This window comes from Mesoplodon bidens, assembly GCF_964165515.1.
Source record: "Mesoplodon bidens genome assembly, contig: HAP1_SCAFFOLD_848, whole genome shotgun sequence".
NCBI classification, from domain to species: domain Eukaryota; kingdom Metazoa; phylum Chordata; class Mammalia; order Artiodactyla; family Ziphiidae; genus Mesoplodon; species Mesoplodon bidens.
Window position 1 is genome coordinate 1 of NW_027671247.1, and position 52,184 is coordinate 52,184.

General features: G+C 49.6%; 1 protein-coding gene and 1 long non-coding RNA gene across 2 annotated transcripts; one reads left to right on the forward strand and one right to left on the reverse strand.

Moving 5' to 3' along the window:
* Nucleotides 1–7,314: 7,314 nt before the first annotated feature.
* Nucleotides 7,315–26,493, forward strand: LOC308611672 (BCL-6 corepressor-like; the record flags this gene model as incomplete). The annotated part of the gene is given in 14 exon segments (XM_081260372.1): nt 7,315–7,797; nt 8,803–8,856; nt 9,327–9,513; nt 10,138–10,373; nt 14,871–15,120; nt 15,460–15,537; nt 15,540–15,803; nt 16,386–16,567; nt 16,786–17,049; nt 21,914–22,080; nt 23,233–23,378; nt 23,806–23,883; nt 24,062–24,218; nt 25,647–26,493. Coding segments are annotated over 14 exon segments (2,838 nt in total), but the record flags the coding sequence as incomplete, so codon positions are not given.
* Nucleotides 26,494–35,757: 9,264 nt separating this feature from the next.
* LOC308611671 lies at nt 35,758–40,446 on the reverse strand. The gene is made up of 3 exons (XR_014015000.1): nt 40,392–40,446; nt 36,470–36,552; nt 35,758–35,978 (listed from the first exon to the last, which is right to left on the reverse strand). It is a non-coding gene; the product is annotated as an uncharacterized lncRNA (long non-coding RNA).
* Nucleotides 40,447–52,184: the final 11,738 nt, after the last annotated feature.

Here is a 52,184-nt window from a genome sequence, read left to right on the forward strand (position 1 = left end):
GATAAATATAAAGTGTTAAAGAGATGCAAAGTGGTCACATGCTGCCAGGGTAAATGAGGGGAGGCTTCAGAGAAGAGCTGGGATTGAAAGCTTAAAGGAACTCTGTCTCACTCAGATATCTAGGTGACTTATTTTTTTTTCAATTATTATTAATTTATTTACTTTTGGCTGCATTGTGTCTTTGTTGCAGTGCGCCGGCTTCTCACTGTGGTGGCTTCTCTTGTTGTGGAGCATGGGCTCTAGGCACGTGGGCTTCAGTAGTTGTGGCACACGGGCTCAGTAGTTGTGGCTCACGGGCTCTAGAGCATAGGCTCTGTAGTTGTGGCGCACGGGCTTAGTTGCTCTGCGGCATGTGGGATCTTCCCAGACTAGGGCTTGAAACCAGGTCCCCTGCGTTAGCAGGCAAATTCTTAAGCACTGTGCCACCAGGGAAGTCCCCATAGGTGACTTTTTAATTTAACTTTAAAATCAACTTGATTGAAGTATGAATTACATTCAACAAGGTGTACCCATTTTAAGTATGTAATTTGATAAGTTTTGACAAATGTGTATATCTATATTGTCATCGCCAAAGTCAAGATACAGAACACTTCCAATACCTGCAACAAGTTCCTTCTTGTCCTTTTACAGTCAGTTTCCCAGGCCTGGCATCAGGCAACCACTGACATGCTTTCTTTCACTATGTATTAGTGTTTCCTATTCTAGAAATTCATATGAATGGAAGCATACAATAAGTATCCTTTTGCATGTGGCTTCTTTGGCTCCTCATGTTGTTGTGACTCATCCGTGTAGTTCATATTAGTAATTCATTTCTTTTTGTTACTGGAATAGTAGTCCATTGTCTGGATATATCTGGGTAACTTTTTATATTCTATTATCTTAATGCCTATTTGTCTTACTGTGTTTTTTTCTGTACTTTAGGTGTCACACACCATTCTTAGTATTTTCATTCGTCACTTGTACTCGGATAAAAAAATCGTTGCCTCAGACTTAGGGATTTTTAAAATTTTGTTGGTTTTCCAGTTTTCTTTCATGTTTTAGGTTTTTAAAAATGAAAAGTTTGGTTTTTTAAATTATAAAAGTAATATATATTTACTGTAAAAATTTAAGAGGGTAATATAGTGAACGTATATCTCCTCCACCCTGGGATGAACACCTTGAACATTTTATAGAACCTTCCAGACTACTTTTTTATGGATATATGAGTGAATATATATTTGTGTGTATGTGCATAATGGCCTCATACATTTCTGTAAGTTACTTTTTGCTTTAATAATATAACGTGTGTAACTGTGGGTTAACTGCAGCTAGAACCCTGGTGTCCAAACTCCCAGGCCAAATCTCCTTCTACTACATTACACTACCATGGGGAGGTTTAAAAAAGAAAGGGAAAGTATGAAGGGTGATTTTTCGATAAATTAAATCAACTTTAAAAGGTGCATTTGGAGAGTCAGAGAGTACTGATATTGTTAGAAAGAAGAAAGGTTTAAAAGCTGGTTAAATCTCATTAAAAAAAAATCCATATGTACCACATTGTAAAAAAGAGAAGGAAGACGGCATTCATGATTACTGGGCTGGCAGGGTAGGGGACAGTTGCATGCTGGGGGTGGCTCTCGTACTGGCTCTTCCACTCTTCACACTTCTGCTCGACCAGAGCCAGGGACCGCTGAGGGAGATCAGAGGAGAGGGTGGTGCCTTGGGGGTTCCAGGGAGTTGTGCAGCTGGCTCCCTTGCCACCCAGACTGCCCCAGGGTTCCCAGCCCCAAGGATTATGGAGCATCCCCACACCTGTTTGCTCTGCAGTTGCTGTTCTGCACGCATTTTCTCCTCGAGCACTTTCTGCAGTGTCTCCTTGGCCTTCTGCTCATAGCTGTTTTTCTGGTCTTGCATCTCTAATAGCAACTTATTCATTCCCCAAGAAGTGTATTTCTGTACATTTGAGGCAATTCAACAAGTACACATTGACCTACTGTGTGCTAAAGCCTGAGCAGGGATACAGAAATGAAAAGAAATTGGTCCTTGCCCACAGGGCAGAGATGTCAGTAATCTGGTGGACCTTCTTCCAGGCTGGAGGCAGGCAGGGAGAGTCCCTCAGGTGATGTGAGAGGTGAGTGGGGATAAAAAACTGCCCTGGGCATGCCGGGCATTCTCCCCTAGGCCTTCCACAGGCATTTGAAATCCGACATTTCCAAAGGGAAATCATCTTTCTAAACCTGCTCCTATCTCAGTGGCCAGCATCACCACCCACCCAGTCTCCCAAACCCTAAACCAGGGAATCATCCTTGATTTCTCTCTCACCTTCTTCAAGGAATCAGTTCATCATCAAGCTTTGTCAAGTCAACGTCTCTAACAGCTCATTACCTGTATCCTCTATCCCTACTGCCTCCTCCTTAGTTCAGACCCTAGTAACACTATTATATGGATTATATAGAGACTATATATTATCTTCATGCCTTGCCTCCCTTCAAACCCTTTTCAGGCCTGCAGCTAGAGGGTTCTTTCTAAAACTTAAATCTGATCCCATCACAACCTGCTTAAATCTCTCAGTGGTTCTCAGTGTTCTAAGAATCAGGTCCAAACTCCTTGGCATGGTTCCTACTTACAAGCCCAGACTTTCATCTCATGCTGCCTCCACACAAGCTGAACTGCTTGTAGGTCCCCTAAGCACTGTGCTTTTCAGCCTCTGCCTTTGCCCATAAAGCTTCTTCTGCTTAGAGTATCGTGACCCACGCTTCTCACCTGGTTAACTTCTACCCATGTTCAAGATTCAGCCCTAGAATCATAAATTCCGATAAACTTGGCCAACCATACCTACCCCCCGACTCTTTATGGATTAGGCAGTTTTACTGGTGTTCACATAGTATCTATATTTCTAATCTGTTGACTCATCTGGATCCTTTAAGGGATTGTAAACGCCTTGGAGGCAGGGAGCATTTTTTAAAAAATAAAATTATTTTTGTAGGCTTGGGGATCTGAACAATATTCAGTAAAGTCAAGTTTTAAAAATTAATACATTTGTATTTTTAGAATTTCTCCTGGCTTCAAGGTCCAAAAGAAAAAGACACAAGAGCAGCTTTGCAAATTCACTGGGGGTCTTGCCTTTCCAGTGCTTTTCATTTTTACGCCCTGTGATTTTGGGGAAAGCAGGAGCCTTTTACTGTCGATTCTGGGTTACCCAACTGGGTAAGAGATAGTCTAGATAATGCAAATTTAGAGTTCAATATCACATCTTTTCCATTTAGCTTTGGAGTCATCTGAAAATTTGGATTTGAATGTTGAGTGGGTCTTACGTTCTTGGAATTGTCATTAGAAACCAGATACAGGAGTTACTGGTTGAGATCATACATGGTTATGTCCAGGTTATTGGACTTAACCATGCTGGTCACTGACCAGCTTTATCCCCCATTGAAAACGAGTAGACTGGCATTCTGGATTATATGTCAGTCTCTTATGAGCTTGTGGCATCACTGAAAAAATAAAAGTTATGGATCCGCAAACCCATAGACTATATAGACTATGTTCCCCTGCAGAATTCTAACTACATGGCCACCTTATCTTCCTACCATCAAGTGGGAGCAGTCTGGCCGGTCCATCTCATTCTCTTGATCTTGAGTCCTCTGCAAAAGACATCCCCCTTTTCTGCACCAGCACATACGTCACAGCCCTGAAGAAAGTATAGACATCTGAGATACGTTAACAGTGGGGGAGGGCTGATATCCCGTGAACAGACACATAAATGCCTGTTAGACCTGAAAATTGAAAACCAGAGAGGCGGGGCCGCACTGGTTTTGGCCCAGGCCACCAGCCACTGGTGTTCCCAGCAAAATGTTCCCAATGTGGGAGTTTGAGGAAGCAGGGAAAGGCAGGTGGTGTGAGTTTATTAGGACTTGAGGCCCTCAGCCTCGCACTGAGGCCAGCTGAACCCCCAGAGCGTGCTTCCTGCCCTCCTATGGGCTGCTACTCCTAAAGGTACTTGGTTTCAACAGTTATTTGTGCATCAGATTAAAGACTGAAGGGAGAGGGAACAGCAAGCCTAAATTCTTCATATTATACGCCACCTCCCTTTCTCTTCTTATTATATAAGCAATTCATGTGAAAAACAAATAAGGCAAACAAAACAAAATAAAATTACCTGAAATCTTGCTATCCAAAAGTTACCATTAGTATTTTGGTGTACACTTGTTCCAGATTTTTCTTTATTTTCAACCCTTCATTAAGGCCATTGTAGTGTTGACAGATGATGCTGGCACAAGCACTTGAGATGAGGCTCCTCTTTTTAAAAGACTGTATTTGCATTTGGCTTAATTTCTCTCAGGCCCTGCCTTGCCTGGTCCCCAGCGTGGTGTTTTCTGCTGCACTCTCTGTCAGTTGGAGTTGGGGTGATGGGGCGGTCAGGCAGGGCTGTGTGTATCTGTGTCTGTATGAGGGAGGGCGGGCACACTTTCCAGTGTTTCTGGGCAACAAGCAGGCACTCACTGCAGTTTCCTATCCCTCAAGCCTGGGCTGTGGAGACAGGGGAAGTACCAGGAAGGGGTGGACGACCCCGACCCAGCTAAATGGAAGGCCCAGCTCCGCTGTGCGCTCAACGAGAGCAGGGAATTCAACCTGATGTACGACGGCACCAAGGAGGTGCCCATGAACCCAGTGAAGATATATCAAGTGTGTGACATCCCCCAGCCCCAGGGCTCTGTCATTAACCCAGGTGAGGCCCCAGCTGCTGGGGAGAAGGTGGACAGTGTGCCAGGTTCCGGGCTGGACCCTTAATGCGATAGTCGACTTGAAAGTCGCCTCGCTTACAAAGTTGAAGACTGGTAAATAAAGCAAGAAATCCTGTCCCTAGAAAGAACCCAGAGAACAAAAGATACAAACTCAGCACAGTCTTCCTGCCCACGCAGTGGAACAGTAAAGCATTAGAAAGAAGAGGGGGTATTGAGTTCTATAAACAATAACTTCTCTTGGGACTCAACACTGAGAAGAGAGGCCAGGTAGTTTAGAAGAAGGAGGGATTAAAACTTAGAAGGTCTGAGTTATAAACCTCGGTCTTTCCATCTCACTACTTGTGGGACATTGAATCAAGTCATTCAACCTTTTGAGCCTCAGCTTCTTCCACTATAAAATCTGGATTCTCATCTTCCATGCGTATTTCAAAGGCTGTTCTAAGAATCAATTGACATGACATTATGAAGGCTATTAAGTTCTCTTTATAAATGATGGGGAAGTGATCATTTAATTTGTATGGTATTTTTCCTAGGAGAATACCACCTGATCCCTATATTTACTCAATGTTTAGCAAGTTCCGACTAAGAGCCAGATAATTTAGACTTGACCTGCAGTGAATCTAGTGAGGCTCTGCCATGAGGGAAGGGTCTGTCTTCACAGTAAGCTTATAAAGGAGAGAAGCTGTGCTCCTTGGGTCCTTAGAAGGGATGCTAATGTGTAGAAAGGGGTTTAGAGTAGGAATTAAAAGGTTTCTAGGAGAAGGGAGTAGGGTCTGCAGCTCCTGCATAGGGGAGGGGATGAGAGCTTGCACTGGGGCTCCGTAGGAGGAGCTGGGAGTGGGGTGAACACCCTTGGTTCCCACTCTCTGGCATTGAGGGTGCACACTGAACCCAAGGAACCTCTGTGCTGGCAGTGCCTAGCTTGAACAGTGGGTCAGCTGCAGGGATGACAGTGCAACGTGAGCGCCTCACTTTTGACCTTTGTGTGTGTGTGTGTGTGTGTGTGTGTGTTTCTCGGGTAGGATCCAGTGGATCTGCTCCTTGGGATGAGAAAGATAATGATGTGGATGAAGAAGATGAGGAAGATGAGCTGGACCAGTCACAGCACCACGTTCCCATCCAGGACACCTTCCCCTTCCTGAACATCAATGGTGAGTGGGGTGGGGGGTGGGACAGAGGCATGGAGAGGATGTAAGGGGCTTTGATTTTGCAACCGTTGACACCATATCCACCATTGCACTGGGAGCAGCGACCAGGCCCTGGGGCCAGGCTGCCAGTCTGTTAGCAAGTAGGAGTCATAGGCAAAGGAACTCCGTAGGCATAGTTATCCCAGTGGGGTGGCTTCTAGGCAGAGAGAGCATCTTCTGAATCTTATGTGATAATTCAGAGAAATTAAAAAATTAAATTCCTTCTCAATCCCGCATACAAATACACAAGCTGTTCTAAATGTTGCTGATTTCCTTCAGGCCAAGTGCAGGGATCATTTTCGTGAATTGTAGGCAAACTCTTCTGCTATTTCCCTCGGTACAAATTTTCTGTCACTGCCTTAACAGCCTCTGCTAAGGCTGTATGATGGGAAACTTGTGGCTCTACAGCTCTTAATACTAGGCTCTGATAAAATTTCTCTACTAGAGACTTTTATCTTTTTTAAATTAATTAATTAATTAATTAATTTTTTGTGGTACGCGGGCCTCTCACTGTTGTGGCCTTTCCCATTGCGGAGCACAGGCTCCGGACACGCAGGCTCAGCAGCCATGGCTCACGGGCCCAGCCGCTCCGCGGCATGTGGGATCTTCCCGGACCGGGGCACGAACCCGTGTCCCCTGCATCGGCAGGCGGACTCTCAACCACTGCGCCACCAGGGAAGCCCTATCTTTTTTTAAAATTGACTTTTTGAATTCCTCTTCCCAGGAAAGATGAGTTTAGAGGTTGGAGGGTCACTGTGAGACAGAGCAGGCACTGCACCTCCCATTGCACATTCTGAGGACGCTCAGACACCAGGTGAATTGCTCTTCCACAGCATCTTCACTTGAACTTTCCACTGACATGCTCCTAGTCATATGACTTGCATTCAGTTGAGTAGCTTTTCACTACTTTTAGAAAAGTTCCATCTGGCTGCTAGGGTCAAATGAGATACTTTTGCCACCTAGAAAATTTAGTATATCAAGATGATTCCTGTAGGATTTTGGAGTCCCCTTCCCTAGGTGATGCCCCTTCTTTTGAGAATCAGGAAATGACTCTTATCTGTCTACTTGCCCTCCTTGACTTACCCTGTCATTTATAACCTTGCAACCAAGTGATGAGTAAAGACAACGATCATAGAGCTCTCTCAGGTTAATATTGCCACAGCTACATTCCCACTTGGTGCAATTTTAAGATTTGGACATTTGGAAATGTGAGATCCTTTCCCAAATCTTTGGCTCACTCATTCTGTCATTCTCACCCCTTAAAAGGGATGCAACCCATTTCCAGGATCATGATTTCCCTTTTTTTTTTTTCATGTTTTTTTAAAGCTAATATTGTGTGTCCTTACATTATGGGCCACCTTGGATCCTTTATGGAAACATGTGAACATATATTAAAAATAAAAAAGTAAAATGTGGCCCTACAGCCACTCCGGGAATTTATTGCCCTGAGAGAGGAGTTGGGGCGCATCAGTGACTTCCACGAAGCCTATACTTTCATACATGCTCCGGGCCAGCCAGTTTCCGGCTTAAGCAAGGAGAATGTTCCAGCGGTAAGCAACAAGGAGAACCTGGCGACGCCGGTCTCGACTCCATTCCTGGAGCCGACCCTGGGGAGCGACGGCTCTGCGGTCACTTTCGGGAAAAACCAAGAGGATCCCAAACCATTTTGCGTGGGCAGTGCCCCACCGAGTGTGGACGTCACCCCCACCTACACCAAAGACGGAGCTGACGAGGCAGGATCAACCGATGGCAAAGTTCTGAAACCGAAGCCATCTAAGCTGGCAAAGAGAATCGCAAACTCCGCTGGTTACGTGGGTGACCGGTTCAAGTGTGTCGCTACCGGACTGTACGCAGACTCCAGTCAGCTCAGCCGGGAGCAGTGGGCATTGCAGGTGAGCCCCCCCCCACCCGAATTTCAGGAGCCTGACCAGTTGTCAGGTTTTTTTAATGTGTGAAGAGGAGGGGGCCGGGGGTATGATAGGGCAGGACACCGGGCTGATTTGGTTAATGAAGCTTAGGATGATTTAAATGTTTGAAATGTGTCCAGTAAGGGGACGTAAGTGGATACTTTAAGTTATTCTGTAGATTTTAAGGGAACTCCACTCGAATGCTGATAACGGAAGTTTTAATTATTGCGAAGGATGTCTAAAAGGCTGCATGACATTTACCTATCAATCGCTTTGATTTCTCTGCCGTTACTGTACGTTAACAAATATACCTAAAAGCGCTGCTTAGAATGCCTTACGTGATACTTGGTGGAGGTGTGTAGCGGCCGCATGTCTGTGAGATACGTGCAATTTTTTTTTTCCACCCAAAAAACAAACACACAAAAAAACCCAAAAAAACAAACCTTGCTTAAAGGGATAGAGTATGTATTTAACTTGCTAGTGAAGGATACATGTTGTATAGGAATTTCCTTAAGATATTTTACTTTTTTTTTTTTTTAGAGAGAAGAAGCTGGGTTTTTTTTAACCCCACATTTGTTTATTTATTTATTTTTGGCTGTGGTGGGTCTTTGTTTCTGTGCGAGGGCTTTCTCTAGTTGTGGCAAGCGGGGGCCACTCTTCATCGCGGTGCGCGGGCCTCTCACTGTCGCGGGCTGTCTTGTTGCGGAGCACAGGCTCCAGACGCACAGGCTCAGTAGTTGTGGCTCACGGGCCTAGTTGCTCCGCAGCATGTGGGATCTTCCCAGACCAGGGCTCGAACCCGTGTCCCCTGCATTAGCAGGCAGATTCTCAACCACTGCGCCACCAGGGAAGCCCAAGATATTTTACTTTTAATTAAAAGACAAATAAAGGCAAATTGTTTTGCAGTGTTAAGAAAAAAATTGGTTTATGCTTATAAAAATGGATGAAGTTATCTAAATGATCCATTGAGTGCCCATTTTAATTACATAGATGGAAAGATTACAAGAGGACAGTATTTTATGTCTACCCGCTGCTTACTGTGAGGTCAGTTCTTCAAATTTTTATTACTAGAATCTTACATAAACCTTTTGAGTTAAATTTCATTTCCAAATATACAAAGGGAAGTTTGTGGGCCATGGTCGTCTTTATTCATTGTGCATTTGTTTTCTTTTCTGTTGTGTTTTTGTTTTGCTTTCTTTGCGTTGTGTTTTTGTTTTGTTTTATTTACCTTCGAAAGAGAATGTCTGTCTCTATGCCACAGTGTATGTATGGCTATACATACACACCACATATATCTCTACATACATATGGCTTTACGAATAAAGAGTGTGTGACTAGTTACACTTAGACACTCTTACATTTTTATTGTTCAATTTAAAAATATCTCAGTTGTATCATAAATTGTGGTTGGTTTTGGGCAAAGTTTTCTTTGAAGATACTTTCTTTAAGGTAAGGGCAGTGAAATAGCTTTGGTGGTAAGGTGTGTCTTTTTTCCATCTCCGTTCTCTTTGTAGCGTGCAGTGATGTGCTTCTCAGAGTTGGAGATGAAAGAGCGAGAAGGTGGCCACCCCACGACCAAAGACTCCGAGGTGCGCAAATTCAGCCCCGCTGACTGGGAAAGGCTGAAAGGAAGTCAGGACAAAAAGCCAAAGTCGGTCGCCCCGGAGGAGGCCATTGCCGACCAGAACGACAGTGAGAGATGTAAGTGAACCCAGGCGGCTCGCGTGTGGTACCACGTCGGTGGGAACGGGGCGGTTCCGCTCCCAGTGCCGAGGGAGGTGAGAGGAAACAATACGCTTCCGACGGCCCAGCGTCTGGGTGCTGGCTGTTCGGAGAACGGGCTGCTCTGGCCACCCTTCCCAGCTGTGGATTGCAAGGCTGGCTGTCCTTTTGAGCGTTGCGGCATCCAGGAGTGAAGCACCTATGAAATGTTTCCTGGCACGCGTCTCCTTTTTCCGGAGCAATGCTAGTCCTGCAGTCAGTGATAGTCTGATACGGTGAGCAGAGGAATGGCAGTGCAGGACCTCCGGCGTAGCAGGTATGTGTTCTGTTGTGTAGCAGGTACGGACACGGGTTTTTGGTAGCAGTGGAATGACACTTGCAGCCAGAGCCAGACCCTCCAGAGTGACAGTCTCCTGTGGGAGGGGGTGGAGAGTACTCGGATTCTCCCTCCACAGGCAGAGGTTTCGTTCAAGTGCGATGAGGGCTGACGAAGGCCCCAGAGAGATGAGCATCACTGTGTTCTGTGGAGGCTCGTTTGCAGCCATGAGGAGCTGACAGCACGCTCCCAGGCCGTGGGACCAACGAGGCCGTTCTTCCCACCAGACGGCTGTGTTCTGTTCTGGAGGCCCAACTGGAGAGAAAGCTCGTGTTGCCTCGAGTCACGCTCTGCGGTCCCCTCAGCTGCTCCCCCACTGGGGTTGACTTCGGGCTTTGCCCTCGAGACTTCCTGGGCTAATGAGATGCGTTGGCAGCAAGTGGAGGTCTTTCTCCCGCTTTCTTCAGTGTGCGTGCTTGTGGCCTGCAGCCTGCTCCGGACCCCAGAAACCTCACCGGTGATGGTGAGTGAGGGCACCTCGGTGAACGTCGAGGACAGGGTGGGCGTGAAATCCTCCTGAGACAGGACAGTCGGGGGTGGTGGGCACGTTTGGGAGGCCCAGGCCCTTGGACCCAGTCGTAGGGTCGGCGTTCGCCCGCACGCTTAGGTCGTGGGTGCCTGATGCAGTTCGGGAGAATTGTGGTCAGCAGCAGCGTGTGCTTCTCTCTGCTGCTTGGAGCACTGCCCTCCCCCAGCTCATCTTTGGGGTCAGACAAAGGCCTGTGGCCAGGGTTCTGGGTAAGCCACACCGGGACCGGTGTGTCCTACGTGGCTCCCGTAGAAGAGGATTTCTGTGGCTAGTCAGTGGCGGCCTTACCCGAGGGATGGGGCTCTTGATGTGCCTGGAGTAGACGATTCCGAGCTCCTCCCCTCGGGATTGGAATGAAAAAGGGAGGGTCCAGGCCACCCTGGAGTGAAGCAGCAAGAAGGCCTCCCTCCTTGCCTGTGCTCACAGCTGACACGCAGCCCTTACCCTCCTGAGTGGCCTCATAACTCAGCTCTTGGGGAAGTTTCTCAGAGAGATGTGATAAAAGTGGGCAAGGCCAAGTTCACGGGGATGCACTTTTCCGAGGAGGGGATCTGCCTGTTCTGGGTGGACGGTGAGGGAGGCTGGAGGAAGGGAGCGGGCAGTTAACCGGCCTCGAGTCTTCTTGCCCTTTTCTCCAGCAACGTGGCCAAACCCAGGGTGGCCGCTGCCCTTCACGTCTCAGTGGCCTCACCCACCCTTCTTCCCAGAGACGTTTGTGTGCGTCCTTCCCAGTCTTTCCTGCTGAGCGTGGAGACGAGAACTCGGTATGGCTGATGGGGAGCAGGGCCTGAGCCCCAGATGATTCCGAAAGCCCCCTCCCCCCACAGCCTGCCTCCAATCTCAGACCGACCGACGGGTCTCTTCCTGGAGCACCCGGGACATGGCCCAGTGAGCCATGAATCGCCACCATGGGAGGGCAGGAGAAGGGTTGGGGAAGTTGAGGGGCTCCGTTTGAAAGACTGGGGCAACGGAGGTGGGTTCCCCATCCACCCTCTGTCTTGTAGAGACGTGGGGTTTGTAAATAGCTGGTCAGGAAAGGCCACCTGAAGGGGCCACTGTTCTTACTGCGGTCTCCACATCCAAGGCACAGCAGGTGTTTATTCCATTCAGCTGGATATGAATGGGCCTTCTTGTTCTTGGGCCATCATGTCTTGAGCTGATATGGGCTCAGGTCCTTCTCATGGGTGTCGGTGTGGCCGAGAGCCGAGCTGTGAGCACATGGGAGCTGGGGCAGGGATTTGGGGCGGGCAGGGGTCCCAGAGAGGGTCCAGGACGCCTTCAAGATGCCCTCCCCCTTCTTAGGCAGCCCCTACCCATGGAAGGACCAGGAGCTTCCAAGGTGGTGGGTGCTGTTTGCACGGCCCTGGTTGTCCTGGTGCGGGTGCATCTTGTTGCTAGGGGCTTGTTTAAAAAAGAAATTAACTTGAAAACACAGTGGCTGAGATACTCATTTATTCTTTATGGTCACATGGGTGGCTGAGTGAAATGTTTATTTTGGAAGTTCACCAAATGAGTTTGGAGGTTCCTCAGACTTGGAAGTTCATCACTAGGAACCCTCAGTGGCATTTGAAGATGGGGCGGGGCAAGGAGGCATTGGTCCCTTCCTTCTCAAACTTGGAGTAACCATCTCCCTTGCCAACCACTTGGCTGGGACAGGCCTAGGACCTGCTCAGTGGCAGTGCCTGGCCAGGGGCTGGAGGAAGCCTCAGTCAAGGGGCTTCATGAAACTTCTTTGCTCAGGGAACTTCTCTTCCAGCTGAGCACCTGCACGTTTGTAAACTACTTTGGAACAGAGATCCCCTGCACTCCTTCTGTAGCGGGTGTAACTTGTAACAAGGTTAGCCCTGACTGGAGGTGCTATTATAGTTAAGCTACAGAGAAGGGGATTTTAATCCTGGGGAGCCTTCCAGCGACTCAGAACCCTCTCATGTTGTTGAGGCCTCACTGGGCATGGCTCAGCCGTGGTGAGGGTGCTTTGTTGCCACAGTGACTTGTAAATGTTGCTGTGGTGATGCTTCTGTGAGGTGATGCTATGGTACAACCATAATGAATTTGGGATATATGTGCTGTGAGTCATAGGACCATGCTGCAGGGACCACGTTCACATCTTGCTTAGACTGGGTGACCAAGGGCACATGGCTTCCCACTTTTAGAAGGGCCAAAAGTAGCAATGATGGCAAAGCCTGATGGTTAGGATCCCCGTGTATCTATTTATCTCCCCATCTCCTTTGCCCTCAAGGGTCATCCTCCTGTGGGTCGTGGTTAGAACAGTCTTTGAGAAGCTCCAAGTGACACGGAGCCTCTACCCCATAGCTGGTGGCCATGGATATCTTGGGCAGTCGGGGTGGGTGTCGTTCAGGGTTATTACTGGCCTAGGTAAGGTCACACTAGCGTAAGGTCTTGGGGGGCCTTAGCTGAGGGGAATTGAGATCTTTGCCCTAAAAGGCTCCGGGGTTGGGGGAAGGGTGGATGGACCTAGTTTGGAAAAAGAAACTTTAAAATTGGACATGGGGGTTCTTAAGGTAGCCCTTCCATTCCTCCATGGATCCCCTCCCACGGAGCTTTTAGGGAAGGCTGATTGGACCAGATTGGACCAGAGAAGTCCAATGGTGTAACCAGCAGGGCTCACCTCTTAAAATTGCCTACATTTCAGGCCTGAGATTCAGGCTGGTCTGAAAGTCTTGGCATCTTTTGGTTAAAGGGCTCTTTCCAGCCTTTCTCTGTGCTGAGCCCGGCCCGTGATTATGAAGCCCACCCTGGAGGGAGGCTAGCAGTAACATTCCCACTTTACAAGTGAAGGGGGCCGAGTTGTAAAGCGGTGCCATTCCTGCCCGAGTGTTTAAGAGGGTCACAGAGCAGCCGGAGTGAGAGTTGCAGCACGCCGTCTTCACCGGGCCTGCGGTAGCCTGGGCTGCATCACCCGTAAGCACAGGCCAGGAGTTTGGGGTTTCTCCTGCTGCCATGACAGGAGACCCTCGCGGTTGGGGTGATTCCACCATTCCGGCAAGAGTAGGTAGGGATCTGTCCCACCTTGGGATACCCTGGGAGAAAAGCTAAGTGTGTTCCACCATTGAGAACACAGGTCAGGCTAGCCCAGGCCAGGGTGAGGTTCATCCCCACAACTGACTGCCATTAAATGCTGGGAATGCCCCCAAGAGAGGCTGATCAGGGGACCAGCCGGCTGGGCAGAAGTGGGAGTGATACTTGAAGTGGTCTAGGGAGCGGAGGAGGAATGCGAGCAGCATGTGAGGGGTCTGTCTATGATTTCATCTAGAAAAACGGGCTGTGGGAGCTTAGCTCAGGTGTTAACGAAATACCAAACTCATACACCCACCCCCACCCCCGGCCGGTGATGGACACAGGGTCATCTTCGGGGAACTCTTTAACAGCACAGTGATCATTATGGAATTATTTGTGTGTTAGAAACAATGTGACTAGCAAAGCAGTTGAACTGTTTGTTTGGCTAGAGCAAAAGTGAGGAGTGATGTTAGGCTGGGGTGATTGGAGGAAAAGCCCCAAGTGGATGCTAGATTGAGCAGAGGGGGCAGGAGCAACACAGGCGGAGCTGGGGTGTGAGCAGTTCAGCCCTGCCCGCCGCCCGCCCACCCCCCATGAAGGGGGTTGGAGTCTTGTCTTTGAAATGTCCTTAGATGCTTGTTGCCTGGGAAGGAAGGCATGGAGACGTGCCAGGTGGGGTGACTGGTGTCACTGAGGGCCTTCTTCCTAGACAGGAAATAGGAGCAGCCCCTCGATGGCAGTGTGGAAAGAGGACAGACGGACTTGTAGCAATCTGGTTGAGTTCTTTGAAATTGCCCTTGACCCTTGTGTGTGCACCAGGAAGCCTTTCCTTTCCCTTTGCCAGGCTCCTCTTCCCTTGGTCTCCCCAGCCTCCCAGCCTCCCACCATTCTTTCCCTACCCTTTTTCTTCACCCTCGCCCCTGCTGACCCAAGTGAACATTGGTGCTATGTCTGTGTAGATGGCAGTTGGGGGCTATTTGGTCTCTTGATGACATCAGCCTTTTTTGTTTACTAGCAGCTGTTTCCATAGTAATTTGTAGCTCCGCCCTGATGGGTTGGATCTTACTGTGAGGTCACTCACCCCCCCCTTTAAGAGTAAGCCACCTTGGAGAGTTAAGCAGTTAGGGAGTTATCTCACGTGCCTATAGAGGGATGGTGTAGATGCCTCACCTTGACCCTTGAAGGATGGATCGTGAGTGGGCTACGCGCCTCATTTTCTGCTTTCTTTGCTGGTTGTGTTCAGCTGTCCTTCCTTTGGGACGTCTTTCTGAGGGTTTTGTGCTTCCAGCGTGTGAGGCCCCTGGTCTCCAAAGGGAGGTGGTCTGTTGGTAGCAGATTGCCTTGGGCATGGGGGTCCTGCCTGCTCCTGGTGACCTTTGTTCCCTCCTTTCCGGGTTGTCTCCCCTTCCCTAGGGGAGTGTTAGGATGGAAGCAAACCTGACCCCTTCGAAGCCCCAGAAGACAGTGAGGACTACTTCATGGACACGGAGCCCCCCAGAGAGCCCCCCCGCCGACCAGGCGACCCCGGACGCGTCATGCAGCCCCACCCTCCGGCTGAACAGAAAGCTCAAGGTCTCTGGCGTTAGGAACCACACTGGGACCACTGTGGAAGAGCTCCCGGAGGACTCTCTGCTGAAAGCCAAGCGGAGACGGGTCTCCAAAGGTGAGCTTGGTTTCGCTTCGGGCCCGCAGGGCACCCTACGGAAGTCCTGGAGCGGAGCAGTGGAAAGTTCCAGTCCCACCCTGGATCCCTGGGGGGAGCCACTCACACCTCCCCACCCCCCACCCCCATCCCACCCCCCACCCCCCCAAAGCCAGGTGCCGGGGCTGGAGCCCAAAGGTAGCCAAAGGCAAATAGGCCCCCTCCTGAGACTTGGTGACAAGTTCAGCCAACACAGTGACCACACCCCTCCCTTCCCCCACCCCTGTTAGTGATGTGTAAGACAGTTTGTTCCCCACCCTGGGGGGCTTCTTCATTAATTTGTAGTTATTTCTCCATTAGCTGACTGGCCTGAGAGGGAAATGACAAACAGTTCGTCTAACCACTTAGAAGAGCCACATTATAGTGAGCTGACCAACCTGAGGTGTGCATTGAATTAACAGGGCTCCATCCCAGAAAGCAGCGCCGCTTGCTGCACCTTAGAGAACGGCGGGAGCAGCAGGTGTCGGCAGCAGAGAGCAAACCTGGCTGGCAGGGCAGGAAGGAAGTGACCCAGACGGTTCAGCCTGCGGTCACCCCCCAGGGCAATAGCATCTCCGAAGAGAAACCTGGCAGGAAAAGGGCAGAGGCCAAAAGCAACAGAAGCTGGTTGGAGGAGTCCCTTAAATGCAGTGACAATGAACAAGGTACGCACGGGGCGGGGGGCGCTCCTGGAGGGTGGATCACCCGCCCTCTGTGGGAAACGGCCCTGGAGGGGACCTGAGCACCATCCAAGTTGACAAGAGTAGCGTGTGGCGAGCGGGGAGTTTTCTTCATGAGGTCCTTTCAGCCTGCACACTTCCTTATGGAATGGACAGTGAGGCGGGAGCTCGACTTCCTGGGCTGCTCCTCATCACCCAGCCCGCGGCTGGGCAGGAAGGGAAGTCTTGGGTGACCCCGGGCGCTTGTCAGTGCCCTCATTCCAGCCTCAGGCTGTCCCCAGTCGCCCTGTCCCCAGCACCCAGGCCCCCCACGGGTGGGGACGGGAGCGCACGAAGGGCTGGCTTCTGCCCTGTCTTGCGGCCCTTTGAAGCGACTTGCCATTTGGCGTTTCGTGGGTTAGCCTTATTTGCCGGTTGAATGTGGGATAATTAAAATATTAGTGCTTTGAAAACATAATTGGTATATCTTTAAAAACTGAAGCTGCTCCAACGATCAGTGCTAACAATGGGCTTTTCTTTCCTCACCGGCTACAACTGTGTAACGCCCGCTTCTTCTCCCCCTGACAGATGTGCTGTGCATGGACGAAGAAATGGATTGGCAGCCTTCGCCCCTGCCGCAGCAATACACCGACAACAGCGAGAAACCATCCGGGAAGCGACCGTGCAAAACCAAGCATTTGATCCCTCAGGAGCCCAGGCGGGGCTTGCCGCTGCCAGGGGACTCCTCCGTGGACAATGCGGATGGCAAGGTACCTCTTGCCCCTGGCTCTCCCCCGCCCCCCGGGCCTGTGCAGGCACATCCCGCCTGCCTACTTCTCTGCTTCTGGGGACAAAGCTTTCCTTTTCCTGAACCCCTCCCCCCCAAACGTCACTGCCCCTTCCTAGGGGACCTGTCTCCTGGGTGGCGGTGAAGTTTCCAGCGAGTAAAAATGCAACCCCTTCCTCCCACGCCTCCTCCCCCTGACAGAGAGGAGGAAAAGTGCTTTCCTCCACTCAGGAGCGGCCTGAGCCCAGTTCCGACTATGATCTTTCGCCGGCCAAGCAGGACCAGAAGCCCTTGGACCGTTTGCAGCAATTGTTACCAGCTTCCCAGGCCTCGCGGCTGACATGCTCAAGCTCCCCTCCAGAGACCACCCAGTCCCGCCCGATGCCACCGGAAGCGCGGAGACTTATTGTCAATAAGAACGCGGGCGAGACCCTCCTACAGCAGGCCGCCCGGGTTGGCTACGAGGTGAGCATCCTTGTGGGTGCCCCGGATCAGGATCCGCCGGCTGCTGCTCCTTGGGTGGGGGACACACTGGCTGGGGATGGGGGGCGGGTCTCAGAGCCCAGCCCCCTCCACGTGGCGGGCTGGGCTGGGTGTTCCAGCAGGGTGTTTGCGTTGGCCCCGCTCACACTGCGGGCTCTTTGGTGGCTTGTTCAGTCGTGGTGTGAAAAGAAAGGCAGGCCTCTCTGATGTTCCGTTCCCGTTCAGGCAGGTAGGCTGCTTCGGCCGGTCCGGCTCACTTATCTCTGATATAAAATCTGACCTAACCCAGGGCTTGGCGGCCAGGGGAACTTTAATGAGCCCTTTTGGATTCTGAATAGCAAGAGGGAGAGTAGTTATTAGCTCTAATAACTTGTGCTGTTTTGGGCAGAGTGATGCCCCTGTGGGGTAGCGGGTGGGAAGTGTCTGTGCAGAGTAGGGGTGGGAGTGGGGCAGACCTGAGCAGTCTCTTTCTGAGAGGGCACGGGAGCCGAGGGCTGATGGGCGGGGAGCAGGGGTTGAGCCTTGCACAAAACTCCCTGTCCACACTGCTGTATCCCAACCCAGCACGGCTGATGACAGTGATAGCCTCTATTGCTAGAGCAACATAGAAAGATAGGTGATATCTGTCTAAGCCCGTGTGATCTGTAGTTACTCCTTCCACCCTTTTAACATCTTCACTTGGGAGTAACGAGTACTAGCCCACTCTCGGATGAGGAAACTGAGCCTCAGAGGGGTTAGCTGATACCCGTACAGGTAGCAATCCAGCAGTGCTCCACAGCCCACCATGCTCCTCAGCAAGACTGGCATTTCAAAACCTCTGTTCAAAACCTCTGTGAGACAGGTGACTCCCTCTGCCCTGTGCAGTTCCCCCACCATACTTGTCAGTAGCAATTGTGACGTAGTAGCCCACAGGGCAAAGGCATTTTTCTGTGCTGGCATCAGCCCTCTGGGAGTTGAATGGTGACAGTAAAATGCGGCTCAGCAGGCTGAGCGTGGAGGTGTGGATGAGCACTGGGGTGGCAGGACCCAGGCTGGCCCGGAGCCCTGGCGCCCACACCCTCAGCCAGCTCTGTGCCCCTGTCCCCCGTCTCCCGTCGTCCCCCCACCCCGGTCCATAGTGCCGTGAGCCCTTCGAGGTGTGCCTGCCTTGGCCCTAAGGCACGACTGTGGGTGGGAAGTTGGAAGCACTAGGGCTATGCTTAATTTGGGGGTGTTTTTTGTTGTTGTTGTGGGTTGAATGTGCTGTTGTTTATATCTACACGCCTCTTGGTGACCTCTCCATTAGCTAGAGAGGACTTTCGGGTAGTTAGCGCAGTTACTTGCAGGTGAAGTCCAAGGAGCACCCAGTTGGTTTCCCAAGAGCTGAGAGCGGGCGCCGAGGAGGACAGAGCAGATGTTGCACATAGTGTTGAGCTAGACCCCCCGTGGTTGAGAAAATAGTCTCCTTGCTTCCAGCAAATGCTGGAGGTGGCGGGGAGCCCCCAACCCCAACTTTTAGGTTAGGGTTGAGAAAGTAGACTCCCGTTTCCAGCAAATGCTGGAGATGGGGGTGCGGGGTGCTGCTGCACCCGCCGTGGAGGGCGGGGCTCCAAGCCCCACCTGTGAACTTGGCATCATTTCCAGCAGCCTCCCTTTGGGACCAGAGACGTCAAAAGACCCTCGTTGGTCCTAAGACAGTTTCCATTTTGGTTTGGTGGCTCTGAGGCCTGGACCAAGGGGCACTTGATCCATACTTTTTTAGGCTACCTGGCCTTTGATTGCACAGGAAGCCTTGGGAATGTGTACGGTCGGATTTGTTTTTTTCTTCAAATGTAAATTTCAATATGTAGATTCCACAGATCACCAGTGTTGATGCTGAACATTGTGACAAGTAGATGAACGCTTTCAACTTTGAATCCAACTTTCTGGGATTTCTCTGGGCAGAATTTTAAATGTTGGGATGATGGCCCAGTTGGGAGATGTGGCAGCTTAAACCTTTTAAAATTGAAGGACAGTTTTTTTAACCAGATAAGGGTGTGGTTTGGGAGGGTTTTCCTGAAGTTCTGTCTTCAGCATTCTTGGTTATTTTCTCCTGCTTAGCCAAAGGTACCATGTGCAGTATAAAGGCTGTCTGAGCTTTATGTCATGATAATCTGGTTCTGGAAGTTTAGAAACACACTCTGGCTTCAGATCCGCGTTAAATAGATCACTTGCGTGGCCAAAGACCTCAAACCTTCCCCTCCTGGGAAAAAGGCTTCTATTTCTTAGGCTAAAACGCCAGTGTGCAGCCACATGCTTGTGCCTTTAGCGGTGATGGTTAAATTTTCTATGAATTGAATAAGTCATGTTTTTTAAAAAGTTAATGAGGCATTTAATTAACTCACAACGTCGGGCTTATGGCCTTTATGGTTACATTTTGCGGGTAATGGCATTCGGCTTATAGCCGCTGAACAGAGAGCTGTCTGACAAAAGCAGTTTGACTTTGCTTGGGAATGGCAGGGCTGCCCTTCAGACACTCCCGTTTATTTCTAGCGGAGAAAATAAACCAAGGAATGTGTTGCGTCGACAGACTCGCCCCGCCTCTTCACCTTTCAGTTAGAGAAAGTGTTGGTGGCGATGGTTGCCATCCATTTAGAGGCCATCACCCTCCTAGCTAGGAGAGTGTAGTTAGCCCACTTGACCCCCAACAGAGAAGGCCTGTGGGATGCTCGTCACAGCTGGATTGCATCCCTCTAACTGGGGCCCTCTTGGGCCTTTTGAATCTTCCCAGCTGACCAGGTACCAAAGACCTGAGTTATAGGTCTAGTACTTCATGTTAATTGAACTTGGGGTTTAATATCTCTGGGCCTCAGTTTCCAAGTGTTGAATGAGGATAGTACTACCTTCTTTTCCTGCTATCTCCTGGGTTCCTGTGGGTGACAGAAGACGTCCTCATCTGGGGAAATGAGAAGCACTGTGTAAATAGTGGGATCAACGTGGTTGAGTTAGGACAGCCCGTGGCAAAAAGTCTGACCTGGCCGTGGGGCTACTGCTGCCTTTGCTGCCATCTTCCAGGAGAAGAGAGTTGACTTACCCATCAGCTTGGACAGCCTTTCATTTCTAGGTACCCTTGAATCTGCCCTAGTAGTGATGAAGGTTTCCAGGTGAAGGCCATGATTGTCACAGCAAATAAACCCTGGGTTGAGTAAATTGATCTGTGCACAGCAGTTGGTGGCGTTCAGAACTGATCCCAGAGCCACGTGACAGGGCCTCTCCCTGGCTGGGGCACACAACTCATTAGCTTGCAGCCGTCCACTCAAGTCTGGCTAGTGAGGGCCTGCTAAAAGAGCAGCAGCTTCATGCGGTATCCTGGATACCAGGGCTCGGGGCAGGTGGCCTGGGAGCCCAGAGGATTGTGGGCTTTCTGGCAGGTTGGGATGTAAACGGAGAAACGCATTCGTGGGCGTGCCTTTTCTCTTCCTCCTCTTGTTTTGGAAGGGAGCTGCTGCAGTGACCTGAAGTAACAGGGCACCGATGGCCAGGTTTACCAGCATGCCCCATTAGGTTCACGTGGTAAGCAAATGGAACATTCTAGTTCGCTCCCAAGTGAGTGGTCACCTTTGATTGGCGTGTCCTCCAAAGGGCATAAAAGGTTTTACAGAACCCATCTCGCACTTATGGGCGGCTAGAATGACCCCCGTTTTGGGCTTAACAGATGAGTTACCTGAGAGATGTCACAAGGAGGCCTGTTCTGACCCCATCCCATCCCCCCTTACCCAGCAGACCATGTGCTGGGCCACATGCACGTTCTGCCTACTCCTAGCTCTCAGAACCTGACAGCTCTCTGCTGGGCATGACTTACCCAGTATAAACAGTATAACGTGTTTTCTGGTGGCAAATGCTTTCGATGTGTCTGAAAACTTTCTTAAGGTAATAAAACATTGAATAAATTCCTGCTCTGCTTACTGGGAGTGGTTCATATTGATATTTTAACAAGCCAAAGAAATAAGGTTAATAACAGTGATTCTAATGCACAGTGTTGACACAGAACATCTCCGGGGTGGGGGGGCGGTGAACGTTTTATTTGATTCTTGAAATGTGGAGGTTGCAGCCTGTGGTGTATCAGGTTCCTGTCATTAACTTGAGTAAATATGAAAATATTAGACTGATTCTGCCCCGAGAGGGTGGAGTGAGGCAAAATAGAGGGTGGGGTTATTGGAGGCATTTTGTGTCATTCCTCGAGGATGGAGGGAGAGAGCTTCTCTTTAACTCTACTTAACATACAGACAAGAGCATCTGAGGCCCAGGTTCTGATTTGGGGTCTTAACAGGGGGCGCGAGGATGTAGCTGACCTGGGTGTCCCTGCTTCTCTAAGCTGGGGAATGTTCTCTGGCTGATTTAAGCTCTCTTTTAGTGTTGGTCATCCATACTTTTATCTAAACTTGTGTTATCGTCCACTGCCACCGACTGAACAGACCCATCAAGTGAGAATGGTCTGTGCTTGGCAATGTGTCATCTAAGATGTTAGCAGCCGTGACACCTCTGTACTGGTCACGTCGGCCCCTGGGCTGAGGGCTTTCATCGCTATCCGAATGCGTCCTCTCAGCAGCCCTGTAGAAGCTTGGAGAAGTTCAAGGGTAACTTGCCCATGGCCAGGCCACTGGTGCAGCAGAGCCTTAGACAACACTGTCTGCATCTCCAAGCCCTTCTCATGCACTCTCGCCCCCCCCACCAGGATGCCTGCCACCTGCCCGCGCCATGGTGGGCTTTTGGCCCCAAGGATGTATGCCTCTGAAAGTGGGCACCGCCAAGCTATGGGGAGGTCAGCCTTACAAGGTTCACTGTATGGTGGTCTGATGGTATCTCCTCTCCTCTCCTCTCCCCGTAGGAAGTGGTCTTGTACTGCCTGGAGAACAAGATTTGTGATGTGAACCACCGCGACAACGCGGCTTACTGTGCCCTGCACGAGGCTTGTGCAAGAGGTTGGCTCAACATCGTACGACACCTCCTCGAATGTGGCGCCGATGTCAACTGCAGTGCCCAGGATGGAACCGGGTCAGTGGCAGTCTTGCGCTCTTGGCCTGGCCCTGCTGGGGCATAGGCAGTGGTTCTCAGGGTGTGCGGGGAACCCCAGAAGGAAAGATGGAGAGTGAGTGCCATGTAAGCACACTGATGGCGGAGTCCTCTAGAATGGAATCGGACAGATCTTTCTGGCAAATTTACATAGAACTTTAAAACTCTGTGACGCTCTTATGGACAGAAGTCCCTGAAAATGTTGAGCCTGCATGAATAATCAGGGGTGTTCTCTTTTAAGACCCTGGACTCTTCACCAGCGTCTGTTGAATCTCAATCTTTAACATATATGTGAGTTGAAAGTCCCAGGAGTACAGACAGGTCCAGTGGCAACTGGCTTGATAGGACCTGCCGTGTCCACCCACATCCCCGGGCCTGGCCCCCACTCTGTCCTTGACCTCGGTTTATTGGCCAGAGGCCCAGGTCTGAGTCAGCCCAAGCATCTTCCTGGTTGTACCTGGGATGCCACCACGAGGCAGGGCACTGGGGCTTTCCTGACAGTCATAAAATTAGCAAAACCGTAAGGTATTTGGTGGTTCATGGTTTCCAAATAGCATCCTTTCTGGATGGGACTGCGGACAGTGTTCCTGACCCCAGCGGACACGGGCAGGAGGACTCTGTACCCTCCTGAGAACTCGCCCTGCCTGTCGACTGCTTCTGGGCGAGAGGGTTGATCACTCATCTCCAAGTTGGTTTCAGGAGAGGTTCCACTTTGCCCCTAGTTTCTTTTACAAACTGCACTTTTGGGGTTTTGTTTGTAATGGTATAACAGTGGCTTGTCGTATCTGCTTCCGTGATGCTGGGGTTCTTCCCCCCACCCCGCCGTACGTTACCTTCTTACAGTCTGTCACTATTTAAGTTCATTGGAAACGTTTTCATTGTGGCCTGAGTTCCTCCTTGGGCCATGCATTAAGAGAGATTTGCATTGAAGAATTAGGCCTGAGATGGTCCCTTCACCTGTCCCGTAAAGGGTTATGTGTTGAAATAACAGAGTAATTTGTCACAGCGACCGTACACTCACCTCCTCAGTGAAACAGCGCGCCTACGAGGCTTGGCCGCACACGCTCGGTTTTGCCCCGTGTCCGTAGAAGCAAGCGTCGCGTGCACAGGTGTAATCCCCCGCACCTCTCCTAGGCCTCTCCACGATGCTGTCAAGAATGATCATCTCGAAATTGTCCGCTTGCTCCTCTCCTACGGTGCTGATCCTACCCTGGCTACGTACTCAGGTAGAACCGTCAAGAAAGTGAACCACAGCGAACTTCTGGAGAAGTTCTTAACAGGTACGGCAGAGGTCAAGACACGGTCTTGTTCAAGCATCTAGACGGTGACCTCACAGCCTTTCACCTGGGTTCCCCTTACCCCCACCCCCCGTTTACTCTAAGTGACCCTTTACTGGGAAAAGCGGCCCAACGTTAGTCTGTCAAAGAAGAGATAGATACTTTGAGTTTTGCAAGGTGGGGGGCTGGAAAACTCTTAGCTAGCCAGGCTAGCTTTTGTTTGGCAGGCTGGGGCGGTGAGGCGGGCAGTCCCTCAGGAAGGCGGGTGGACGCGTGGGGAGGTTTCAGTCAGATACCTGGAGGCGTGTGCGGTGGGACTTGTCAGGAGGTGACACCAGCCCCAGCGTGAGATGTTCCCGAACTCCAGCAGCATTTGCCTCTTACCAGCAGGCGTTATCTTGTTTCTCTCTCTCTCTCCCCCTCTCTCCAGACTGTTTAAATAACCTGCAGGCTCCTGACGACGGTAACCCCGGTTGCTCTTCGGAGTTCTCTGGCAGCTGTGTGTGTGGTGAGCAGCCTTGTTCGTTTCAGTTGGGCTGGTGGGGGTGGGGGGTGGGGGGTGGGGGTGGGGGTGGTGCTGTGAGCAGGGCTTGCTTGGGAAAGAATTTTTCCAGGGTCCTTTTTGGAGAACAGCTGGAACCTTGCTCCAGCTTACTGACCTCTCTCTTGTTTGCCCCCCCGGTTAGAACCAGATGATGAAAGTAGTTACGATGTTTTAGCAAATTCCCCAGGACCGGAGGACCAGGATGACAGCAACGAGGCCTATGGTGACCTATTGGAATTTGAATTTTCCGAAAGCCCCCTTTTGCCGTGTTATAACGTGCAGGTGTCCGTCGCTCAGGGGTGAGCGTGGCCAGCGTGTGGTCGAGAGCCAGCCCAGCTGCTCTGTGGGGTGTCAGGAGTTAGAAATCCCCTTCAGCAGATGAGGGTGGATGGGTTGGGGGGTGAGTGAATTCCTCACCAAGTGTCCACCGACCTCACATAATGCAGTAGAACTTTTCCAGAAAAGTTTGGGGGGTGAGAGGGCTCCCCAGCCAACTGCCCTCATTGGAACACACCCCTAGAGCCCAAAGGACACGGGAGTCAGCGACTGCGATTGCAGTTTCAGTCACTAAACTCTTGGGGAAGGAATCCTCCCCAAACGGGTACCGTAGGGGCCTTCCAAGGCGCGTGAGGTCCACGGGACGATACTGATGTACCCTCTTCTCCTATAAGATTAGAGAAAGCCGTATGTGGCACCTGGGATCGGGATCTTATGTGTCTTCAGATTTGCTTAGATCGAGTCTTGTCCCCACAGTCGGGCCACTGTGCCCCATGACCAACCCTTCGGAGTGAACACATCAGGAGACCTTGCTCTGCTGTGTGTTGACCCCGGTGCTTAAGGAGTAGCATCCTCCTTGGACTCTGAGGCTGGGAACGTGTCTGCCTTTGTGGTGACATTCTATTCGGGATAGAGATCATAAAGCGTGGCAGGGTATCAGGAAGGATTGTACCACCTCCCTTCTCGAAAAAGCCTCACTCCCGGCAGCATTGAGGGGCGGGTTGGAGGTGTGGGAAAGGAAAGGAAAGCCAGGTGACCTCGAGTGTTTCTCATGCTCTCTCCAGGAGGGCCGGAGGAGAGGAGAGGTCAAAGAGGTGTTTGCCATCTCCCTTGGGTTGGCATACAGACTGGTTTTCCCCAGTGACTAGAACGGGGTGCACTTACTTGGAGAGGGGTGACCTGAGTTGTGGCCAGAGCCAAGGCAGCACTGGGGTGGCCTGCAGCGAGGCTCGTTCAGGGGCGCTGCTCCTGCTTTTGTCTAAGTTGGCTGATCCGCCCTAGGTGGTCTCTTAACACATGCACATGAGTCCAGAGTTCCCCCGTTAGAAGTAGATCTTCCGGGCTTCCCTGGTGGCACAGTGGTTAAGAATCCGCCTGCCAGTGCAGGGGACACAGGTTCGAGCCCTGGTCCGGGAAGATCCCACATGCCACGGAGCAACTAAGCCCGTGCGCCACAGCTACTGAGCCTGCGCTCTAGAGCCCGCGAGCCACAACTAGAGAAAGCCCGTGCACAGCAACAGGCCCAACGCAGCCAAAAATAAATAAATAAATGAATTAAAAAAAAAAAAAAAAAGTAGTAGATCTTCTAAGGACAGTGAGAAGTGGGGTGGGGGTGGGGTAATCAAAGTGGAAGCAGCAGGCCCTTTCACCGCCAGGAGACGGGTAGTTCATAGTTGGGAGCGCTTCTCATTTTGCCGGAAACTCAAACCACTGTCCTTTCTCTGGTGCAGGCCTCGTAACTGGCTGTTGCTCTCAGACCTGCTCAAGAAACTGCAAATGTCCTCCTGCATATTCCGCTGCAATTTCCCAAATGCGGAAATTGTCACCATCGCGGAGGCCGAGTTCTACCGGCAAGTGTCAGCAAGTCTCTTATTCTCTTGCCCCAAAGACCTGGAGTCCTTTAATCCGGAAAGTGAGGAGCTCCTAGATCTGGTGGAGTTCACGAACGAGCTTCAGACTCTGCTGGGCTCATCCGTGGAGTGGATCCTCCCCAGAGACCTGGACTCAGACGACGACTGGTGAGCTCGCCGGGGCCCGCCGTGTACAGTGTGTCATGGTGTTATAATACGACTATTTCTGTAAAGAAAAGACACTATGAGACACGACTCCAGTCGGAAGGACTTTGAAACATGTTTTTTTCTTTTTAAACTTTTAAGTCAGTTTTTATGAAGTTGTTAATAAAGTTTCTCTACTTTTCAATGTACACATGCTTTGGAATATGTTTGTTTTTACTCGGAACAATTGTTTCTTTTCTTTTTTAAGGAGAAAAAAAAACAAGGAAAAGGAGCTCCACACTTTGACTTCATTTCATACAAAGCTCCGACGACAGAGGCCATAACTGTTGAGAGTGTGGTCAGAGCCGTGTGGTTGGTTTGCGGGGTTGAATTCGGGGAAGGCACTTGGCGACGTTGTAACTTTATGTTTTGTTTACAGAGTACCTGCTCAGGCCAGGTCAGTGCTATTGGATGTGATCCAGTAGTGTGTAATATAAATTCAAACCATATCCACACCAACAACTAAGTGTATGAAATTTTTATATCCTAATTTAAAAGCTGTGAAATTAGTTTTCACACATCAAACCAGATTGTTTATATGTTTGAACATTTTATGCTCTTATTTAAAGAAGACTTTCAGCTATTTTTTTCTGTACCCTGTAAGATACTGAAAACTAACATAATATGTTGAGGTTGGTTGAAATTGTACATAAAACTAAAATTTTCTGAATTGTGTGTTTATGTTTGAAATCTGTGTTTTAACTTTGTAAGTAAATTCTCTGCCTTTGTATTTATATTTTACAAAAATTTTCTTAAAAGGCAATAAACCTGTTGAGGAAAGGAGAAAATGGAAGGAAGTACCTTGTTTCCTGTGTATTTTCCTAAACCATTACTGTTGTCACAATTTGTTTTAAAGTGGTGTTGATGGTCGGTTCCCTACAGATAACTTCAGGGCAATTTATAGTCTCTATAAACTGAAACAGACTAGAGGATTTCAGGGGAGTGAGACTCTGAAGACAATTTGAAGTTCTGTCCTGAAAACTCAATTCATAGACATATATGTTGATGTTTCTCAGATCCTTCTCAACCTTATCTCCTCTGATGCCGTAGTAGGCTTTTACATTGCCTTTGACCTTGATGGACTCCAGTAGCTTCATCATGGCCAACCCTTTATCTTTAGGAATACTTTTTCCAGAAACAGGACTTCCATTGTGTCACTTCTCCCTCCAGACCTCGTGTTTTTCTGTTACCTTTTAACATGAAGTCCAAACCTGCTTGGCCCAATAGTCAAGGCTTGTAGTTCTGACCACTCAGCTACTCTACTGCTCTTACTTCTTGCAGCAGTATCCCTGTTGGGTACTATCAATTTCCATCCTACATCCTTTGAATTCCTTCTTTCAGTGCAGAGTCTAGAAACCTGAAAACTACTAGGCTCCCTTGCCGCTAGGATTCTGAATGGTTGGTTTGGAAGGCAGAGCGAGGTAGAGGCATCTTCCTGTTCTACTTGCTGCTGGTAAGAAGGGTCAGGGAGACATGCTGGCCAGTTTTAGTGACTCGATCAGCCTTCCAACACTGGGTCTTCAGCTTTGTGGGTAATGAGACACAGTAGTGATTGTGGTGATGCCTGGATGACAACCTCAGCAGACTGTTCTTAAATCCAGTGCTTCCAGTGTCATCCCTGACTCACATTCCTCCAGCCCTCCCAAAGATTTTATAAGCATCTGATTCCTTGTATCAAATCCATCTGGGATCAGAATGCCCTTAGTGCTTTCCAGTCTTGCAATAAACCCTGAGAACACCTAGGCAGAGCAGACGGAAGGGGCCATGGAGATGATGTACCTGAGTGGGGTCGTAAAGTATGCAGAGGGAGGGGACCTGCAAGCTCTGTGACCTGGCAGGTGGGAAAAGTGAGCCGTGTTTGGGAATGGGGAAATCCAGCACTGTCAGAGGTGGAAATGAGAGAGAGCACATTGTTGGTGAGCACCAAATGATGCTTGGGATGTATCCTGAAGACAAAAGGGAACCAACAGTGTTCTTGATTTACTAATTTTTTGATCATAAAAAAAATACACTTTCGTTGTTTTAAAAAAAATCCCAGCATTTCAGAAATAGAGGTTCTTGTCATCCCAAGCCAACCCTTCCTCCCATTCCCCACTCCAGAGTTAAAACCAGTGTTCACAGTTTGCTGGATATTGTTTATTAGGAAATCATCTCAAACAACAGGAGAGAAAGACTAAATAAATAGCAAGACCTTCAGAAACGATCGAAACAAAAGAACACCAGTGAGCCTCAACTTCTATAGGTAATAAGGGGCTCCCGAGAGCCCAAATAAAAGCAGTGACAAACTCCAAGATATTTGGCTGTTTGTATTTGCATTTGTGCTGGTGGTACGGGGGGGCCTGAGACCAACTGGGGTTCTATCCTGGATGAAGATCATTTTATTAATAAAGCCAAAAAAATAAGTGGGAGCCACAGGTTTAAGGGGTGCAGGGGAAGTAAGTAATGGGCTTGGTTTAGGAGACATTTAAGGTTGTGGCCATGGGTAAAGAGGAGGTACCATAGGTGTAGACGCACACACCCCCCGCCCTCCCCCCACAACGGGAGCAGAGGGAGTGCACCCACTGGGTGTAGAGGGGCTCTGCATAGTGAAGATATGGTATAAATGAGGTCATGCTGGCTGCAGCGGGCTCCCAGGTATAGATTCACTCATACTGCTTACCCAGGTGGAGAGCAGAAGTACGGTTCTTCTGAAGGTGCCTCTAAAGGTCAAGGTCATTCCCTTTGTCTGGTCCTACCTCCTGGCTACAATGTGGTTGTGACTGCTGTAGCCACAGCACCCACCCTGGACCATGAAGCATGGAAGTCAAGCACTCAATGTATTTGGAGGAGCCTGGGTACCTGAGGACCTAGTGGCACAGAGCCACCATACCAGCCCTGCCCTGCTCTGCCTGCCTTTTTATGTTGGAGAAAAATAAACAGTTCTGTTGAAGCCACTGTTAATTTGAGTTTTTCTACGACTCCCACCAAATCTAATCTTAATATGCTTAGCATCTGTGTGCACTTGGGCATCTTCCTCTTTCAGTCTCATCAAATTGGCCCAATAGTGTAACAGCAAAGGGGTGAAAACACCCAAATCACCATCAGCCGGGCCCTGTCTGAAGTAACAGTGGTACATCTGCACAGTGGGTACTGTGCAACTGTACAAGGAATTGAGAGCTAGCTCTAAATTGCTTTAGAAATGGTTACCTCTGGGTAAAGAAGAACGAGCTGCCAGGAAAAGGGGTGGAAGCTTCACTTCTCTGAATGTTCGTATAATATCGACTTGACTTTAGAGTTTACATAATTATAAACCAAAAGCAATGTCAAATCAAAAAGCAAAATGAAACTAACCTTAACTATCCAGTCGGAAGCATAACCACACGGAAAGGAACTACTTCAAGTGACTTTAAAACACAATAAAGTGATTGTATAATCCCTTGCCCTAAGGACAAAAAAGTATAGAAACGGTTTAGATTATTTTCACTAATCCTATCCTTGGCGATAGTGTCAGCATTGCTGTGCTGACACTGTCCTGTTTGTGTCGTGAGATGAAGCAAAAAGTGTTTGGCATGGTTGAGACCTGGGGTTTTTAGCATGGGAGAAGGAGCTACAAATACAGGATTGGTGAGGTTGAATAGAAAGTGTGTAGTCCTTGGGAACTCCCTGGCAGTCCAGGGGTTAGGACTCCATGCTTTCACTGCTGAAGGTGCGGGTTCGATCCCTGGTTGCGGAACTAAGATCCCGCCAGCCACGTGGTGCGGCCAAAAAAAAGAAAAAAGAAACGAAAAGAAATTGTGTAGTCCTGAACTTGAATTAGAAGTATCAGTATGCACTCATGATGAATTAAAAAAAAAAAAAAAAAAAAAAGCCGTCGGGCCGGGTTGGAGGTTGGGAGACGTCCCCGGCCAAGTGCTCGGGGCACAGGCGGCTTGGCTGCCACGGGGGTGGCCTGAGAAGACCTTCCACTCCTGCCCAGGCTGCTTCTCAAGCCAGCGCCACCATCTAGGCCCTGGCAGCGCAGCCAGCCTTCCAAACAGACGGAATCCTGCCGGCCGTTCACTCGGGCGAGGCAGCCCGGTCAGGTCGGGACGGGCGGGCTTCCGCCTCCCCTCCCCTGACTGGGCGAGGCCCCTCCAGGCCCGAACCTTGTGAGCCGAGGGCTGGAGGCCTCCAGCCAGGAGAAGGTCCTCCCGCCCCTGCGCGGCCCCCGGGGCACGGGTGTGACCCTGGAGCTTAACAAAGGGCCTTCAGAGCTCCTTTGGGCCTCGGGCTGGCAGGGGCGGGGGGAGGTGGGGCCAGGGGGAGAGGGGCGGTACGGCGGCCCAAGTAGACCCGTGAGGCCCCACGCCCCGCCGGGCTGGGTCTGCCGGGCCCGCCGCCCTCGAGGAAACCACCGAGGTGGCATTGCCGGGGCCGCTGGGCACTCCCGAGGACCGTCCTGGGGTTCGGGCGGCTTGGAGGCCGGCGAGCCTCCTGCCCAGCCCCGCAGGCCCGGCTGTCGTGCCCGACCCAGCGCGGGCTCCACCCGAGTGCGGTCTTCCCAATAAAAGCTGGAATTCCCGGCTGGGCTCACACAAAGAGGGACAGCGGCAAATCGACGCCGCGGGCAAACCAAACCCAAGCCGAGTTTATGCGCGCGTCTGGGGTCACATAGGCGCCTGCTAATCCTCCCTACGCTGGCCGTCCCCGCACGGTCTCCTCAAGGGGGAAAAAAAAGGGAAAGAAAGCACACCTCCCCTTGATTCCGCCCGGAGGCCGAGCTTCGCACTTCTTTCCGTTCAGTCTCTCTCAGTTCACTAGGCCCTGCGCCACCTTAGCAAACAGGGCTTAGAGGAGCGCAACATCCCTTGCTTCCGACCCAGAATGCAAAGCTACTCCTCTTTTTCCTCCACCATCCATCCTCTCAGGGACCAGAACTCAAAAATCTTTCAGAAATCCTCCTACCTGCTCAAGACGTACTCTCTTCCCCACTCTAGATGGGAAGAAACTATAACCAGAAGCAATCTTAGTAACCAAGGGCCATCCACCCTTAGCTAGGCACCGTCGCCCTCAGTTTCCCTCTAGCCGAAGACACAGTATTTCCCAGTGAATGAGTGTGCGAATGTGGTTGTGTGGCCCACACTTCCGTGCCCTGCTCTGTCTCACCGGGCAGGAAAATCTTCATCAGGCACTGAGGAGTTTCTGTCATTCAGCCTGTGTATCTAAGCATGGATGTATGTATGTGAATGCTTTTTGTGTTTCCAAGTGACCCTCTTCACACCTTTAAATGGGCTTTTGTCTCTCGAACGAACTTACAGAAATTCTGCTCCAGTTTCCAGCTCAACAAAGTCTGGGATTTTCTCCTAGAATCTCGCTCTAGGTCTCAGTGTTTGCATACCCATGTTTACATTCCTCGCGGCCAGTTCTTTCTCTCTTGTTCCATGTGGGCACCAGAGCCCAAGTGTCTTGATTTGTCTCAGCACATGTCATTCAGGCGCACATCTTAATCTGTGCATTCCTGTCTCACACGTACACCTCCCCACGACTTACATTCTTGCTTTGCCTATAATGGGGCTCGTTCCCAGACCAATATGGGTTTGCAGTTTAATGTAACTAGAGGATCCCCTAAGACTACAAACCCTAAAAGGAAGAGGAGGGGGAAGGAGAGAGGAGTGTCACTAATGACTCATTTCTCTATAGGGTAACCCACCCACCAATTTCTACCTCAGGGAAAGAACGAGACCAATGCCTGCAGAGTTGTATTAAATTTTTAGACCCATTCAATGTTGACCCCATGGATGTGTATACAAATGATCGATCTTGTACACATCGCTGTCCAGCTCCTGTTTGGAGGCTGCCTCCCTGCACATATCTTATTTGAACTCTCCACAAGTTCACGGTTAAAAGTGTTTTTATTTACATAGACAACTCAAGGACCCCTTTGCTCTCTCTGACGCATACCTGTACGCACTGGACAGGCATTTCAGGCTTGGGTCTTTGGTAGGCAACACTCTCGGTCACAGGCCCCACTGACTAAAGCTCTGAGCAGACCTTCACATACTGGGCCGCTGGGAACGGTAAGGTCTAACCTCTGCATCTCCCCAACTCAGTTCCTTAAGTGAGGGTGCCCACTGTGTGTGTTCACACCTTCCCCAGTGAGAAGTATCGGGTCAAATTAGATCGCCTAGCAGCTGCGTTTGGTTCGTCGAAGAATCGAGCCCAATGTACCAGGATGTGAGACTGCATACACAGAAGAGAAAGGAAAACCCTAAGCCCAGACTCCCGCCTCCTCTCCCCAGGGGGCTACTTTGCCTCTAGGAATTTCTACTACACTCCCCACCCCCACTCTCCCTATCGTCTTTAAAGGGTTAAGAGAAACCCTCGCAGCCTTCCCTCCACCCTGGTCGCTGGGCCCGAAGCCTCGCTCGGTCACGGGAGTCTGCCGCCGCCTCCGCGGCCCGCCCCCCGCCCCTTCCCGTCCTTCAGCCGGGAGGGAGCCTGCATGCCTGTCTAGACCCATCTATCACAGGCACACCAACAACACCCGCGAGAGCGCGGAGACCCTACCCAGGTCCCCCTGCCCGCACGGTTCCCGGCGGACAGAAAGCTGGAGCGTGACCGCGCCTGCAGGCTCGGGGTGGGACTCTACGGGCTCGGGCTGCCCCGAGCACACAGCGGGTCCGCCCCGGCCCCGGGCCACAGCGCTCCCGCCAGCCCGGCTGCCAGGGCACAGTCACAGCTCTGTGGCGCTGGGCAGTCCTATTTTTATCTTGTCCCTCTCCCTTCAGTCTTTAATCTGATGCACAAATAACTGTTGAAACCAAGTACCTTTAGGAGTAGCAGCCCATAGGAGGGCAGGAAGCACGCTCTGGGGGTTCAGCTGGCCTCAGTGCGAGGCTGAGGGCCTCAAGTCCTAATAAACTCACACCACCTGCCTTTCCCTGCTTCCTCAAACTCCCACATTGGGAACATTTTGCTGGGAACACCAGTGGCTGGTGGCCTGGGCCAAAACCAGTGCGGCCCCGCCTCTCTGGTTTTCAATTTCCAGGTCTAACGGGCATTTGTGTGTCTGTTCACGGGATATCAGCCCTCCCCCACTGTTAACGTATCTCAGATGTCTACACTTTCTTCAGGGCTGTGACGTATGTGCTGGTGCAGAAAAGGGGGATGTCTTCTGCAGAGGACTCAAGGTCAGGAAGCACACGGCAGCTTGTTCAAGTGGACAGGGCACATCGCTTGTCCAGTCCCAACTCCCCGCCTCTGCTCCTGAACTAGACTACTTCCTCAAGCCGAAATGGAACTTTTCCGGCCCCGTCCTTTGAGCTCTCTGGTCTCCCTCAGTCAATCCCTGCAGAGCCTCACAATCATGAGGAAGCTTCTCTCAACAGCCGAGCTAAATCCTTCTCCAATTCACTCATTTCTTCTTACCATCTTCTCAGACCTGGGGGCTCCTCCACTTGATGTGCAGTATGGAATGAAGCAGTTTGACAAAGCTGCTGCCCTTGGGCACTCAGCAGGCTCCATTCCATCCAACCCCCTGTAGAGGATTTCAACCTCGTCAGTCCCTAGTGTCGGAGAGGCACGTCTCCAGTTGCCCCTGGCAGTACCTGGCTGCTGCCTCCTCACGTTTTCCCCTCTCTTTGCTTGATCCTCCGTGCCCACTCCCGCTCTGGCCCCATCCAGCTGGCTTGGGCTGTGCTGACTTTGGCACAGGTCTGCAAAATTTCTGTGGCTCCCTGAATCCCTGCCCCTCCACAGAGAGCAGCCAGACTAACATCCTGCTCACAACACAGCCATTCCCCAGGGCCCACTCAGATGATGCAGAGAACCTGAGGCTGATGCAGCAGAGGGTGGTACCCACCACATGACAATCGTGCTTTATAAACATCCCTTATTCAAACCCATTCTCAGTCTTGCCTCTGAGATTCTGGTCACTGGGCAGGTCCCTATTTCTCTTCCTAAAATGGACACAGTCTCTGCATTTTTATGGCAATTTACAAGTCCCTTCCCACACACTGATTTCACTCAATTCTCACAACAATCCTGTGAGGCAGGCAAGACGGGTTTTAGCCCCACTTTACTGAAGGGGAAGCTAAAGCCCAAAGAGATTATGTGACTTGTTCAAGACCACACATGCAAGGGATGGTAGTAGGATCTGAAGCCAGGTCTTCCAGCTCCTGGTCAGAAGGGGCCGTCTGATAATGGGGGAGCTGATAGGCCTGGGTTCAAACCCTAACCCCACCGCTTATTGGCTATGTGACTTGGGCAAGTTACTTAGCCCCTCTGAGACTCAGCTTCTGCATCTGTAACATGAGGGTGCCGCCCCCCTTACAGTGTTCTCGAGAAGCAAATGAGATAATGGACCTAGGGTATGCAGCAGGCACCCACTTAATGCCAGTCAGAACGGCCCACACCCCATATCCTGCCAAAGGCCTGTCAGAGCTTGGGATCTGTGAAAGCACCCTCACTCTTCTCCTGACACCCAGGCCCTCCCTTAGCATTCTGCAAACAGTTACACAGATATAAGTAGGACAAAGCAGCTTCCCACAGCCAATTTTTCCTCAAGCCCTAAGCATACAGAACATTCTCACGAGTGGAGCTTTCAGGAACCAGTCTCCTCCCACATGGCCAGCCACCACCAGGCACTTCAACAGCAAGTCCAGTTTCAGACCAAGGCCACAGCGAGAGGCCAGCTGGACCAGGGCAGGCCCGTCCCCCTCTGATGCCAGCTCCAGTAGTTGGTGCTGATTTACAGATGTTTTCCTTACCACTTTCATATCATTATTTAATGTTTACATTAAAAACATTCATTTACTTTCTAATATTCACAGGCCAATTTTTCTTCTACCTCTCATCTCTACACCCACTGTAACTGAGTTGGGTGGGAAACAACTCTAAGTTGGCTCTCTCTCCTTTGAGGTATGAGCCCACCTTTCCTGGCCCAGTCTCAGCAAGAACCTGGAGCATCAATCTTGAGAGGCTCAGGGCAGGGACTGGATTTCACTTCTGACTTCCAACTTATAGTCAGGGAAGAAATGGGCAAACTCATTTCTCCGTGTCTTGGGAGTGCAGGAACTAAAGCTACTCATGAGATGGAAGACTGACCAGCACAGAGAAGTTGGTCTGGAGCAGAGGCATGGGCTCCGGAGTTACAAACCACATAATACCCCTTCCCACAACGAGCTTCCCACCTACTTCTGTCTTAGGCTTTGGTTTCACTGACATTTTATGAAATGCCACGTGATTCAATCTTAGTTTCAGTGAAGCAAAATAACTCTCACATCAGAGCTACTCTTCAGTTAAGAAAACATATTTGTAGAATAAAAACCTGTAATTAAATCGCCTTTCATTTTTAAGCGGAGGTTATGGATGGGGCAAAAGGTTTTAACATCAAAAGAAAAACTTGCAAAGGGCCCTCGACACCCATTCTACAGGCTGTTAGGAGCCTGCGAACACTCAGGAGTTCTGCCCTGATCTGGACAGCCATTCCCGGGCCAGAGCAAGAGCCCTGAGCGAATGAAGGGTTGATTGCTGGCTGACCCTTGGGAGTTCTAGAACAACATACACAGCATACACACACTTACAGGAGTTTAGCCAATCACACCTGGGATCCCTTGGGATGTGAGTTGAGTAGCTTTGACCAATGGGAAAGAATAAATGGCCTCAACCATAACAGACATGCCCCCAAAAGAGAAATTACTATGCCTGCTAAGTTTGCCCCCAACCCCCATCATAAACATACTTTTTGTTGCATCAGCATTTTGGATCTAGTACCTTCTTCAAGCCAAAATTGAAAACAGAAGAACAAAAATCCAGAAAGGTCTGAGAGAACTGGAAAACACTTCAAGTCAGATGGTAAAAGAATACCTTGACCTTGAAAATGGTATTTTCCTCCTCTTGTTGGGGGCTATGCCGGGTGGCATGTTTCCAGGGAATCTGGAAGCGTTTGGAGTCCCTATGTAGCCAGATGAGCCCAGGGTACAGGCCACTATCCACTTGGGCCACCAACCGGGGCTTCAGCCGAACTCGGCGGGGGTGGAGAGCCATGATCTGGGTTGGGGGGAGGGGGAGCTACAGTTCCATTAGATTACAGCAAAGAAACTAAATATGGGAATAAACTGTGCCAGGTGGGGAAGAAGAGAAAACGGGTTAAAAGGTTCTTTTGATTCTTATTCCAAAGCCATTTATTTTTCATGCTCTAGCCAAATCAGACTTATCACGTAAGTAGATCACATTTCTTCTATTTAAATCCGGAGGCAGAAAAATAAAGAGATGATGTCATCCCTGCTGGAAAACAGTCCTTCCGCAAGTACCAAGGGAAGAGAAGAGAAACTGCTCTTTTCAATCTCATCTCGGGAGAAGGAAGAAAAAAGTTACGGAAATAGCAGGTATATAGGCAAGAACTTGAAGCATGTTCTCTTTTTAGACAACTAAGGTGAATGGGAATATTTTAGTAAGAAATATTTTAGTAAGAAATGACACCATCAGGATGAGAGAGAAGTAGGCGAGGGATGGTCCCTGGTTCCAAAGTCCTCACTTACATAGATGAGCAGGCAGTGTATCCACAGGGATCTGAGAGCTGGGCCTCAAGTCAGTTTTCCTTTCTCTGGGCCACCCAAAGTTTCTGCACCAAAAAAAAAAAAAAAAATGCGGGATGTGGGGGTCTGAGCTGGTTATCCCCACGACAATCCACTGTCTAGGAGAAAGCTTGGGAGCACTGGAGACAAAGTGTAAGAACCCTCTCCTGTATCTGAGTCTGGAAAAGCTAAGATGCCCTAGAATGATCAAATACCACAGTTCCTAACCCTATAGAGTACTAAAACCAGTCATAAGACAAGCTCTGTACTGCTGGGACAGCCTCCTCACCTGGGTCTGTTTACCTCCCCACAGAGGCTGAATTGAACGGATTGGTTGCTGGAGACAGCCTGGGTAAAGTCTGCAGTTGATTCTCATAAAGGGCATAGCGTAGCAGATAATATTGGTGGCAGCGGCCAGCACTCACAGCGGGGAAACAAAGGCCTGCCCAGATTGGGTGCCTAAAGGAAAAAGCAGTTACCAGAGAAGTGTTTGCCCGGGGTGTTGTGTTTAGATTTTTTGGCGTTCTCCTTTCTCTTTGTTTTTACTTCGGGTGAGAAAGACAGGCCTGCAAAAGAACGTTCATTCAACAGATATTTGTCCGTCAGCTACTGTGTGACAAGGGCGACATTAGTTACTAAACACAATGTTCTCATCAGACTTCCTGAAGAAATTCACATTGGAATTGCTCAAACATCCACTGACCTGAGAAAAGGAAGATAAATAAGTCACCTTCCCACCCAGAAGATTCCCACCTGGATCGCGGTTCAGAACCCAAACCAGCTGAGTCAGCCGAAGGCTCCCCCGAAGGCTCCCCCTCGGAGGAACTTAGCTTAAGGGGTGGGTCCTAAGGCCACTTCTCTCCCCAGCCAGGCTCCCAACAAATGGGAAAACTCAAACCCAGCTCGGTCACTGGCACTTTAAGAGCAAGGCAGGACCTGCTCTCACCTGAGCCTTCTGACCCAATTACCAAGTTCTGCAACTGAAACCTTCCCCCCTGGGGGCAATTCACAGTGGGTAGGTGAGGTAGCACTCGGTACTCAAGTGCCCCCCACCCCCATGTTCTTGGCCTCGGTGTAGGTTGCTCTGTAGGACTGCAAAGTCAAGCTATCAAACCATGGAGAACATTTACCTTATAAGGAGGAGGGAATGCATATTCTCCCCAGGGCAAGTTCTAGCCTTCTCTTCCTCAGTCCTGGCCTGCAGGAAGGGGGATGGGGTAAGGGAAGAACAAAGAGAACAGGGAAATGGGCAGCAAACTGGTCCACCTAGTGAGGGGCTTTCGAGAATTTCTGTTGCAATATTGGTCAGTCTTGTGTCGAGGCCTGGCAGACACGTGAAATCCACCTCTTGACGGATCATGGGCTTTGAAGAAAAGGGCTTATCCTAGTTGATCCACAGCACATCAAAAAAAATTAAGGCAACCAGGCCAACGCAAGGAACTGCACAGAGTGATGGGGAGGGAGAGGCAGCCACCCTTAGAAGTCGATGACTAAGATCTAGAGCCCTGTGTTCTCAGCATTCTCCCAAGATGGCAGTACACAGGAGCAACGCTGCCCCAGCCTCCTCCTCCTCTATGCCCCACCTCCATCACAGCTAACCCTCTCCACCTTCTGAAAGTCCACCGAGATCTCCTCCACCTGCCACCCAGCACCTAAGACTATAAGAACAGGCAGAGAGGCAAACTTTGGAAGCAACCAAGATCACAGAGAAAAATATCTAATTAGACATTCATAGGTTGCAATAGCAAGTAGCCATTAACATCGAGGCATCTGAAGAATTTTTACTGGATTTGGGAAAATGTTTAAATATGTACTTAAGGGGGAAAAAGGCATCATACAATACTGACTGTATAGTAGTATCTCCATCTTGTAACTGGACGCGCACTTGTGTACATAAGCACAGAGAATTTTTGAAAGGGAAACAAATAATACATCGATGCGACAAGAAGTTCTTAGTGGTTACCTGGTGATAGGACTGTGGGTGAATTTTATACCTGCCTAAGTACTTCTATATACGATTCACATTTTCCTACAATGCCGTGTGTCGATTCACAACTTAAAAACAAAACACTACAAGTAGTATTTTTTTTTAACCACAGGAAGCTAAGACATTTCTTGGTCACTGGGAGATATAAAAGATGATGGCCTTCAGCTAATGAAACCATGGTAACAACAATCCTCTACCTACATAGGCTTAACAGTTTTTTCATGAGCTTTTATTTAACGTGTCTGATTTCATCCTCATAATGAAATGATCATCCCCATTGTTATCAGCCCCATTTTACAGCTGGGTTAACTGAGGCACAGCAAAGTGTTTTATCTGGGGCCTGGACCCAACACTGCTCAGTCAGAGTGTGCTGTACCACATCCTGCCACTGCACCCAGCCTTCTAAGTCCCTCCCTTCTTCTATACACCAAGAAAGTAAATGAAAGACATCAACAAAGATCCAAGCAGCATGCAGGGCCAACGAAGTGGTTAGGGAGGAGACTGCATGACACCCACCCTTAAACACACCTAAACCAGAGTTCTCTTTCAGAACACTCTCACCACCCAAATCCCAACGCCCACAGAACAAGCTTAGCCTACTTTAACTCAGCTCTGGCATCTCTAGCTGCCATCACAGCCAAATTCAAGGCCTGTGTCTCCAACAGGTATTCAACTAGCCAAAGAACAAAGATTTAACCCATCCACTCCCCTCATACTGGGCACTGAGCAGGGACACTATCAACCTCCCCAAGGCATAAACCATCCGATCTCACACCCCCATTCCAGGGAACAGGTCCCCTACAAACACCTGTACTGCCGCCTCTGCAGCCCCTGCCCAGACTCGTTTCCAGGAACACGGCCACCCCAAAGCCAAGATTCAGTCGTCAGTGGTTTTGCTCAGAGTAAAACACACACCCTCATTTCTTGCAGACAGGCCTCCGGAGTGGTCCTGCTTTTTCCCTTCCTCCTGGAGAGACCTGAAATGCCATCTTCCAAGTTCCCCAGTCTTGCCTCCGTTTAGTTTAGCCCTGTTCAGGGGTAAATTCTGGGCCTCTAGCCATAATGCCCACACCCTGCCTCCCTGCTTGATTGAAGTTGGCGGCTGGACAGGGAGCTACAGGGTAGAGGTGCTGCTCTCACCCAGTAGACAAACATTGAAAACTACTCTCCTGGGTCGGCATCAGCTTTCACCAACCCCTACTCAAACGCCTTCTTCCTCTCCCTTCCCTGGCTTCCACTTCTGACATCCACCAAGAGAGCAGGGCTGGGGTAGGGATGACCCCTTTACCACACAGCAGGCTCCCTGTAAACAGTGGCACCCTGGGCCTGCTTTCCAGTCAGGCCTGGAAGACTTTCCCCACTTCTCTATACCAGCCCTCCAGCCCTTTCAGGCGAAGAGGGCCTCACCCCCAGAGCAACCACGCCCGGCGCCGCCCTCGCCAGCACGTAGCTTCGCTACTTGGAAATTCACGGGTGTCTCTCAGGCCCAGGGCAGGGGCCTGACTGTGCTAAACAAATCCCAGGAGAGGAAACAAACTGGCTAAACTTACTGGCCGGCCCGACGCGCAATTTCCCAAAACACCCACCAAGATCAAGCGCCGGCCGGCCTGGGAAATCCCCTCTTCGGGATCCAGGGGCCTGCGGAGCGGTGAGCTGGGAGGACCAGCGTGGTGGAGGAGCCTTAGCGCTCCCCGACGGCTGGTGGGTAGGGGCCCGAGAGCGTCACACTCCAGTTGGGCGGGAGGGAAAGGGAGTCGACAGAAGTAGGGGGTCGGTAAGGGCCCAGCGCCCCCCCCCCGGGCTAGGACCGCCCGAAAGCTACCTGAAGCAGAGCGATGGGCACCCAGCCCTACAGGCTATCCCCAAACAAACAGATGTCCTTAAGCAAGCTTTCCTCACCCCCACAAACTCTGGAGGGGACGCTTCTTCACCGGCGGGCGTGTCCTCCCTCCCTCCCTCAAGCGAGGCTCCAGACGTTGGCGTCCCCACCTTTCTTCAATCCGGCTGCCAGAAGCGAACGTCCCTCCGAACCAAGTCCCCAGTTAGGATCACCCGTCGCCACTGCTCTCCTCGGCCGCTTGGGCAAGCAACACCTGGCTCTGCGCAGGTAGGGACTGCAGGCTCCGCTCCCGGTCCCACAGCGGCCCTCACCTTCCCCGCCCAGGTGAGCCAAGTTCACGTCAGCGCCTCGCCTCGGGACGCCGCGGACCCATCTGCCGTCCGGCCACGCCTCCCAGGTGTGGCCACGCCCCCCCCGCGTTCAGGATTGGCGGGTTGCGAGAAATATGATACTCCGTGTTCCTGGGCAGCCCAGCACCCCACCAGCCCCTTCCCCACCGCCCTCCCCCGCTTCTAATCCGGGCTGAGAAACTTCCGGGACTGGGGTCTAGACCTGACCCCTTGGGGCTAGTGGTCTTCTGAACTGGAAGCGACTGGGAGGAAAAATAAGTCGAAAAGACTTAGATCTAAGTCGAGAAGGTGCCTCCCTTCCTTCATGCCCCAGAATCCCCCTGCGATGTGGAGACAGTTAACTACAAATAAGGATTTAGAGATTCTGTGTTGGCCCTAATACCTGTGGGCCTGTATAAGTGGAGTGGGGTATGGGGAAGGGAGGGACTCGGGACACTTGGTCCCTTCTGAGGGAAGACCCGTGGCTTACAGGGCAGGAATTCTGCCTTCACTCTGCCTTTTACCCCTATGACCCCGAGTGAGTTGCTTAGCTGCTCAGTTTCAGTTTCCTCATCTAGTCAATGAGAATAATAGTCCTGCCTTTTCCAAATACTATCAGGTAATGATTAAAAGCATGGCCTCTGGAGCCAACTACTGAGATTCAAATCCAACTCCACCAGTTACTACAGACTTGGGCAAGTTTTTTAAGCTGTCTGGGCCTCAGTTTCTTATCTGTAGAAGGAGGTAAATAATAGTACCCACCTCAAAGGCGTGTTGTGGGCATTCAAAAAATTACTTCATATAAAGTGCTTGGAACAGTATTTGGCACTTTCCAAGTGCAGTATGAATACCATTTTTATTGGTGTGAGGATAAAAAGTACCATATTGGCATTGCCTCATGGAAGAAACAGACATCTACTGTTACCTGAAATCCAAGGCCTGTATGTCCCTTAACAGATGCTTGATAAAAGTTCTCTCACCTTTCCCACTGCAGAGAACTCCGGTCCACGTAAAGTGCATGCTTACGGTGAGCTGTGTACTAGCACATGAGATGTGGAAGCACTAGGCTGTCACAGGTAAGAAGGGGCATAAGCAGGGTACTTAGGTTTTGGAGTTTAAAGCAATGTGTGGGAGACCGTGATGGAGTAGCGTTATGACTGAATTGTGTCCCCCTCAAATTCAGATGTTCAGGTCCTATAACCTGCAGGATCTCAGAATGAGATCGTGCTTGGAGATAAAGTCTTCACAGAGGTAAGCAAGTTGAAATGCAGTCATTAGAGTGCGCCCTAATCAAATACAACGTGTGTCATTCTAAAATAAAAAGGAAATTTGGACACAGAGACAGATAGACATTGAGGGAAGATGATGTGAAGAGACGCAGGGAGAAGACAGCCATCTTCAAGCCAAGGAGAGAAGCCTGGGACAGATCCTTTCCTCACTCAAAGTCCTCAGCAGGAACCAACGTTACAGACACCTTGATTTTGGACTTCTAGCCTCCAGAACTGTAAGACAATAAATTTCTGTTGTTTAAGCCAGCCAGTCTGTGCTACTTTTTTGCAGTAGCCCTAGTAAACTAATACAGATGGGTTGGAGAGCTCCAGATTTGGTAATACTGTGGACTTGATTCCTAGTCTCAATTCAGCCTAGGGACATAGCTAGCAAAGGCCTGGGAAGGCAGCAAGGCCCAGATCCTGACTCAGGCAGCCTCTGTCTCAGTCACTGCTTGTGGCCACTCTTCCCTTCACTTAGGGGAAGGGAAGGGCTATGTCGTCAGCACAGCCAGCCTATTACTGCTGATGAGCTCACCGGACAAGCCATATCTTCCATCAGGTCCAGGGCTGGGCTCCTGAGACCAAGCAAACAATCCACTGCAGGTGTGTGTGATGGAGGAAGACCACCAGGAGAGTGTCATTTGAGGGGAGCCAAAAGCCCAATGGCATACGAGTATGAGTGCACACATGGACATTCACTTTTCCAGTAGCTGAAATTACCATAACTAAGGTGATTTCTTAGTGATCTTCTTTGGAAGACACATTTTTTTTTTCTTCTGCTCTGTGTGGCTTGTGGGATCTTAGTTCCCTGACCAGGGGTTGAACCCCGGGGCCACAACAGTGAAAGCTCCAAATCCTAACCACTGGACCACCAGGGAATTCCCTGGAAGACACAGAGTTTAGAATCAGAAAATTCGAGCTGGGAGGGCCCTTCAAATCCTCTAGTCTAGGGATGAAACTGGTTTAGAGATGTTTGTTTGACCCACACGTTTTTTGGTTTTTTACTTTTTTTAAATTTGTTGGCTACATTGGGTCTTCGTTGCTGCGCGTGGGCTTTCTCTAGTTGCGGCAAGCGGGGGCTACTCTTCGTTGCGGTGAATGGGCTTCTCATTGCGGTGGCTTCTCTTGTCACAGAGCACGGGCTGTAGGTGCATGGGCTTCAGTAGTTGCAGCACACGGGCTCAGTAGTTGCAGCATGCAGGCTCAGTTGTTGTGGTGTACGGGCTTAGTTGCTCCACGGCATGTGGCATCTTCCCGGACCAGGGCTCGAGCCTGTGTCCCCTGCATTGGCAGGAGGATTCTCAACCACTGTGCCACGAGGGAAGTCCCCCACACAGTTTTTTAAACATTGGGAGATTTCACATAAACATCCAGATCCTTAGCATCTCTTGAAGAGTCAAATGCTCTGGACAGCCTAGGTCAGCATTTCCAACAGGCAGCAGCTGCCCATTTAGAGGGAGTCTACAGGTAGCAGTCAGGACAACCCCATCATATTGGATTCACTCATTTACTTTAATTTCCCGATTCTGTAGGCATATGAGTTTGCAACCTCTAGTCCAAATATCCCTTTTTTAAAGGTGAGAAAACTGAGGCCCAAGGAGGTCAAGTGATTTGCTTAAGGTCACATAGCAAATTAGCCACAAAGCCAAGACTAGAACCCAAGCCCAGAGCTCTTCCCACTTGGACCCTGTTCAGCATCCCAGCCAGACTCTATTCTGACTGTGCTGCCCTGGTTGTTAATTTTTTTTTTTAAGTTACCCATGCATCTAGACACTGTCGATATTATGGTGAACAACTCCTGTGTCACCCTACTGAAGAATCAGTGAAAGGGAATAAAGCAGGAGGAATTAAGGTAGAGATCAGGAGGAAACTCCTGGCTCTTCAAATGATGAGAGCTGGCAATAGGCTACCCTGAAGTCTCCTTTGCTTGAGACATACCTCATCTGCTTGGTCTGAGGAATAAGAACATCTTGTGAGTCTCTGCAAGGGCTCTAGAGGAATCAGTTCTTCTATGTTCTCAAAAGAGCTCTCACGGGATTCAGACTTCCCCAGTGTGGCTTGAGCCTGCAGTGTTCCCAGAATTTTGCCCTCCGTCCCTGCTCAGGTGAGGCATTACTGAGTCACTTGTGAGTCTGAGTTTCAGGCAGTGGGATGTACGTTTGAGCACAGAGGCCGTGATTCATAACTACAGGGAATCAGGGAATTTCCCTCTCTGGCTGCCAGGCAACTCTTACCTGGTGAGGAGGGGTCTTTTTCACCACCCTGTGGCTTTGGTCTCTGCAATATCAAACATAGGACAATAAAGCCCAAAGCCCAAATGTGACCCAAATCCCACCCTCTTCTTGGCAGAGTAGAGGGCATGGCAACTGGAACCTTTCCCAATGGCTCGGTACAGTGGAGAGTGTTCCTGGAATCAGTGACAGCAAATAATCTCAGAGACTGGGCTGCATGTCAGTGGAGCTCCTGAAGAAGGGGTAGGGACTTCAAGCTAAACAATCCAATTCTGTGCTCTCTCAGAGGAACTCAGACCCCAGCCAGCCTCTGGAAGGCAATTCTGGAACCCACCAGGTCTACCGCAAGTCCTTTCTGGGCCCTGGCTTATCTCTGGCTCCATCAAGTGTTTCAAGGTACTGGGGCCACCGATGGGCCTAACACATTGCCTGAACAACAACCTAAATTGTAGTGCACATTGCTGTTGCCCCTTCCTCTGTCCCCTTACCCTCCATAGACTGCATCCCAGAATGCAATCCAAATCCTAGAATCACTGAGCTTTCTGCAACGGAAGCTGCAGCAGAAATCCATAAATGAATCTATCTCACTTTCCAACCCAGACAATGAAACAGACTTTGGCCTGGGACTTTAGGAGAATTCTCCACTAACGTGTTCAGAATTACTTGTTTCTGACTCTCTTCTTATCCTTGGACCCAGCTGAGCACTGGTAAGTGTTCTCAGAGAAGCAGCTTTCTTTATTCCAAACTTGGATCTGTATAAGAGGAGGAGGAGGAAAAAGAAAGCTCAGTAACTCCCTTGGAAATACGCTGCCCACCAGGGGCCCTCCCTCCAACTTCTTCCCTTCAGCACCAATCTAACAGCCCACTTCCATCTCCCCTGGCAAAGAAAGTTGTCACTGGACCTGCAGATAAAAGAGCCAAACAAGAAGTTACAAGTACCATGAACGTGAGGGTTCATAGTCCTGATTTCAAATATGTTTCCCTGTTGGGACAGAGCAGTGTCCTGATTTTGACTTTGGTCAGCACCAAACTACCTATCCTTTGATTATCTATGGCTATGATATGAGATCGTGGATATGAAAGCTCTCTGAAATTGGACAAGTGCTGTGTGGATGGGAGGGCTTCTCACTGCTATTATCTGCTTTTTGTTTCCTCCTGTAAATCATTCTCTCCAGGCCTCAGTCAAGTCCTTGAGGGCAGCAAGGCACAGGCCAGACAGGAACTCCTGTAAGTCAGGAGCTCCTGGCACAGGGCTAGGGGCAGGGTGATATGCACGAGCAATGGAGAATATGTTGACTTCAGAAAAATGAGTTATCTGGGGATACAGGATCATTGGGGGTCAGTGAGGCGAAAAACTGGACTTCTGTTCAGTAAGACTGATTGACCAAATGTGTTTTATCATGTCTCCCTCCCCAGGCCATTCCAGTAAAATGACAATGAAGGAATTAAAAAAAAAAAAAAGCTTTTAACCCACAAGGTTAAGAGAGGACAAAAGCACAGGCGAGGAGATAAGATGGATGAAAGATTTCAACAGGAAATATTAGGAGATGAAATATTATGTTAACAAAAATAAGGAGTGGGGAGGGCTGATATTTTGATTATAAAGCTTTCAGTACTATTTAATTTTTAAAGCAGATATATATAAAATTTAAGAAAAGTATTATTATAAGTTTTTTTTTTTTTAAAGAAAGACGCAAGAGCACCTGGGACTCAGGAGAGACCTGGGTGTCAGATCTTTCTTTGGTACTTGGTGACAGCAGAGCTTGTCACCGTCTCTGTCTGAGCCTGAGCCCCTTTATCTGAAGGAGCTGAACAAATGCCACAATCACCTTCTAGTTCTAACAATTCCTAGTTCTACAAGTAACTTATAGAGGCAGCACTGACGTCCTCAGAAAAACAACGTGTGCTTTGGAATTAGTCAAAAGTTGTCTCAGATTTCCCCTCTTTCAATTCCTAGCTGTGTGAGCTGGCTGGGCCTCAGTTTACTCAACTCATGCATGAGGATACTGCCTATTTCTCAGGACTGACAGAAGGATTCAATGAAATAAGTAAAGCAACAAATAAGTGAAGCAGCAAATGTATGTTTTCTCAACTGCTGCACCTCCCATATTTAGGCAAGGATCTGGCACAGTTCTGGTCACCAGGCATTGGTTTAATTAAAACCTGAAGAGTTCAGAAATGAGTTACTGTATTATTTATTCTTGGGGTAGGGAGAATGTGAAGCACCTCATTTCTGTTGATTGTATTAGGGGCAAGGTCCAAGTGTGGATATCAGAGCCTAGTGAGTAATTCCTTTGAGGAGAGGTAGCTAACTAAAGGGTAGACAAGGGAGGGCATGAATGAGAGGTTCTTTGACCAAGTACCCTCCATCCCTCCACCCCTCCACTGTGGGAACTTTCTCTTAACAGTGTCCATACACACAACCTCAACCTAGATTAGCCTCCTATTCCATTACCTATCGTTCTGCAGAAAAGGTAAAGATGGTGTCCACAGGGATTTCCTCTCTCTTGAGGGGCTCTGGACTGGCACACTGATTTTCCACACTATGGGCTGCCTTCCACACTAATTTCTCCACATCACTTAAAACTTTGGTTGCATAGCATTCAAACAGGTCATTCGATCTGGATGCTGCTCCTAGACACCTACAGCTCGACCCCCCTCCTCAATTCCCACAGTCTGAATCCCAATTTGTCTGAGTTGAACTGAGGCCTACAAGGTGACTAAATGCCAGGGAGGGTTAGCCCAATCCAGGAAGAAAGGGAAGATGTACATACAGATAGAAGAGTTCAGTGTTGATCTCGTGTCAGCCCTGACCACGAGCGCATCCGAGTCAAGATCAAAAAGGATTTATATCTTTTCTAAGACAGACCCAAACCAGAGCCCTGGGCCCATCCCACATGAGACACAAGCATCATTCCTTCATTCATCCTTCAGTAAATATTTATTCAGCGCCTCTTATATGCCAGACAAACTCCCTGCCCTCATGAAACTTACTGCCTCCTACTGTTTTCTTTTATTCCCACTGAAGCCCTCTGTTTCAACCTTCCCATGTGTATCCTTCTACTATTGTGGCCCCATCCTATCCCCTACCCTAATCTATCCTAAGCCCCTTTGTGAGCTCTGATCGGTTTACTCTTCTGGTCAAAAACATTCTGTGATTTCCCAATGTTTATTGAATCAAGAAACTTGATTCACTCATCCAACAAATGTTTATTGCATGTCTACGATGGGTCAGGCTCTGTTCTAGGTGCTGGGGATACAGCAGTGAGCATGAGAAACAGATAAAAACTTCTGCTCTTATAGTGCTTATATTCTAGTGGGGGAGATAGACAATAACCAAGATAAACAAGTACCACAAGTAAAGCATGTTAGTTGGTGATAAGTTCTAAGAGCAATAAGGCAACAGGTCAGGAAGTGGAGGGGGCGAGGGAGAAGTAAAATTTTAGATAGACTAACCAGCAAGAAGAAGACATCTAAGTAAAGATCTAAGAAAATGAAGGAGGGAACCCTGGGGATAGCAGAGGGAATATGGGTCCAGAAAGAGAGGCTGGCAAGTGCAAAGGCCCTGAGGTAAGAGCACACTTTAAAGGATGAGCAGGGAGGTCAGAATGAGGCCCAGTGTCTGGCAGAGTGAGGAGAGAGGGGAGACGGCTGGGATGTGAGATCTGAGATCTAATAGCTGCAGCTTTTACTCTGAGAGAGATAGGGGGCCACTAGGGGCTTTGAGCAGAAAAGTGACGTGGGGTGACTTGTTCTGCAGGATCACTCTGGCTGCTGTGTTTAAAATAAAGAGAAAGGAGAAAATGGCCAAGCAGGGAGATGAGTTGGAAGGCCCCTTGCTGGCCCTCTTCTGTTTGTCCAATCACATCTCTTACTATTCTGCTACCCTGTAGCCCTAACAGACTCTTCTTCCCTGAACACACTTGGCAGCGGCTGACCTATCATCCTTGATGAAGTGGCCTCCACTTTGAATAATAATAACAACTGGAATAATAGCTGCTACTTATCCAGCATCAATAATTCCATTCAATTTTTTTAAAAGTATTGTCTAATTTCACTTACAGACATTATTTCATTTAATGTTTATATTTTGTCCCCACTTATTGGGAAAGCTGAGGCTTTTTACAAGTTGCCACCAATTGGAAGGTCCCTGGGCCCAACCATAAGATAAAGAACACTTGATTCCCTTTTGGTCTCAAGTGGACCATTTGCATCTTTATGGGTCTCCAGACCATGTGACCCTCTGGGCATTTCCTCACAGGAAGCCTGCACAAAGGAAGAGGGAGGTGTTTAGGATGACCCTTAAATGTCAATATTAATTATCTGGAGAGAAAAACAGAAACAAAGGACATTTTAGGCAAAGAAAATAGCACTGCACAGGTTCAGAGGTACCACATGGGAGGGTCAGGAAACTGCAGTTTACTGGTGTGTAGCATTTATAGGGATGCATTAGGCAGGAAACAGATCTGGAAGGCCTTGAATGGAATGTCATATCAAAGAGCTAGACTTTCTCCTATTTACAGTGAGGGAACATTGAAGGGTTTTAGGTAAACAAACAAGTAAACAAAAATATTGTTTAAGCTTTAACAAGGTAAGAGTGTCCGGGAATGTTGAGGACTGTGTCTACTTGGAAAGCATGCATTCCTTGTAAAGGAAGCAGCCAGAGTTCTGGCTGATGGTTGCTGTACAGAAAGACAGGCCCAGTTTTGCCACTGGGAAATCTAGATTTTTATATAAAATCTTCCAATTTTTTATATGTTTGCAACAAGCTTTTAAAAATTTTGATTACGTATAAAATTTTAATTGTATATAAAACCCCGCATAGGAGCTGCCCTCTGGGGGCTTCTGCCTGGAGTATAAGTAAGCTCCAGGAGGACAGGGACTTTGTCTTATTTCCACTGTGTTCTCAGTGCTTGCCACAGAGCCTGGCACACAGTAGGTGTTCAGACATGTTTGCTAAATGTATATGTATGTGTTAGTTATTAGTATTCGTATTGTACGCTTGAGGAAACTGAGGCTCATGGAGGACAATAGATGACACGGGAAGTGGCCACACTCAGGTTCAAGTTCAAATCTCTGAACTTGGAAATAGACAAAACGTCTCGCGAGAAAGATGGATTAAGGTAGACTAAGAGTAGAAGAGTAGAAACAGCTCTTCGTCAGCCCCTTACACCACCCCCATCCCCTATCCAGGATGTGGGGACGGCTCAGATGGCCTGTGTGTGGCTCCACTTGATTTTCACGCTCCTGGGAAACTTCTGATGCCGTCCTCTGGGACTGTTTTCCCTCTCTTATCTCACTCAGACCTAGGAATCAGAGATGAGGCAGCCCACTCGCCACCTGTCCCTCCCCAGCACAGTGACATCTGTAAAACGTTGAGTTGTTAGCAGCAGCAGTTCCTTCTGGGTCTTTCACATCCAAACAAGACCCACCAGATCTTGCTGTCCAGGATCCTGGATGACTAAATCCCTAGGGGTACCAGGTAGCTACCAGGCTTTTTCTGATCTAGTTCACTCTTTTGCAAACATTATTAGCAGAGCTGCTCATGGCTGCTGCATACATAGAAATGAAAGGAGGGGGGCTGTACAGCAGAAACTAACACAACATTGTGAAGCAACTCTACTCCAATAAAGATTAATTTTGAAGAAAGAAAGAAAAGAGGTGGGAAAACAATAGAGCCAGTGAAGGGGGATTTGGGGAAATAGAATATCAGTGTTTGAGGCTTCTAACATCAGAGTCAGGATTTCTGCTAAGATCTACTCAGTTGCCATAAAATCAATCCTTCCTTCCTTTCCCTCTTTCTTCCTCTCTTCCTCCCTTCATCAAATCAGACAATAGTTTAGTCAGTCAAGAAACATTTGTTGTTCAGTGTTCAACAGACTCCCATAATTGGCAGGGAATGATTTGAATGATGCCCATGAACTGTGTCCCATTTTATTCATATATTCATACACTTTCAGTTTATGCAGAAAGGATAAGGAGAGAAGGAAACCCTAGCATGTTTTGCCAACTATTACAATTCACAGGGGAAAGCTGTTGTTCCTCTCTACAATTCTGGGAGTAATTTACCAATTTCTGGACTCTTTCCAGAAGCTTGTATTTGAAGGCACAGTCACGGCTCAGTGCTCTGCTTTCTGTGCTGGAATCCCACGCACTGCATTGCTGGCCAGTCAGTTCATCTTGCACACATTCATTTTCCTTAAGTGGATTTATTTTCAAGTCCATCGGGGGATTTTTCTTAAATTTAATCTTTAAAAGAGTCTTATCCAAGGTAAATGGATAAATTAGCAGCTGGTAAATGGTGAGTAGGAAGCTGGCCAGGCCCGATCTGCCTGCCCCTGTGTCCTTTGCATTAGGTCATGGAGGGGAACCCAAGCTTTGGAATGTTAATCTTGCCCACGGGCCTGAAGTAATATCCCAGGATGTGAATGTGCATGACCATGTGTCTGTCCTGGGGGCGTGAAGAAGGCAAGATGCTCTGTCCTTGACCCTGACTGACTGAACCCAGGGGCTGGATCTGGAGGTTTAGGGGCCGGGGAACCTCTCTCTAAGTGCTTCAGTGTCTGGAGGCCCCAAGAGTTTCGCTGTTTCAGAGCAGGCATGGCCAACTCCCAGTTGCTATTCTGCGCTGTGGCAAGTGCCAGCTTGTCTTCCCTTCCCGCCCAGCCTGGGAAACCAGAGGTGTTTCTAGCTCAGGCCCAGACCCGTCCTGGTGGCCTGGATTCCACTGCCTAGGCAGAAAGCTCGTCTCAGCCCAGGGACCATTTCTCCCTGGGTTTTGTCACAGAGGAATTTCTATTCCAGCAGTTCAGGGCGATGGGGGTGGGTGGGTGGCCACGGGCTTCTTCTCCCTTAAGCTACAGAGTGGTGGGGTGCATATCAGTGTGTAGAGAAGGAAAGAGGGGAGGGAAGGGAAGCTTGAGACATTCCATCCCTGAGGTTGTTTCATCCACAAATCCAAGGCAAATAAGGGAGTTGGGAAGGCTGGACTGTCTGCCCAGCAGTCCAGTCCTGAATCCCTGAAAGGAGGACTTTCTCGCATTCCTACAGGTGGGTGGGAAAGAGACTGGGTTTGGGCAGGTCTGGAGAGCACCTGTTCCCTGTGGCTTTGGGGGAACACGTCCCGACTCACTGAGCTCTCAGGTAGGAGTCTCTGGGTAGGAAGCCCAGTCTCTGATTGCGCAGGGGCTGTGTGTGTGTGTGTGTGTGTGTGTGTGTGCAACAAATAATTGTATAGTGCATCCGTGTACTTTTTGCTTATCTGAAATTCAAATTTAACTGAACTTATCTGGCAACCCCTATATAGGGGGCAGGACTTGTTTGAACTGGACTGAGGCTGACACTCCATCTCCCTGCCTGTCCAATTTCAGGGAGGCAAGGGCCAGTTTCTGGACACATAACCCTGCCTTGACCTGCTCCCCACCCTGAAGCAAGAGAATTCCTTGGGCATTGCCTGTCCCACACAGCTAGGGCCCCTCGGACTTCAGACGTCAGTTCTGAAACTCCAGAGACTTTCGTGTCAACCGGTAATGCTCCGTCCTGGAGTACCTTTGAAGATGAAAAGCTCTCCTGAGAACTGAAGGGCTCTGTTATTGTAATTAACATAATTAACAGCACTTTTGCTCATAGCCCTGTAGGAAACTGGGGGACTTTGCTTTTTGTAAGAAATACCTACCTGACTCTCCCAGGAGATGGCCAACCTCTTCTAATCCAATACGAGGGTAGATGTCCCTGCCAGCCCGTGTCTGCTCCCACCTACCCTGACTTAGCCTTTTCTTTTTATTTGTTCAGATGGTTTTTCACTACAACAAGGCACCCGGCTCTCCATGCCCAGTAGCCACCCTCTCCTGGGAGATGTCTGTGCCTTCTTGATGAATGGTAAAGCCTGGAGTAAAGCCTTTAGGTAAATGGTCTACCCTGGCTCTGGAACGGACAGAAGGGGTGCCAGCTGCTGCCATCGCACTTCTCAACCCAAACGCCCTGACCACTAGGAGCAAACTCTTCCTTAATGCCAGGAATCA